The sequence below is a fragment of the Eucyclogobius newberryi genome, unplaced genomic scaffold (genome assembly GCF_026437365.1).
Source record: "Eucyclogobius newberryi isolate DKJ021-1_F unplaced genomic scaffold, fEucNew1.0.hap1 SCAF_22, whole genome shotgun sequence".
NCBI lineage: Eukaryota > Metazoa > Chordata > Actinopteri > Gobiiformes > Gobiidae > Eucyclogobius > Eucyclogobius newberryi.
The window spans coordinates 16254507-16326595 of record NW_027315857.1 but is presented as its reverse complement, the minus strand read 5'-3'; the positions used below and the strand labels follow the sequence as shown (position 1 = coordinate 16326595).

At 45.3% G+C, this 72089-nt stretch overlaps 3 protein-coding genes and 1 pseudogene across 3 annotated transcripts; 1 reads left to right on the top strand and 3 right to left on the bottom strand.

Annotated features, from left to right (window-relative positions):
* The first annotated feature begins 5845 nt into the window (after positions 1 to 5845).
* On the top strand, positions 5846 to 14057 carry LOC140372007 (ADP-ribosylation factor 4-like). The gene is made up of 6 exons (XM_072459251.1): positions 5846 to 5952; positions 6556 to 6636; positions 8229 to 8338; positions 8538 to 8609; positions 9264 to 9386; positions 13974 to 14057. Exons 1-6 carry the CDS (start codon positions 5886 to 5888, stop codon positions 14055 to 14057), a joined length of 537 nt encoding a protein of 178 aa, XP_072315352.1. The 5' UTR covers positions 5846 to 5885.
* A 31424-nt stretch (positions 14058 to 45481) lies between these two features.
* Positions 45482 to 46423, bottom strand: LOC140371793 (dnaJ homolog subfamily B member 13 pseudogene; annotated as a pseudogene).
* Positions 46424 to 47770: 1347 nt separating this feature from the next.
* Positions 47771 to 48410, bottom strand: LOC140372107 (nucleoside diphosphate kinase homolog 5-like). The gene has a single exon (XM_072459390.1). The coding sequence runs from the start codon at positions 48389 to 48391 to the stop codon at positions 47771 to 47773; it is 621 nt and encodes a 206-aa protein (XP_072315491.1). The 5' UTR covers positions 48392 to 48410.
* Positions 48411 to 66619: 18209 nt separating this feature from the next.
* Positions 66620 to 67888, bottom strand: LOC140372106 (dynein axonemal assembly factor 4-like). The gene has a single exon (XM_072459389.1). The coding sequence runs from the start codon at positions 67835 to 67837 to the stop codon at positions 66620 to 66622; it is 1218 nt and encodes a 405-aa protein (XP_072315490.1). The 5' UTR covers positions 67838 to 67888.
* Positions 67889 to 72089: the final 4201 nt, after the last annotated feature.

Here is a 72089-nt window from a genome sequence, read left to right as displayed (position 1 = left end):
CTCCCTCTCACCCATAGAGCGCCATCGTCAGCATAAAGGCTCCTCCCAACAGACCCATCCACGTCGTCAAAGATGTCCTTAATCATAACATTGAACAAGATAGGGCTACACACACTCCCCTGCGGGATCCCATTCTCCACCCCATAGACCCCAGAGTAAGCAGCGCCCACTCTGGTTTGGATACGCCGGCCAGACAGAAATCTCCGGACCCAGTTAAACAGTTTACCCTTCACACCACACTTCCGCAGCTTAATGAGGAGCCCATCCTTCCAAACCATATCGTACGCCTTCTCCACATCAAAGAGCACCGCAATAACCTTTTCTTTCTGAGCCCTGGCCAGCTGGATATCAGATTCCAAACTGCCCCTACGGAAACCACTCTGGTGCGCAGGAAGCAAACCCTGACTCTCCAAGAAGTAATCCAACCGCTCGGTAACCATGCGCTCCATCGTTTTCCCGAGCTGCGACGTCAAGGCAATCGGCCTATACCTTGAAGGGTCAGACGCTGGCCTACCCGGCTTCAGAACCGGCACCACCGTAGACTGTTTCCACGCAGATGGAACACAACCTGAATCCCAAACACGGTTGAAAAGACCCAGGACTAGCCCAAGCGTGTCATCAGTCAAATGAGAGAGCATGTCATAGCACACCTCATCTCTACCCGGGGCTGTCTGTTTCGCCTTAGAAAGTGCTCTCCTTAGCTCAAACAAACTAAACGGAAGGTCAAGGTCATCTTGAGTCGAAGGCTGGTGCCCAATCAGCTCAGAATTCTGGGCCAAAGTACTCTCCCTGTAGTGCCTTTCCGCAGGTGAGAGATTGTCAGAGCTGTGCACCGACACAAAGGTGCTGGCCAACAGTTCAGCTTTGTCAACGTCGCTGACTGCTTCAACACCATTCAGTACTAGGACCGGGGTCCCATGACGGCGCTCAACCCCATGCATCCGCTTAATCATCCCCCAAACATCCCCGAGACGCGTTTCTCTCCCAATTTTGGAACAATACCGCCTCCAATAGGCACTCTTGGCCGTTCTCACAGTTTTCCGCACAACAGCGCGGGCCCTCTTGTAGTCAATGAGGGCACCCTCAGTGTGGGCAACCCTTAGCCGGCGAAACGCCGCATTTCTCGCCCTAACAGCATGACCACATGCTTCAGTCCACCACGGCACCCGATTCCTATGTCCACTACCACCACTCTTAGGAATCGTGCCTACCGCTGACTGCGTGATGAGCGAGACAATTGCACTATTGAGATCATCCACCTGAGTCAATCCTCCTTCCTGCAGAACCCTAGAACCATCATCAGCTTTCCTCAGGAAAGCCCCCCAGTTCGCCCTTGCCAACTGCCACCTCTGGATCCTCGTCCCCCTGACCACACAGCTCCCAAAGCCAATCACGGTGCGGACTAGATAGTGATCGCTACCAAAAGAAAGATTACCAAGAACCTCCCAACTACAAACACCAGCTAACTCCTTGGACACAAGTGTAAGATCTATTGCACTTTCCGCACCGGTCCCCATATCATAGCGGGTCCCACCCCCATCATTCAGACAAACCAACTCCCTTTGATTGATAAAACCCTCTACCACCTGCCCATGCCTATCGGTACCACTACCGCCCCACAAAGCGCTATGCGCATTAAAATCCCCACACCACACGGCCTTTCCCCGAACATCCTTACCGATACTATGCAAGGACTCTAACGTTAACTCACCACACGGATTATAAAGGTTAACCACAGTAACAGCTTCACCACCCAGCCAGACCCTCACCGCCAGGGCCTCCGGCGCTTTACTCACACTGACAACAACGTAATTTAGGTCATCTCGGACAAACACAGCCACACCTCCGCCTCTACCCTGCTCCCTATCATTCCTAACACACACATACCCTTGTATCCCAAAACCCCACCTAGGTCGTAACCAAGTCTCCTGCACGCACATAACGTGAGGCTTGTTCAACAAGGTAGAGACAAAATGCTTAAATTCCTGGCCATTAGCACGAAGACTACGCGCATTCCATTGCAAGACAACCACCGCCATTATGAGCCCCCGGAACCTGACGGCGCATCGGGAGCCCCCCCACTCCCACTGCCAGAATGGGGCAGGGCGCCCTCCCGCAGCGCATCCTCTATCTCCGTCCACTCGGGGCCCCCAGCTCCAAAGTACTTCCCTGCAGCCTTAGCGACGATCTTAGTCTTTTCGGATCTCTTCTTGGTTTGCCCAGTACAGTTAATCACTTCCACTATAAAGAGGAAGAAATCTTTCCTCTTCACAACCAGTACATCCTCCGCACCCACAGGGCCTCTGCCCGTGGAAGGCACACTCACAGGCATCCCAGTGAGGACCTCCCCCTGGCCGCGGGCAACGCTGCCCCCTCCCCTGTCGCCTAGGACACCAGCAGCACTGGCAGCCCCCACTGCATCCACCGTCACCTGACTACCAGACACCTTCTTGACCGCATCCGCGTAGGATATGCCTTGAGAGGCCCTAACTTTTTGCACCTCAGCAGCCCTCTTGCTGAACACGCATCCCCCGTAGGCAGAGCTATGCTCTCCCCCACAGTTACAGCACTTGAGTTTTGCTCCGTCGTCACACTTCCCATACTCGTGGTCTCCTGCACATTTACCACACTTCTGCTTCCCTCTACAGACCGCTGCAATATGCCCAAAGCGCTGGCACTTGAAGCAACGCAGGGGCGGCAGAACATATGGGCGTACGCCATAGCGCATGTACCCAACGCACACCACACGAGGCAGGATCCCACCTTCAAATCTAATCATTATCGACAGGCTGTCACACCTTACCCCATCCCGGGTCATCTTCAACCGCCTAGCATCCACCACCTTAGCTCCAGTCAAATTCTCCTTTATGTCATCCACAGATGTCGTCGTAGGGACGCCTACTATAACTCCCCTAACCGTGCCTCTTACAGCATCAGACACAAGAATGTCCTTCCCCCCCAGAGACTTAGCTTCAATCGCCTTCCTTTGCTGAGCCACGTCCTTGCACACGACCAGCAGCGAGCCATCCCTAAGGACACTCGCATGCTTGACCACTCCCACAGCTACAGTCAGGCTCCTTGTCAACGCCATCGGATCCCACCCCTTAAAGGACGCATTATCCTGCGCGAGCTTTATGAACACCTTACACTCTGAACTCACATCCCCTACATCTGCAACCCCCTCGCCCTGCTCCTCACTGAGAGAGCCCTCCATAGACGAGCAAGAAGACGCCCTACGCTGCACAGGATCAGTGGCTCCAGGGGGGTCCTCCCCGCTGTTCATATCGTCACCGACCAGGTCACGCTTCCTCTTCTTCTTCCCCGTCATACGGACCGAGGCGTTCCTCTATGTTGCCGTAATATCCAAACTGTTGTCGTTGTTGTTTTTTTATGGCAGTTGGCATCCAAGTGCACGAGGTATGTTGCATTACCGCCAGACTTTATTCCTGAGACTTTGTCGTAGTCCTCAGACTCTGTCGTAGTCCGTAAAAGTACTCCTTCCATTGCTTTGGTGTTACAAAGCCCATGAGGTCATGATATGTTTTTGTGACTAGAATAGTTGTTGTTGTTTCAGAGACCAACCGGCTTTATTCCAGGGAGACTCTTTTTCATCTTCCTCTCCTTCTTTGACGTTCGGTGCTTCCACCGTACAGCTTTATTCTTTAGGCTTCCCTGGATAAAGCCGGTCTCTGAAACAACAACAACATATTCTACGACAAGTCACAAAGACATATCATGACCTCATGGGCTTTGTAACACCAAAGCAATGGAAGGAGTACTTTTACGGACTACGAAAAAGTCTGAGGAATAAAGTCTGGCGGTAATGCAATAAAGTCTGGCGGTAACACCCGGTCTGGAGAGACGGGAGATGGCGGAGGAGAGTGGATCGGGGATGGAAGACGTTCTGGACGGCGTGGAGGAGCAGCCTTTTCTGCCTGCACGTGCCCGGAAACGTAAAAAGTCCCTTAGCTCGTCCGAGGGTTCTGGGAATGAGCAGCAGGATGAGGCTGAAGCTATTGATGTCCGGGGTGAGAGCAGAGACTGTAAGGTGATCATAAAGCTTGCACAGGATAGTGCATCCTTTAAGGAGTGGAATTCAGTGGCATTGTCAAAGAGCCTAACTGTAGCTGTGGGAGTGATCAAGAGTGCGAGTGTCCTTAGAGATGGCTCGCTGCTGGTCGTGTGCAAGGACGCGGCTCAGCAACGGAAGGCGATTGGAACTAAACGTCTGGGTGGAAAGGACATTCTTGTGTCTAATGCTGAAAGAAACACGGTCAGAGGAGTTATCGTAGGTGTCCCTACGGCGACGTCTGTGGATGAAGTTAAGGAGAATTTGACGGGAGTTACGGTGGTGGACGCTAGGCGTTTGAAGGTGACCCGGTTTGGGGTACGATGTGACAGCTTGTCGGTAATGGTAACACTTGAAGGGAGGTGCCTGCCTAGTAAGGTGTTCATTGGGTACATGTGCTATAGCGTCAGGCCATATGTTCCGCCGCCCCTGCGTTGCTTTAAGTGCCAGCGCTTTGGGCATATTGCAGCGGTCTGTAGAGGGAGGCAAAGGTGTGGTAAATGTGCAGGAGATCATGAGTATGGGAAGTGTGACGTGGGTGCAAAACTGAAGTGCTGTAACTGTGGGGAAGAACATAGCTCTGCCTACGGGGGATGCAGGTTTAGCAAAAGAGCTGCTGAGGTGCAGAAAATAAAGGTCTCTCAAGGTATATCCTATGCAGTTGCAGTCAAGAAAGTTTCAAGTAACGAGTTTAGAGTAAATACAGAGAGAGGAGCCAGCGCTGCTCCCAGCCAGGGCGAAATGAGAGAGGCCAGCGTGGCTCCCAAGAAGTGTGAAGGTTTCAAGAGTGGAGGTCCCAAGTGTGCAGGTTCCAGAATTAATGAGAATACCCTGGTTGTGGATAGGGAGGATTTTGTACTCTTTATGGTGGATGTTGTAAACTGTGCTGCTCAGACTCAAAGCAGAACTGAAGGGATCAGGATCATTGCTAAAGCTGCAGGGAGATTCCTTGGAACAAAGGAGCTTGATTGGGCAGATATAGAAAACAGGCTAAAGGCGCTAAATGGGAGTCGGAGTGATGGGGGTCTGCTTGTGGGGAGTCAGAGTGATCAGAGTGACGAGATGGGGGTGGGGGTGGTCTCCTGTCCTCGCCCAGTCTCGTAGACGCACGGCTACCAAGCGGCGACATCAGTGGACATATTAAAGCCTATAGAATGAAGCCTAAAGAATAAAGCTGTATGGTGGAAGCACCGAACGTCAAAGAAGGAGAGGAAGATGAAGAAGAGTCTCCCTGGAATAAAGCCGGTTGGTCTCTGAAACAACAACAACTATTTTAGTCACAAAGACATATCATGACCTCATGGGCTTTGTAACACCAAAGCAATGGAAGGAGTACTTTTACGGACTACGACAGAGTCTGAGGACTACGACAAAGTCTGAGGAATAAAGTCTGGCGGTAATGCAACACTTGGATGCCAACCGCCATAAAACAACAACAACAACAACAACAAGTCTGGCGGTAATGCAACACTCGGATGCCAACCGCCATAAAACAACAACAACAACAACAACAACAACAACAACAACACTTGGATGCCAACAACCATAAAACAACAACAACAACAACAACAACAACAACAACACTTGGATGCCAACAACCATAAAACAACAACAACAACAACAACAACAACAACAACAAGAATAAAGTCCTGCGGTAATGTAACACTTGGATACCAGCTAAACATAAAACACCAAAGAAGAAGAAGAAGACGACTTCACGCACAAGAGGAACCGACACGAGCGCCGTGTACGACACGGACGAAGGAGCGTTTTGGAGGATTTTGGTGGATAGTTTGGAAGACCTGAAGTGAACGCTATGGGCGCAATCCTCTCTCAGATTTTTAACAAGTTCATCTCCAAAACTCCAGTCGGTATCCTTATGGGTCAGTATTATCTGATATTATTGAGTAATTTTGTTTTTTAGTTGTATTGGGCTCATTTAGTTACTTTAGTTAGGTATGTTATATTATGAAATCAACATTTATTTGGATCATTGATCATTTTCTGCATTTTATTTCACAGTAGGGCTGAACTACTCATTATTTTTGTGAAGATTATTCTTTAGATGAATCGATTAGTTGTATAGAACATGAGATGCTTGTAAATATCAGATGTTTACTCAATTTGACCGTGCAAAAGGTGACGTCACACGAGGACCGAAGTATTTACAGACAAAATAGGGTTTTGATCAAAAACGTCATTGTTTATGTCTTTTTGAAGTATCTCTTTGTCCTGAGCACATGGCGTGTTCTAGAATAAGTGTTTAGTTCACGCTTATACAGTTACTAATGTTCTGCCCAGTTTCAAAAGGTAAAAACTACTATGACACTTCAACTTTTGATCAAGTTCAAATGTCTTTTGAATGTTTATATCTTCTTGAGTTACTTCATTTTCAACTATTACTATGTTTGCTCAGTCTCTTTCACTTATAGAAGAATATATATTTATGAACTGTGTATAAATGTATATAAATGTTTGTGTTTCAGTGGGTTTGGACGGTGCAGGGAAAACCACCATTTTGTACAAAATGAAGCTGAATGAAGTGGTCCATACCACCCCCACCATAGGTCAGTAGAATCCTGTACACCTGTAAATAGTTAATAAATATGCTTATCCTTGCTTAGTCAAATGTTTAAGGACTGTTTTATCTAGTGGTTTACTGTCACACATTAGATTAGTCTGTGTAATGTAGAAAAGGACTCGTTTGTTGTTTAGTCTCACTTTGTACCGCTCTTGGACAGAATCCAGATTGTTTTTGTGTAAACATCTTGTCCATACATGCGTTCGCACATCCGGGAACTTGTGCAGTGGCAACCGAGTCCGCCATTTTGAAAGGGGCACAACAGCGCGTCTACAACATACGAAATCCAGGAAATATGAGGCCAAAATGCCCAAAACCTGCTTAATCTGTTAGGACGTTGACTGACCAAGAAATGATAGCTTTGTCGTGTACCTTAGTTTGCCGTTATCGTCTGAAGAATCAAAGTATTCGTGGCTCATTATGCCGTAGAAAAGGATGCAGTCGTGTTGGTTTTTATATATCGCGTGCCCCTTATGCATGTATTGGGTTAACCAGTTTTTTGTCTTAAAGTGTATTAGATTAGCCTTTATTGCCCCTTTGGGAAATGTGTCCTCTGCATTTGACCCATCCCAAGATTTGACCTAGTGCTTTTTTTGGGTTGACGAGGAAAACCGGAGAAGAGACACAGACACAGACACGGAGAGAACACATGGAAACCCCACATGTCATTAGATTTCATTTAAAGCCTACTTAATGACTTATGTTACAATAATTGTTACCAATATAAAGAGTTGTCAGCCGAGGTGGGTAGAGAAAAATAAGTACTCAAGTAAGAGAAGCAGTAAACCAGGAGAGTAAGAGTAACTGTCTGGACCTAACATCTGATTTATAACTTGTGTTGAGCCTAAATTCAGAGATAAAACATGAAACAAGCACGAAATCTGATATTTTGAAAGGATAAAAACTGCAATAAACACAAACCTTTCAAGTATTTCAAACTGTAAACACAAAGACTCACAGTGGGAGGAGTAACTGAACCTGCTTTAGACCCGCTTTAGGCCCGCTTTAGTCCCGGTTTTGTCCCGGTATTGTCCCGGTTTTGTCCCGGTTTAGTCCTGGTTTAGTCCTGGTTTAGTCCTGGTTTAGTCCTGCTTTAATCCTGCTTTAGACCTGCTTTTTGTCCTGCTTTAGACCTGCTTTAGTCCTGCTTTTGTCCTGTTTTAGTCCTGCTTTAGTTCTGTTTTAGTCCTGCATTAGTCTTGCTTTGGACCTGCTTTTGTCCTGCTTTTGTCCTGCTTTAGTCCTGTTTTAGTCCTGTATTAGTCCTTCTGATATAGATTTGCTTTGGTCTCATTTTAGTCCTGCTAGTCCTAACATCTGACTTGTAACTTGTGTTGAGCCTAAATTCAGAGGTAAAACATGAAACAAGCACAAAATCTGACATTTTCAAAGGATAAAAACTCCAATAAACATAAACCTTTCAAGTATTTCAAACCGTAAACACAAAGACTTACTCACAGTGAGAGGAGTAACTGAACCTTTTACTTCGAGTATTAATAAGTTCCTGGCCTTATCAATACTACGGATGAAGTGTTGAAGATAATGCACGTTTTGATGGATACATTTTTTGCTGTGCAGGTTTTAATGTGGAGACGGTGGAGTACAGGAACATCAACTTCACGGTTTGGGACGTGGGCGGACAGACCGTCATCAGACCCTTGTGGAGGCACTACTTCACCAGTACACAGGTAAATACTACTACTACTTCTACTACTACTGCTAGACCTGCGTGTGCGAGAGGGAGCGTAGAGATAGATCTGACGAGACGGCTCCTTCTTGTTTAGCAAGGAAAACAAACTACTACTACTACTACTACCGTTGCTATTACTACTACCTCTTATTAAGGCTGTACAAAATGTATATCGTGTAATTTAATGTTGTTTTCAGGCGCTGATTTTTGTGGTGGACAGTAACGACCCAGAGAGAATCAGAGAAGCAGCAATGGAACTACAAAGTTTGGTATGTATGATAAAAAAGTATTTATTCAGTTATTCATCCTTTAGCCATGGTATAGTTGTGTTTGGCCATTGTCTTAGTCTGAGTTGTGTGTTTGTTTTCACCTGGCTCCGCCCACAGCGCTATCATTTTACGCTAGCTGTTTTTTACGCTAGCTAGCTGTTTTTTACGCTAGCTGTTTCTATTTTATATTATCTTTATTTTTCCCCTCCATTCCTTATTAGGAAATGAGAGGTTTTGTCTATAGGATTTTTTGTTTATAAGAGTTTTGTTTATAAGAGTTCTTCTATTATTATTTTTATCCTCTGTATCTACCTGCGTTGCAACAATGAAATTTCCCCACATGTGGACAATAAAGGAATATCTTATCTTAATTTCTCAGTCCCTTCTGTAAAAATCAGATCTCAGCAAATGCACAAAGGCCACAACAAACAACAATGTCACGTTATTTGTTTCAGTTTTTTGTTACGAAACACTCTTTAACTAAATATTTTTGCTTGCTACAGTGAAACGCTGCTATAAAAGCACAATGTGTATTAATGAGCTAAAAGCTGAAAAGGTAACACATAACTTGTGTTGGGTACAAACTGAACTGGTCTTATATGCAAGTATATTGCAAGTTGTTTTTACACCAACTTATTTTTGATTCTCCATCAGTTACAGGAGGATAAGCTGAGGGGCGTGGCCTTACTGATCTTTGCCAATAAACAGGATCTGCCCCGCGCCATGACGACAGCTGACATCACAGACGCCTTCGACCTATCCGCTGTCTCCAACCCCGTGAGTCCTGCATTAGTCCTGCTTTAGTCCTGCTTTAGTCCCGCTTTAGTCCCACCGTAGTCCCAATTTTGGCCCGCTTTAGACCTGCTTTACCTCTCCTTGAACCGACACCTTAACGTGGTGGGGGGTTTGAGTGCCCGAATGATCCCGGGAGCTATGTTGTCGGGGGCTTCATGCCCCTGGTAGGGTCTCCCAAGGCAAACAGGTCCTAGGTGACGGGTCAGACAAAGATCGGTTCAGAAGCCCCCTATGATGACAACACGAACAAGGCAGTTTACGTCGCCCGGATCGGCGTCACCGGGGCCCCATCCTGGAGCCAGGCCTGGGATGGGTGCTCCATGGCGAGCGCCTGGTGGCCGGGTCTTACCCCACGGGGCCCGGCCGGGCACAGCCCGAAAGAGCGACGTGGGGCCGCCCTCCCGTGGGCCCACCACCCGCAGGAGGATCCATAAGGGGCCGGGGCAGAGAGATCTGGGCGGCAGTCGACGGCAGGGGCCTCGGCGACCAGATCTCCAGACACAGAGACTAACTCTGGGGACATGGAATGTCACCTCGCTGGGGGGGAAAGAGCCTGAGCTTGTGCGGGAGGTTGAGCGATACCGACTAGATATAGTCGGCCTCACCTCCACGCACAGTTTGGGCTCTGGAACCCATCTCCTCGAGAGGGGTTGGACGCTCCACTTCTCTGGTGTTGCCCTCGGGGAGAGGCGGCGGGCTGGTGTGGGCTTGCTTATAGCCCCTCAGCTCAGTCGCCACGTGTTGGAGTTTACCCCGGTGAACGAGAGGGTCGCGTCCCTCCGCCTTCGGGTGGGGGACAGGTCTCTCACTGTTGTGGCGGCCTACGGGCCGAACAGCAGTGCAGAGTACCCGGCCTTCTTGGAGTCCTTGGAAGGGGTACTGGACAGTGCACCGACCGGGGACTCCGTTGTTCTACTGGGGGACTTCAACGCCCACGTGGGCAATGACAGTGACACCTGGAGAGGGGTGATCGGGAAGAACGGCTTCCCCGATCTGAACCCGAGCGGTGTTCAGTTATTGGACTTCTGTGCTAGCCACGGATTGTCCATAACGAACACCATGTTCAAGCACAAGGGTGTCCATCAGTGCACATGGCACCAGGACACCCTAGGCCGGAGGTCAATGATCGACTTTGTTGTCGTGTCATCAGACCTCCGGCCGCGTGTCTTGGACACTCGGGTGAAGAGAGGGGCAGAGTTGTCAACCGATCACCACCTGGTGGTGAGTTGGATCCACTGGCGGAGGAGGAAGCCGGACAGACTTGGCAGACCCAAGCGCATTGTGAGGGTCTGTTGGGAACGTCTAGTGGAGCTGTCAGTAGGGTATTCAACTCGCACCTCCGGGAGAGCTTCTCCCATGTCCCGGGGGAGGCTGGGGACATTGAGTCCGAGTGGACCATGTTCTCCACCTCCATTGTTGATGCGGCTGCTCGGAGCTGTGGTCGCAAGGTCTCCGGTGCCTGTCGTGGCGGCAACCCTCGAACCCGGTGGTGGACACCGGAAGTAAGGGATGCCGTCAGACTGAAGAAGGAGGCCTATCAGGCCACTCTGGCTTGTAGGTCTCCGGAGGTCATCGACGGGTATCGGCAGGCCAAGCGAGCCGCGGCTCGTGCTGTCGCAGAGGCAAAAACCCGGGCCTGGGAGGAGTTCGGGGAGGCCATGGAGGAGGACTATCGGTCGGCACCAAAGAAATTCTGGAAAACCGTCCGGCGCCTCAGGAGGGGGAAGCAGTGTCTCACCAACACCGTTTACGGTGCGGGTGGAGGTCTGCTGACCTCGACTGGGGATGTCGTCGGACGGTGGAAGGAATACTTTGAGGATCTCCTTAATCCCTCAGTCACGTCTTCCGAAGAGGAAGTAGAGACCGGGGACTCGGAGGCTGGCTCATCCATCACCCAAGCTGAAGTCACTGAGGTTGTTCGCAAACTCCTCGGTGGCAGGGCTCCGGGGGTGGATGAGATCCGCCCTGAGTACCTAAAGTATCTGGATGTTGTAGGACTGCCTTGGTTGACACGTCTCTGCAACATCGCGTGGCGTTCGGGGACCGTGCCTCTGGACTGGCAGACCGGGGTGGTGGTCCCTCTGTTCAAGAAGGGGGACCGGAGGGTGTGTTCCAACTACAGAGGGATCACACTCCTCAGCCTCCCAATTAAGGTCTATTCCAAGGTACTGGAGAGGAGAATCCGACCGATAGTCGAACCTCGGATTCAGGAGGAGCAGAGTGGTTTTCGTCCTGGTCGTGGAACACTGGACCAGCTCTATACTCTCCATCGGGTGCTCGAGGGTTCATGGGAGTTTGCCCAACCGGTCCACATGTGCTTTGTGGATCTGGAGAAGGCTTTCGACCGTGTCCCTCGGGGTGTCCTTTGGGGGGTGCTCCGGGAGTACGGGGTCCGGGGCACTTTGCTCAGGGCTGTCCGGTCCCTGTATGACCGGAGCAGGAGCTGTGTTCGCATTGCCGGCAGTAAGTCAGACCTGTTCCCAGTGCATGTTGGACTCCGCCAGGGCTGCCCTTTGTCACCGGTTCTGTTCATAATTTTTATGGACAGAATTTCTAGGCGCAGTCGGGGGTCGGAGGGTGTCCGGTTTGGGGACCACAGGATCTCATCTCTGTTTGCAGACGATGTTGTCCTGATGGCTCCATCAAACCCGGACCTGCAACATGCACTGGGACGGTTTGCAGCCGAGTGTGAAGCAGCTGGGATGAGAATCAGCACCTCCAAATCCGAGGCCATGGTTCTCGACCGGAAAAAGGTGGCTTGCCCTCTCCAGGTGGGTGGGGTGTCCTTGCCCCAAGTGGAGGAGTTCAAGTATCTCGGGGTCTTGTTCACGAGTGAGGGAAGGATGGAGCGTGAGATCGACAGGCGGATCGGTGCAGCGGCTGCAGTGATGCAGTCGCTGCATCGGACCGTTGTGGTGAAGAGGGAGCTGAGCTGAAAGGCAAAGCTCTCTATTTACCGGTCGGTCTACGTTCCTACCCTCACCTATGGTCATGAGCTTTGGGTAGTGACCGAAAGAACAAGATCGCGGATACAAGCGATCGAAATGAGTTTCCTCCGCCGTGTGGCTGGGCGCTCCCTTAGAGATAGGGTGAGGAGCTCGGCCACACGGGGGGAGCTCGGAGTAGAGCCGCTGCTCCTCCACATCGAGAGGAGCCAGCTGAGGTGGCTCGGGCATCTGTTCCGGATGCCTCCTGGGCGCCTCCCTCGGGAGGTGTTTCAGGCATGTCCCACCGGGAAGAGGCCCCGGGGAAGACCCAGGACACGCTGGAGAGACTATGTCTCTCGGCTGGCCTGGGAACGCCTCGGGATCCCCCCGGAGGAGTTAGAGGAAGTGTCTGGGGAGAAGGAAGTCTGTGAGTCCCTGCTCAGACTGCTGCCCCCGCGACCCGGCCCCGGATAAAGCGGCAGAAGATGGATGGATGGATAGACCTGCTTTAGACCTGCTTTAGACCTGCTTTAGTCCTGCATTAGTCCTGCTTTAGACCTGCTTTAGTCCTGCATTAGTCCTGCTTTTGTCCTGCTTTAGACCTGCTTTAGTCCTGCTTTAGTCCTGCTTTAGTTCTGCTTTAGTCCTGCATTAGTCCTTCTGATGTAGATTTGGTCTCATTTTAGTCCTGGATCAGTTCTGGTCTTTTCCAGGTTTACTTCTGTGTTTTGTCCCAGTTTATTCCCAGTTTAGATGTAAGATATTCCTTTATTGTCCCACATGGGGAAATTTCATTGTTGCAACGCAGGTAGATACAGAGGTAGATACAGAAGAACAGATCACTTATAGGAAGTCTGAAAAACACTTTCAGTAGAAGATCTCCTATAAATAACTAAAAACTCCCATAGACAAATAAATAAATAAATACCATTGCATGTGATCACGACAGTAATTGCACATGAATATGTGTCACGACAGCACATAGACTGCACATGAATTTCACAGTAATTGCACATGAATTGCACATGAATTCCAACAGCAATTGCACATATGACAGAATTGCACATCAGTATTAGGTTAGGTCAGTATTGCGAGTGTTCAGTACTAACAGTTTTTGTTATAAAGTCTGACAGCAGCAGGAAGGAAAGACCTACGGAACCTTTCCTTCACACATCGAAGGTGGATCAGTCTCTCACTGAAGCTGCTCTCCAGAGCGGAGAGAGTGTCCTGCAGGGGGCGACACTCATGGTCCAGCATAGATGTGAATCTAGCCAGGACCCTCCTGTCCCCCACCTCCTGCACCGAGTCCAGAGCACAGCCCAGGACGGAGCTGGACTTCTTGATGACTCTGTCCAGCCTCTTCCTCTCCCTCTCTGTGTCCTGCTGCTCCAGCAGGACACAGGAGTAAACGCACCCTTAAACTTTATGAAGTCCTGACTAAGTCCTGTTTTTTTAAGTCCTGTTTTTTTAGTGCTCGTTTTCAGTCCTGCTTTGGTCCAGTTCAGTCCCATGTTAGTCCTGGTCTAGTCCTGCTTTAGTCCTGTTATAAAGGGTGCGGTCACGCTCGTCCTGCTTTGGTACAGTTTAGTCACACACATTTAGTCCAGGTCTAGTCCTTCATCTCTCCTCTCTCTTGTTCCAGTGGTTGGTTCAGCCGTCCTGTGCAGTCTCTGGAGCCGGTCTCGCTGAGGGTCTGGACTGGCTCTCAAACCACGTCCACAAATAACACGCAGCGCTCAGATTGACCACCGTCAGGAGCCTTAATTAAACACTGTCACTTAATCACATTTTAAAGAAAGTTGAATATATTCCATTGCATGCTCTGAATACTAATCTGGTGGAACCCGTTTTAAATGTTTTGGGTTAAATGCACTTGTATCTACTGCTAATAATTTAAATGTATATAATTATATGAAATGTTTGCACCTTATTTATGAATAAATGCTATTTTAATGATCCATTAGCACTTTTATTTTTCATCAATCAATCAATCAATCAATCAACCTTTATTTATAGAGCCCTTTACAACACTCAAAATGACCAAAGTGCTTCACAATAAAATCAAGGCAATACAAAACATAAAACTAAAAAAAAAGAAAAAACTGTACAAAATAAAGTGTCATTACATTACAGAGTGCTAAAAGCCAGTCTGTTTTTAGCCTGGATTTTAAAAGGTTAAAAATGTTAGTTCACATTCATTTTTCACTTTATCTTTAGTAGCACTTTTTAAAGTAAAGTAAAGACACTCAGTAAGTTAGTGCTTCTATTTGATAGTCCAGGCTTAAGTCCTGGTTTAAACAAATTAGAAGTCAACTTTGTCTATTGAGGGTCTCTTTATTCATGATGTGTGGAGTGGAGTTGGTCATTTATTCACTGTCCCATGTCTATCATCATTAATAACAAAACCGTTTTAATTACAGCAGTTTAATCGCTGCCTTTTTCTCAATAAGGCTCAAAACACAAAAATAATCCATCACCAAAGCCAATGAATCGTAGTAACAGTAAATTCATTTCTGGCAATGTTCAAATCAAAGCTAAAAAACGTTTAGTTTAGCTGTGCATATGACTGAAATTATTTTCTTTGCACTCTTCTCTCTTATGTCTCAAACTGTTTTGTGATTTCTGTCTTGTATTTATGATTTTACTTAAACTATTTGACAGATAGCCTACCTTTAAATGTAAAAGAGTTGAAATAATAATCTATTTTTATTTTTAATCTATTAAATGAGGATTAAAAACGATTTTTAAAAATGTTATTAAATATGTTTTTTAAATAGCTGAATTAATTAGTATTTTGTTAAACTGCGTTTTAAATGCACAGTTTAATTATAGTTTCAAAAATATTTTAACAAATTCAAATTAAATTCAGAATCTAATAAATAGATTTGTAAACCACTAACTATTCCATTTGAAACACAATTTAAATGTTCTTTTACTTGATGACGCTGTAGTTTTATTGTCACGTGGAGTGAATTGACACGTCCAAAAACAGCCGCTCCCGCGCTCTCAGCTTGGGTATAAAACGAAAAAAGAAGAAGAAGTAAGCTGGGGAGGAAGAAGAAGAGGAGTCAGGTCTGCGTAGTGGGCAGTCTGGAGGGACAGGAGATGGCGGAGGGAAATGGATCGATGGTCGGTGGCGATCTAGACATTGTGGAAGAACAACCTTTTGTGGATGTTGGGACCCGGAAATGTAAAATGTCCTTTGGCTCATCCGAGTCGGAAGGTTCTGGCAGTGAGAAGCAGGATGAAGCTGCTAATATTGGGAATGAGAGCAAAGAGTTTAAGGTGATTATAAAACTTGTAGGAAAATGCTCAAATCCTCCAAATAAAAATTACACCAAAAGTCTGATTCCTTAATTGTATTTCTATATTTTTATCAATGCAACAAAATATGATACATTAACATTGTAATGGAAGTTACACTTAAAGCACCAAATATCATATAGCAGAGAGTCACGCGTGCGCTGCAGGGATAATTAACATTTAATAAGGAATGCTCATTATGTATTTGTAGCCTAGTCATTTTGATAGAAGGTAATACATACCTAATATACACTTACAGCCTTTGTTCCCTTCATATAAGGCTTATTTAAGGCTCTTAATTTTTTGCGGCTCCAGACAGATTGTTTTTTTGTTTTTTTGTCCAATTTGGCTCTTTGAACATTAAAGGTTGCCGACCCCTGTTCTATACATTTCAGGTGACTTGTATTTTATGTATCCAATTATTCTGGAAAATCATAAAAGAAGTTGATATATATATATATATTTTTAAAGAGAGATGCAAATTTACAATACTTTTTTTTTTTTTTTAATTTTTTCCTTCAAATTGTTTGTTTCCAGTGTTATTCTGGCTTCATCCCTGCTCTGTTTGAATCAAGTACAAATGGCTGGTGTGCGTGTGTCAGCCTGATCGGCCCCAGTTTGTGATGTCCCCTGACCTTGAGAGAAGCGGCACAGTGTCCCCCGGGGGCCCAAGCAGCAGGGGCGATCCCACACTCACACGAATTATCCACATACACACAGATCTGTCCAGAGAAATGAGCAGACGACATGGCAGCAGAGCAGCAGAGGGTTTGAAGTCTGCTCCACAAACAAGAATGTGTGTGGAGCTCTCTGCAGGATGTATCGGCCTGATTACATACATTGTAATATTGTATTTAAAGGACAAATATTCTGCATTATTTGTATTGTTCTTGTCCTTTAAATGTGATCCTGAGTACATTTGCTTTGGCCTCTCATGTTTTAGAACTTCAAATGATGTGATTTCTAAAAGCATACATAACATTATCATGGAGTCTGGCTTCATCTACTGGCAGGAGCGGGAATTACAATAAGGGAGCGAAAGGAGAGTGTTTTCTGAGACTAAACCGGATTCATCAGTCAAGTGTTAATGAAGCTAAATACAACTCCAGGTATGTTTTGAGTGCATAATGATTTTCTTTTGCATAATATGTCCTTTAAACTTAATTATGCAATTTTTTTTTTTTCTGATTGTTTAAGCATTTTTTACAGCAATATCATTCCCTCTTTAAAAACAAACATGTAGTTGGTCCAGAACACTCGCACATAGGTATTCCTAACTCTTGCGTCTTTGTATAATTGTCATGTCATTGCATGGAAATAAAATAATGCATGCAGAAGGTTTGGCCCTTGTCAGCACAAATAATACATTAAAGTTTACTTGTTTTATTCTACTTTTACCTCAATTTTATTTTGTGTTGACGTTGCTGCAGACAAAACACTCTCTAATCAAATTACAACAGCTCTCAAATGAGTCCGAATCACATCTAAAAAGATCTCTGCACTTGGTTTTCCCAGGAGGGAGCTGGAGCTACAATTGTCTCATCACCAAGTGTCTGTGCAGAGGATGGAACTTTCTTCAGTTGTAATGAACACTGCGAACACTAGCTCTAGTTTAAATATTCATAAACGAATATATTTCACCGAGCTTCCTCTTAACCCTGAATGTTACAGCTCCACTGTGTCAGATCCTTCTCTTAAGGCATACACGAGGCGTTTAGGTGCGTTGGAAGATGGGGGAGTTGAAGTTCAAACGCTTGCATCGTGGCTGTCCTTGAGCAAGACAGTTCACCTACACCTTCCTCCACTTTCTGCATTCACTTGGAAAACAGATTTGTTTTGTTCACAATATGACGTTCATAGGAAAAAAAAATGATAAAAAAAAGTATCCTCTGCACCAGTGAGGTACACCTGACACGATTCTTATAAATGTACACGATTTAATTCTAATTTAATGTACTTGATGTTTCTGTTTATAAATGCTATAATCTTTGCAAGAGAGGTCGACATTAGGATAAATTGGCATATATTCATGATATTAAAGGTGCACAGCGTTACTTTTCTGTGGCCGCTTATGCCACCTATTTGTTCCATTATCAGTAAAGTTTCAAATGTACCCCTTTAAGACCATTTTACTTATTATGTCTTGCATTGAGGTACAATTCTAAAATATGAGCCATTTTTAAATCAGCACATAATTTAAATTTTGTTAAACAAGAAAATTACGGCAACGACATGCAATGATTTGATAATTGCTATAATTTGCTAATCATTCTTGACAGATTCGTGAAAATGTATTGGGACATATTTTAGGAACGCTTAACAGACATGACTTGTTAGAAATGACTAGCTGTCACAAATGGTAAAATATACAAATTAATGGCAAATAATTATAGCTTTCTGTGCATTTGTTATAGGCCTTGCAAAGTGACTTTGCTTAAAAATACCCAGTTTGAAGGCAAGTGGACAGGCTAACAATGACTTGATGGAGTGAAGTTTTTAACAAGGGTGCATTAGAGTTTTCCAGGTGAATGCGTCGGAGAGGACAAACGCACAAGCACAAATTGGGCAGCAGGATATGTGCACTTGCAGGTGTTCAGTATTCAGAACTTAAGGCGGTTGCTTTTTTCCTAGGGCCTTTCAGGTGTCCAGGGAATCTTCAACACCAAACCAAAGAAATGTATCGTAACATGTATTTGTCACAGTTGTTTGAAAGGTCTTAAGGTAGTTTAGGGAAAATGTGTCTTTTGGATTTTACCCATCTTTCCCAACACTTGAATATGGGAAAAACACCAAAAACACCATTATTATCTCCATGAGAAACACATTTTTCAAGGGAGTCCTGGCCAAGAGTTATAACATGCATACATACGTACAAACAAACAAACAAACAAACAACATTAACATTTGTGGTTGTTATCATTCTAAAAGCTAAAACACTTGCCATTTATTAACAGAAATCACAATTGTTAGTTCATTTAACTATTGATCTTCCATCCATCCATCTTCTTCCGCTTTATCCGGGGCCGGGTCCCTGCTCAGACTGGCAGCAGTCTGAGCAGGGACTCCCAGACTTCCCTCTCCCCAGACACTTCCTCCAACTCCTCCAGGGGGATCCCGAGGCGTTCCCAGGCCAGCCGAGAGACATAGTCTCTCCAGCGTGTCCTGGGCCTCTTCCCGGTGGGACATGCCTGAAACAACTCCCGAGGGAGGCGCCCAGGAGGCATCCGGAAAAGATGCCCGAGCCACCTCGGCTGGCTCCTCTCGACGTGGAGGAGCAGCGGCTCTACTCCGAGCTCCCCCGTGTGGCCGAGCTCCTCACCTTATCTCTAAGGGAGCGCCCAGCCATCCAGCGGAGGAATTTCATTTTGATCGCTTGTATCCGCGATCTTGTTCTTTCGGTCACTACCCAAAGCTCATGACCATAGGTGAGGGCAGGAACGTAGACCGACCGGTAAATAGAGAGCTTTGACTTTCAGCTCAGCTCCCTCTTTACCACAACGGTCCAATGCAGCGACTGCATCACTGCAGCCGCTGCACCGATCCGCCTGTCGATCTCACGCTCCATCCTTCCCTCACTCGTGAACAAGACCCCGAGAAACTTGAACTCCTCCACTTGGGGCAAGGACTCCCCACCCACCTGAAAAGGGCAAGCCACGTTTTTCCAGTTGAGAACCATGGCCTCGGATTTGGAGGTGCTGATTCTCATCCCAGCCGCTTCACACTCGGCTGCAAACCGTCCCAGTGCATGCTGCAGGTCCGGGTTTGATGGAGCCATCAGGACAACATCGTCTGCAAACAGCAGAGATGAGATCCTGTGGTCCCAAAACCGGACACCCTCCGACCCCTGACTGCGCCTAGAAATTCTGTCCATAAAAATTATGAACAGAACCGGTGACAAAGGGCAGCCCTGGCGGAGTCCAACATGCACTGGGAACAGGTCTGATTTACTGCCGGCAATGCGAACACAGCTCCTGCTCCGGTCATACAGGGACCGGAGCAGGAGCTGGCACCCCGTACTCCCGGAGCACCCCCCAAAGGACACCCCGAGGGACACGGTCGAAAGCCTTCTCCAGATCCACAAAGCACATGTGGACCGGTTGGGCAAACTCCCATGAACCCTCGAGCACCCGATGGAGAGTATAGAGCTGGTCCAGCGTTCCACGACCAGGGCAAAAACCACTCTGCTCCTCCTGAATTCGAGGTTCGACCATCGCTCGGATTCTCCTCTCCAGTACCTTGGAATAAACCTTACCTGGGAGGCTGAGGAGTGTGATCCCTCTGTAGTTGTAACACACCCTCCGGTCCCCCTTCTTGAACAGAGGGACCACCACCCCGGTCTGCCAGTCCAGAGGCACGGTCCCCGACCACCACGTGATGTTGCAGAGACGTGTGAACCAAGACAGTCCTACAACATCCAGATACTTTAGGTACTCACGGATCTCATCCACCCCCGGAGCCCTGCCACCGAGGAGTTTGCAAACAACCTCAGTGACTTCAGATTGGGTGATGGATGAGCCAGCCTCCGAGTCCCCGGTCTCTACTTCCTCTTCGGAAGACGTGCCTGGGGGATTAAGGAGGTCCTCAAAGTATTCCTTCCACCGTCCAACGACATCCCCAGTCGAGGCCAGCAGGCCTCCACCCGCACCGTAAACGGTGTTGGTGAAGCACTGCCCCCCTTCCTGAGGCGCCAGACGGTTTGCCAGAATTTCTTTGGGGCCGACCGATAGTCCTCCTCCATGGCCTCGCCGAACTCCTCCCAGGCCCGAGTTTTTGCCTCTGCGACAGCACGAGCCGCGGCTCGCTCGGCCTGCCAATACCTGTCGATGACCTCAGGAGACCTACAAGCCAGAGTGGCCTGATAGGCCTCCTTCTTCAGTCTGACGGCATCCCTCACTTCCGGTGTCCACCACCGGGTTCGGGGGTTGCCGCCACGACAGGCACCGGAGACCTTGCGACCACAGCTCCTAGCAGCCACATCAACAATGGAGGCTGAGAACATGTTCCACGCGGACTCAATGAGTCGTTCTTCCCGATCACCCCTCTCCAGGTGTCACTGTCATTGCCCACGTGGGCGTTGAAGTCCCCCAGTAGAACAACGGAGTCCCCGGTCGGTGCACTGTCCACTACCCATCCCAAGGACTCCAAGAAGGCCGGGTACTCTGCACTGCTGTTCGGCCCGTAGGCCGCCACAACAGTGAGAGACCTGTCCCCCACCCGAAGGCGGAGGGACGCGACTCTCTCGTTCACTGGGGTAAACTCCAACACGTGGCGGCTGAGCTGAGGGGTTTTAAGCAAGCCCACACCAGCCCGCCGCCTCTCTCCGCGGGCAACACCAGAGAAGTGGAGTGTCCAGCCCCTCTCGAGGAGATGGGTTCCAGAGCCCAAACTGTGCGTGGAGGTGAGGCCGACTATATCTAGTCGTATCGCTCAACCTCCCGCACAAGCTCAGGCTCTTTCCCCCCCAGCGAGGTGACATTCCATTTCCCCAGAGTTAGTCTCTGTGTCTGGAGATCTGGTCGCCGAGGTCCCTGCCGTCGACTGCCGGCCCACGGGAGGAGGCTCTTTCGGGCTTTCCCGGCCCCGTGGGGCCACCAGGCGCTCGCCATCGAGCACCCATCCCAGGCCTGGCTCCAGGATGGGGCCCCGGTGACGACGATCCGGGCGACGTAAACGGCCTTGTTCGTGAACTCATCATAAAGGGCTTCTGAACCAATCTTTGTCTGACCCGTCACCTAGGACCTATTTGCCTTGGGAGACCCTATCAGGGACTTGAAGCCCCCGACAACATAGCTCCCGGGATCATTTGGGCACTCAAACCCCTCCACCACGTTAAGGTGTCGGTTCAAGGAGAGGACTACTGATCTTGATAAAAGTTAAGTTGATGCCATTTAATGCAACTGAATCAAACGTTGAGTGAACGCAAAAAGGCTTCACTGCCAGTTGCCTTAATTTTTAAGTTTAGTAATATTTTTTACAGTGAACAAAACAACATTAAAATAACCACAAACCACAAGTTATTTTGGCATTATAATGGTTAATAAACAACATTATTTCTTGTGCAAATCTGTTGCTGTTATGAATTATGGACAACTGGCGGTTATTCCCTTGTTGTAGTTGAGCTCTGATATCTTTTGACACATTTGGGAAGAGGTCACACAGTCACTATCAACTAAAGTGGGCTGCCACATCCCACTATCTCTCTACCTGCTAGGGGACCACACAAACATTTCTGATAAAACAATAATCTTACAAACTCTCCTCACAGCTCTAACCATCACCTAGAAAACTATCTGGAAAACCTGCATTTAACAAGATAATAATTTGGCGTAGCTGAAGGCTGCCTCAGCGTTTTGGTGCTCTTTGTTTTGTCTGTTTTTGTTCATAAATTGTGTGTCAGCGTGCTCTTACACCTGTGAAGAGCTCTTATCCATCAGAACCACAACTCCTACGGATCTAGCTCCAGTTGTTTTAGCATCTGCTGCAAAATTAGCCCTTCTTTTAACTAATAGTGTGAGACAACATTGCAGAAGAAGAAAGCGGGTGGGGATCATTGTGCGCCTTCGGAAACGCGGCATTCGAAGGCGCACACTCCCGGACTCCTTGTGTATTATCCTGGACGATTTTAACAAGGGGAACCTCAGCCACAAACTAACAAAGTAAAGATAGTTTATTAAAGTCCCGACCAGAGAGTGGAACACGCTGGATTACTGTTACACAACAGTCAGCAACGCCTTTCACACCTTTCTCAGTGGCCTGAGCCTGGGCTCATCAGGTCACGTCATGGTTCACCTGATCCCCACATACAGGCAGAGGCTGAAGCTCTCCAAATCTGTATTGAGGACTTCTAAGAAGTGGGCCGATGAGGCAGTGGAAGCGCTACGTGCGTTTTTGGACATTACAGACTGGGAGGTTTTCAGAGCTGCCACAGATAGTTTGGATGAGTACACGGACACTGTGACGTCATACATTTGATTCTGTGAAGACAGCATTCGTCACGTTATCCCGTCGCAATACTGACCTAACCTAATACTGATGTGCAATTCTGTCATATGTGCAATTGCTGTTGGAATTCATGTGCAATTCATGTGCAATTACTGTGAAATTCATGTGCAATCTATGTGCTGTCGTGACACATCTTCATGTGCAATTGCTGTCGTGATCACATGCAATGGTATTTATGTATTTATTTGTCTATGGGAGTTTGTGTTTATTTATAGATCTTCTACTGAAAGTGTTTTTCAGACTTCCTATAAGTGATCTGTTCTTCTGTATCTACCTCTGTATCTACCTGCGTTGCACCAATGAAATTTCCCCATGTGGGACAATAAAGGAATATCTTATCTTATCTTATACCAACACACACCAAAGTCATCTTCAACAATGACAAACCCAGGTTCACATGAAAACTGAGGCAGTCAAGGCAGCAGAAAGAGGCTGCGCACAGGGCCGGTGACAGAGAGTGCTATGAAGGTGCGAAATATGGATTTACCAGGGAGGTGTCGGGAGCTAGATACAGTACAATGCGCTTCTGAAGCAGCAGTTGTCCAACAACAACCCCGCCTCTGTATGGAGTGGGCTCCGGCTTCTCACCAATTACAAGCCCAGAGCCCCCAATGCTGCAGATGACTGGAAATTGGCTCAGCAACTTAGCTCCTTCTATTGTAGTCCCCCCCATCACCACCATGGACTCCTTCAGCACCACATCACCCAGGACCTCCATCAGCTCCTTCATCAAGGAGGCCCAGCAGTATGATGTAGGATGTACTTCCTGTGGCAGCTTAGGAAAGCCAAGCTGCCAGCGCAGATGATGGTGCAGTTCTACACGGCCATCATTGAGTCCATCCTCACCTCCTCAATCACTGTGTAGTACGCTGGAGCCACAGCCAGGGACAAACAGAGACTACAACGCATTGTGCGCTCTGCTGAGAAGGTGATTGGCTGCAGACTTCCATTTCTGCAGGACCTGTACGTCTCCAGGGCTCTGGGACGAACAGGTCGGATCACAGCCAACCCTTCTCACCCTGGACATGGACTATTTGAGCCACTCCCCTCTGGCAGGAGGCCACTCCCCTCAGGCAGGAGGCTATGGTCCATCTGGACCAGAACCTCCCGTCACAAGAACAGTATCTTTCCCTCTGCCGTTGGACTCATGAACATTTCTTAAACACTGTAATATTAACCATAATTTGATCACTCACTGCACCGTTCACTTTCTGCACTAAATCTGTGATAGAAGCAGAAAGTTTAAAATTGTGTTAAATCTAGTGGAGAGAAAAGCATCAATGTCATCTTTCTCATCCACAAATTTGTATTTCTGTAAATCTGTATTTCTCGAAATACGTTTGCCATGTTGGTGAGGGTTTGGTTGTTGGTTGTTGGTTGTTGGTTTTTGGTTGTTTTTTGTTTTTGTTTTTGTTTTTTTTCCCCAAAACACTGTGCTGCTCTGTGATTGGTCCAAACCCTATCACAGATCAGCAGGAGCCCAACAAGATGGATTCTCAAAAGTTTGTGAACTCACAAAAATTGCAAGAATTCATGCTAATTCCTGTACCAAGAAGTAACATATGCATACACTGCAACATAGCTTAAGTTTCTTCCTGAATGGAACTTTTCCTTCGATTGTGGTTAAATATTAAAGCATTGTAATTAAACGTGGACAGAGAGAGATGCCAAGAGGCTCAGGGTTTTATTGAGCGAAACCTTGATGAAGCGTCAGCCGGTGTACGGACTGAAAATGTCAGAGAGCAGACATATTTTCTGTGTGCATCTGTTTACAATGCACCTAAACCTCCAAGGACCTCCAGGAGCAGAGACAAGATGGAGGAGGGATCACCATGGCAGCTGTGAGCTGTTTGGGGCTACAGACGCCTTTATTTTTTTCTCTGCATCCAAACCAATTACAGCTTCCAACATTATGTTTGGGCAAGGATCTACCCCATATAGATGTGTTCTTACAGAATTTCTTATTAAATTTCACATCTACTGATCAAAGATTAACCTTTCTGGGGAAGGTACTAGCCTCCATGAAGAGGTTATTGCTTTGTCTGAAATGTTCCACAAATTTAATCCAAACACTAAAGTGTTTCAGTTCTTTGCTCACAAGTTCATTTAAAATCTAATCTGTTCAATTGTTAACCTCAAGATAAACTTTACATACCTTACTAAATGCCAGACATTTTTCTCCCGTCAAAGATGCAACATTACAATTTATATAATAGTGAATTTGAAAACCTTTCCAATGTAACTTACCAAGCAACTCCATTAATCAAAGCTGCCTGTGAGTAAATTCACAACAACAGATGTAATAAAGCTGGGCCCGCAGTCTCCTAAACAGTAGCCACGTGTGAAAGAACATTATGGAAATACTCAGAGGGAAGCCCACTCTAATAAAGGCTCTCAATAACTCATGTATGAGAAACTGACAGATGTTTGCCCTCCAGACTCCAGGTAGATCCACACCATCAACAGGTCAGGTCTTTCATAGGGAGATTAGGAACCAGGAATATTACATGTGCTTTTAATGTCATGAATCACAGTAATAAATGTACTGTACCGGGACTGAACTAGAACTAAACCCAAAGAGACCCAGGGCTAAAGAAGTACTAAATCAGGATTACACCAGAATTATACAATTCCATTCTATTTATTTTGTAAAGCCCGAAATCACAACAGCGGTTGCCTCGAAGCGTGACAGTGAGAACAGATTAAACAATGTTCCTAGGGACTTGGCAATGTCCCAGCATCCCTTATCCTTAGACAAATTTGCCAAGGTCCCCTGCCTTTCAACTTTCCTTCTCGGCAAGGAAAACTACCAAAAGACGTGCTTAAATTTGCAAATTCTCAGGAAGAGAAACAGTTCTCCGAGGTAGATGAAGAACCGTTCATCTGGAGTAGAGACTGTTTTGTCAGGCAGTTGAGGAGCATCTGGATCCACAGGTAATCAATGTGTTTGTTCCACTCCCCATGGGGAAGTGGAAGAAGAAGAAAAAGCAAAGAAAAGATTGCAAGTGAAATCCAAACTATTAAATATTGTTGATAGAAAAAGTAGTCGGAATCAGAGGATAGTGCTCAAGCAGCCATACTTCTCCCAGCATAGTTGCTCCTTGGGCAGCATGGATGGGAAATTTTATGTTTTTATTTCTGTTCCTAACTGGCCTGACCATGAGCTATTTCAAAGAGAAACATTTTAAACCTGGTCTTAGATGTAGAGACTGTGTCGGCCTCTTTAACATGGACAGGAGCTGATTCCATAACGCTCTACCTCCTACTGTGCTTTTAGAGACTCTTGGGACCACCAGAAGTCCAGCATTTTGAGAGCAAAGGTTCCTGTTTTTTATTATATGGTACTATAGCATATTTTAGGTAGGATGGGGCCATGTCATTTATGGATTTGCAAGTCAGGAGGAGGATTTTAAATTTTATTCTAAACTCAGAGAGCCAGTGAAGAGACTCGAGCACCGGTGTAATGTGCTCTCTTCTTTTAGTTCCTGTTAGTAATCTTGGAGCTGTATTTTTAACCAATTGAAAGCTTTTTATGGAGCTTTTAGGCAATATTTTTCTGATCTTAGCTATATTGCACAGATTGAAATAGGCTGTTTAACAGGCTTGATTTATATACGCTTTGACCTCCTGGTCAATAAGACTCCAAGGTTTCTTACAGTAGAACTGAAGGCTACACTGACATTGTCCAGTGTGACTATCTTCTCAGATAAAGCGTCTCGTAGACGTTTAAGGCCTAATACAATTACCTTGTTTTTTTCAGGGTTAAGAAGCAGATAATTAAGTGTCATCCAGGTTTTTATATTCTTCACACAAGCACTAAGTCTGTCTACTTGATCGCGCTGATTGGGTTTCATTGATAATTAGCGGTGTGTCATCTGCATAGCAGTTGAAGTTAATGTCATGCTTTCTGATAATTTTACGGCAGCACATAAAGAGTGAACAGAATTGGACCAAGTACTGAACCCTGTGGCACACCGTAAGTTACTTTAGGACAAGATGAGCAACTCTGATCTACATGAACAAACTGGTACCTATCCGAATAAATAGTATTTAAACCAGCTGAGGGCTGTCCCTCGGATACCAACATCGCATTTTAACCTCTGCAGTAGAATATTTTGGTCGATGGTGTCAAACGCTGCGCAGAGGTCCAACAGAACCAGGATTGAGATCAGTCCATTGTCAGCAGCAAATAACGAGATGGTTGGTAGATAAAGATGAACAAAACTCCTTTTTGGTTTCTCTAGTTTAGCCCAGGGTCTTCATTCCCGGCAAAGGCAGTGGAGCCAAGAGTGTTAGAATCTTGCTTACATTTAAGCCATTTTTGAATATCCATTGTTTAAACATGCCATTATTTGAAAAAGCTAAGCACTGGTCAGCATTCTCAGCACTCAAGCGCGGTGGTCTGACCATGACATACTGCATAAACTTAATTCACGTTATTTTCATCTGTACAACAGATTACACACAGTAAATATGTATATTGAGAAAATAACTTACTAACTTGATTTTAATTTTATATGCACCAAAACTGAGGGTGTAAACATTTCAAATGAGGGTGCAATGCACCCTTTTGCACCCTCGTCGACTGGACTGAATCATAGCAACCATGCTTCAATACGGGACATTTCTTTCTCAATAATTGTTTTTACTTTCTTAATTCTAACTTCTAGTTCTTTCAATGTAGCCATGTGTTTTGTGTGGCCTCCACTATTTTCATGGGCTTTTATCAAAGCCGTAATGTTCATCCAATCTGATAATCTGGATTTTTCCTTTGAGTAAACCGGCCAAATCCTTTTAATTTTCCCCATTTACCAGAGAGCCGAATGTGTAATTATAATTCAAATGCCTTGCATTCGGCTTCTGAGGAAATTTAAAGCAGGGTTTCTATCTGTACTATTTCTGCCCCGTCTGACAAAACGGATGGTCAGTCAAGTGGATCTAGTGATCATGCCACAGATTTATTCAGATGATATGGTAGAAGGTTGTGCACTCCCTAGCACTGTCAATTTGTCTTCAGCCCTCTGCATGGACTTTCTGTTTCATCATCGCAGTCCTTCGTGCTCTTTCACACACAAAAACTCACTCCACGTGAGTTTAAAACAGGCCGCTTTCTCCTCTGTTGTGTTTTAGTTACTGCAGGCTCCGCACGGAAACAATTGATGTGTGAAACAAGTGCCACAAGTAGTTCTGTGCACTCCATGCCAGATTTATGCGGTTTAAATTGAATATGGCAATTAAACAAAGTTTGAGGCAATAAAATAGTAATCTAAGCTTTTTAGTTATCGACTAATCTTTTCAGGTCTAACTGGGATCTAGTTGTGTCTTTCCACTAGGCACGACTGAAAATCAGAGGATGGTCGGGATAAAATGTGTCCTCAGCTCTAGATGAGAGAAAAAGCTGTTCACTTGATAGCGTTTTGCCACCTAGTCAGTCTGCATACAAAAATAAAATGACTCTGAATGAACTGTTTACAGATTAATCATGCCATTTGAATTTCTTAACAAGCTCTCGGTTTTGCTTTTAGAGATTATGTAAATGTATCTTCCACATGTTTACCCTTGTTTAAGTAAATAGACATTATGTCATTTAATTATGTAGAATTAAGATAATCACTGATTAATTGAAATGTATTTAACCAACACTATTTTCAGTAATTCCTCCCTATTAGCATTTGATTTCCAATATTTTCACACACTCTGCATCACTGCTTCCAAATGACAGATTTCATGCTCCGTTCACAAATACATATATTCAAACTGTTTCTATTTGTGTACGAAGGACCACAGAGTAATTTTCAAACATAATATTTAAAATGAGAAGATACCGAGCATTAGAAAATGTTGGACGTACGTGAAATCCCTCTGCTACTTGATGAAACTCGACCTTTATTTACCCGCACTAACCACCACCTGTGGAGACCAAACATCAGACGGATTTGAAAATGTCGTTGTATATCTTTTATTGTGCAGTGTGTAAGCAAACCTCTCCAGCTCTGAAGGCCTGGCTGGTTCTCTGCACGCTGAATTAGATCCTCAATCATGGGTAAAACACAAAGGGGATGTGGAGCCAACAGGAACACTGCACATTTTCCTGTCCGCCAATCATCTCGGCTTGGTTTGAAAAGAACGAGGAAATCAAGTCTTTGGAAACAGGGAGCTGAGAGAACAATTCAAGGATACATAGAACTCCGTGTCACTCAGAAGCTGTCTCAATTTAATGGCTGCATCCTTCGAAGGACCCAGCCGACAGAGCCCTCTGTAGTAGGGATGTCCCGATCCGATCACGTGATCAGAAACCGGGCCCGATCACGCGGTTTCAGACTCGGTCGAAATCAGATGTCGCCTCCCAATCACTGATCGGATATAAATGTTACTCTTATTAGTTTGATCAGCACTATACATTTCAAGCTTATTATTAGTCTCTCACCTCCGTATAACGCATGAATGTATTGCGACATTTTACTGCCGTAAAGCCCACACTTTACGCCAATAAACTTTATTTTTGTTTTACGCCGTGCGATCCGGCATGCCCAGGGAATTTCGTGGATCCCATACAGCAGAGCGCATCAAACAGATTAAGGAAAAATGCTCAATAACTTGGACATCGACAAGCAACGGGTTGATGTACTTTTGCGCGACAACGCAGCTAATATGAAGAAAGCCATGGGTGAGACGACGTGCGGTTTGGGCACCCCATCCTCCAGGAAGCACTCTGTACCTGTGACACGCGGACGTCCTGGTCCTGGTTCCTCTCCTGGTTCTCTACAGAGGACACACCCTCTGCCTGACACCTGCTTCATGATGACAGCCCCATGTTTTTACAGTAAACCTTTACCAGAATTGTGTCTTGAATCTATGCAGTCTAAAGCAGATGATTGGTTTATGTAATGCACAATTCTTCATGTGTTTGATACTTGCAATATTTCTACAGTAAACCATGACCCTTATGAAAACTAGTTTATTAGAATACTAAAGTAGAACAATGCTGGTGTTGAAGTTGGTTCCATGTCGTCCTCTGGAGATAATCCAGACGAGTGAAAACTGTGGAGTGAAAACCTTATTGGTAAAGTGTTCTTGTTTTAAATATACTTTTGTTATAGAAGCAAACGAAAAGAAGTAGAAAGTGAAAGCCTAAATATAGCTATATAATAAATCTAACATAAACAGTGAGATTTAAAATCTATGATGATTGCCTTCATTTGGCTGGAGCTGAATGTGACATTCAAGCGGTCTATGGTGATTATGGTCATTTTACTTCTTTATTATACACTTTTTCGGCACAGATCACTGGTTGCATCTCTTGCCCGATGATTTTTTTTGTCTTTTTGAAGATAATGTTGTTGCTTTTAATGGCGGCTGGCCGCCAACTGCAAAGGTGCACTTATCGCCATCTACTAGATTGAGATCAACGGAGACCATAATACCAAAGGGATTGTAGTGTAACACTACATAAATGCTCTTATCTCTATAATCTTCCAATTAATCCTGTGTTATATAAATAAGTAGCCTTACATGATTTTCGTGACAGTTCATAAACTGTACAGTGAATCAGCATGCTCAACAGTTTCTGGTTCTTGACAGTGATTACATAAACCCATAGGATGTTTGCCCATCCTATTCAGTGACCTATTGAGTCCAGTGTGGCCTTTTCTCATGGGAGTAAAGGCTCTCTCTTCCCCTGTGTTCCGGCCCATGGATCTGCATGGACCAACACTGTATCTGATAAGATAAGATAAAAGATAAGATAAGATTTTCCTTTATTGTCCCACATGGGGAAATTTCATTGATGCAACGCAGGTAGATACAGAGGTAGATACAGAAGAAAAGAACAGATCACTTATAGGAAGTTTGAAAAAACACTTTCAGTAGAAGATCTCCTATAAACAAAAACTCCCATAGATATAGATGATGATACATATAGATGATATAGATGATGATACAGATGCCGTCCAGTGTCACAAAGATTCCAATAATCCTGTCAAAGTCTATACACATGACTCTTAATAATGGGCTTGATTTTGTCTTCTTGGCATCCTCTTCCTCTTCCTCTTCTTCTTTGGTGCTCTATGGCGGTCGGCATCCACGGTGTCACACTTCCATTTTTGTTGTTGCTTTCAATGGCGGCCGGCAGCCGTGCATTTAGCGTGGACAGACCAGCGACGCCCCTACCTCCATTTCTTTACTCTGATTACTCTGATTTCTGATTCCTTTACTCTGACTCCCATCTAGCACCTTTAGCCTGTTTTCTATTTCTGCCTATTCAAGCTTTTTGGTTCCAAGGAATCTTCCTGCAGCTTCCACCATAAAGAGTACAAAATCCTTCCTATCCACAACCAAGGTATTCTCAGTAATTCTGGAACCTCTACAGTTGGAACCTTCATACTTGGAACCATCACACTTGGAACCTTCACACTGGCTTCTCTCACTTCGCCCTGGCTGTGAGCAGCGCTGGCTTCTCTCACTGTTTCTACTTTCACCTCTTTACTTGAAACTTTCTTGACTGCATCCGCATAGGATATATCTTGAGAGACTTAGATTTTTTGCACTTCAGCAGCTCTTTTGCTAACTTGACATCTCCTGTAGGCAGAGCTATGCTCTCCCCCACAGTTACATCATTTCAGTTTTGCTCCTTTGTCACACTTCCCATACTCGCGATCTCCTGCACATTTACCACCCACATCTTTGCTTCCCCTTGCAAACCGCTGCTACATGACCTAAGCGCTGGCACTTGAAGCAGCGTCGGGGTGGTGGAACAAATGGCCTTACTTCATAGTTCATGAATCCAATGAACACTTTACTAGGCAGGCATTTACCTTCAACTTTAACATTGACAGACTGTCACATCTTTCTCCAAATCGGGTTGTTTTCAATCGACTGACATCCTCAACCTTAGCTCCAGTTAATATCTCCTCTATTTCATCCACAGACACCAACGTAGGAATACCTGTGATAACTCCTCTGAGAATGTATCTTTCAGCTTCTGAAACAATAACCTTCATTCCACACAGACTTTTAACCTTGATCGCTTTCCTTTGCTGAGCCGTGTCTTTGCACACAACCAGCAGCGAGCCATTTCTAAGAGCTCACGCATCTTTGATCCCTCCCACTGCCTCATTTAGGCTCGTCGTCAATGCCACTGGACTCCAATCCTTAAAGGACGCATTTTCCTGCAAGGTAGGGTGATTATAAAACGTATAATCACTTTACACTCTCTACTCTCATTCCCAACATTAAAAGTTTCCTCCTGCCTTTCACTGCCAGAACCTTCCGATGGGGTTAAGATCTTTCTACGCTTCCGGCTTTTTCTTGAAGCCTCAACAGCAACAAACCTAGCTACCGACCATCGATTCACTCTCCCGTTCTTCCAGACTCCTCTGTCAAGTTTGCGATTTTTTTCTATCTCTTAGAGTGGTGGAATGTTAGTTATTGCTGACATCATCAACAGGAACATCATCAACAGTGACGCCAATTGTGCTTTGAGTTCTAAGGCCTAAAAGGCTTTTTCTTTCTCTCTCTCCTTCTTTTTTTTACGGAAGAGCGTGAAACTCTTGAGTACAAGTACGGTGGGTGGCGGCAAATGCACCTTTTCAGTTGACTCCCAATGCCATTAAATGTAAAACTGCAACATCCACTTGGGACAGAGCTAGAACGAGACAAAACCCAATATATATCAAGACTCAAACAACCAAACAACACGTAAGCCAGACTTTGGACACACACATCTGCTGAGACCATGGCGAGGTCAGACGAGATTCAAGAAGTGAATCTTAATTCTATGGCGGATCACACCACCGCCACTACTTGTGATTCTGATTCTTCTCCCTGCTCATGTGACGGAATTAGTGGAGAAGTTAGTGAAACTACAGAGCTGGCAATAATCACTGCTGCGCTGAAAGAATGGGTAGCACACCAGCAGAGGACGATAGATAGGCAGTGGCAGCTGTTGGAGGAGTACACTACGACTCAAAAAGGCATGGAGGAGAGGGCACGAGATGTGGAGTGGGAGACAGATGAAATGCACAGAGACGTGGCCATCATCTTTAAGCAAATAAGGCAGATAGCAGGCCAGATGGAGCAGCACCAGCAGGTGAAGAGAAGGAATAAGTGGTGGAGATATTTGTGGTGTTGGAAGCATAACACCCCCTAAAGGTCTAAAGTGACTTCACCTGGACTTTTATTGTGAAGTTTTCGAAGAGGCAGTTTTGGTTTACTTAGAATTGAAAAGGCCTCTATAGAAACTAAATCCTGCTGCCCAAAACCACCTCAGCACCCCCCCCCCCTGTTGTGGATTCTAACTGCAAGTTTGACTATCCATAAAAAATGTCCGTTTGACCGTGTTATTGAAAAGGGAGCAGCATCATCATTCCTTTTTTACAACATGTGTTGTAGTAACTGGCTAACAACTTGAGAAGAACAAACATGAGAACAAAACACACGGTTCTGTAGAACGCAGCTCATCAGCGCCATCTGTTGGTATAACAATCTGGTGCTACCACTGAAGGGAACTAACTTGTGTTTCATTGTTTAAACAATATAGCAATAAACAGTTATAAAACAATACCAAAATGTAAATCTGAATAGTATTATTATTAATCTGAAAATAAATATAGTCACAATACATTTTTTACAGAATATACATTATTTTAAACTAAAGATTCAACACCTCCCTCTTGGATGACAGGTAAAATATATTTGTTTTATATGTAACCTTTCTGTTGTGATGCATTGGTAATGTAAGAAATTATGATAAAAATACACTTATTTTCAGCAGTACTCATTAAAGACTGGTGATCACCGTTGATTAGCCAAGGTAACGCCCATAATGTCTGGGAGTGCAAGTACAATATTTATTCTCTCGAATGTGTTTGGTTTGGTTCCTTCATGGCTGAGGAGTTTGATTTCAGCAGTTGAGATTTTGCTGAAAAACATAAAATATACATGTGGGTCTGACTGTGTCTCTTCATTAGTAAAAAGGTAAGTCCATCCTTTACATTATTTGTTTTATGTGCAAAACCTATGTTTTCTTTTTGGTCAAATGTATCTACCATGTCGGAGACGGGCTAGCAACAATATTAGTAGGAAGTTGGTAAATCTTTATAGCAAATAACACTTGGCAGCAATTCAATCCAACACATGTATTTTCTCTCACAGAAAACACCTGTATTCACTGGTTGCTTGTTAAGTTGTCATAAAAAGGTTAAAAGGTGATTGATTGTGTTCATTTCCCAATATCTGCTGCTCATCTTTCCTCATCTTTCCTCTTCAACTTCACACTGTGACTTACTCTAAGAAACACAAGACTGTATTACAGGATTTTAAGGGATATTTTTTGTAATAATCTGGTTCAAACACAAGACAATCTAATGTAGATAAAATGTGCAATTGTATCTTTTGTAAAGTGATTTCAGCTCATTATTATATTTCACATCAGCGGTCATAATTTCATACAGATAAGAGAGACAAACAATATAGAGGAACAACAAGAATCGTATAACTTGTGTTTGCAGAAAGCTTCTGTGATAAAATGTGAATATATGATTATATTTCTGTGATGTATTTTATCTGCATAATAGTGATATTTTATCTGCATCATTAGTCTAAGAGAAGAACGGGTGTGTGACAGCATTTGTTTGTGAAGGGGTCGTAAAGATGGGCCAAAGGATGTTTACCCTGGGGGGGGGGGGGGTGATAACCCAGAGGAGTCTGGGTAATGTTTACCCAAGGCTTGATCTCTACGGAAAAATACCAAGTGCCTTGATGTGAGGCTGACCAATGAGAAATGTGACCCGCCTATTCCAGAATATCTAATAAAACCAACCAGCATGGGAAAAAACGGTGTGAGACGCGGGGGTGAGACGCAGGAGGGTCAGCCAGGCTCCTTACAACGGCTTGGCTGACACAGTCCCCGCGTTTTCTCCCATGCATGCCACACAAATGTCTGATGTTTCTGTGTCGTTTCATATTCTAGGTTGAATTGTGTTCTCGATGTGTTACGGAATAGCATCGGTGTATGTCTAATTCCATGACATTTTCTGGTCCTTCGAGCCGGATGACAAGCTGCCCTTCGCGGAGATTGACGGGTGAATCGGTGAAGTCTGTGCACAGCTGAAAGAAGTCCACTTTTCCCGTGGCCGCCCATCGCACCTCAGTCTCCGCGAGGAGAGCGCGTCGTTTCGAAGCAGCAGGAGAACACAGGCGACAAAGAAGGTCAGACAAAACTTTGTGTGTGAAAGACTTAGCCATGAAACGTTTTATGCATAGGCTTTGTGCTGGAGTTTAGTTACTCGCATAAAGAGGAGTTTAATATTTCTCAGTCAAAAATACAGGAGTTTAATATTTCTCAGTCAAAAATACAGGAGTTTAATATTTCTCATCGACAAAAAATACAGGAGTTTAATATTTCTCAGTCAAAAATACAGGAGTTTAATATTTCTCAGTCAAAAAATACAGGAGTTTAATATTTCTCAGTCAAAAATACAGGAGTTTAATATTTCTCATTGACAAAAAATACAGGAGTTTAATATTTCTCAGTCAAAAATACAGGAGTTTAATATTTCTCAGTCAAAAAATACAGGAGTTTAATATTTCTCAGTAAAAAATACAGGAGTTTAATATTTCTCAGTCAAAAATACAGGAGTTTAATATTTCTCAGTCAAAAAATACAGGAGTTTAATATTTCTCAGTCAAAAATACAGGAGTTTAATATTTCTCATTGACAAAAAATACAGGAGTTTAATATTTCTCAGTCAAAAATACAGGAGTTTAATATTTATCATTTACAAAAAATACAGGAGTTTAATATTTCTCAGTCAAAAATACAGGAGTTTAATATTTCTCAGTCAAAAAATAAAGGAGTTTAATATTTCTCAGTCAAAAATACAGGAGTTTAATATTTCTCATTGACAAAAAATACAGGAGTTTAATATTTCTCAGTCAAAAATACAGGAGTTTAATATTTCTCAGTCAAAAAATTCAGGAGTTTAATATTTCTCAGTCAAAAATACAGGAGTTTAATATTTCTCATCGACAAAAAATACAGGAGTTTAATATTTCTCAGTCAAAAATACAGGAGTTTAATATTTCTCAGTCAAAAATACAGGAGTGTAATATTTACTCATTAAAAAAAATACAGGAGTTTAATATTTACTCATTAAAAAGAAAAATATTGGTTAGTTTTGTGAAGATAAGTTTCTCACATAAAGGAGTTAAATTGCTCACCACGAGTTAAGTTTCTCACAGGAAAGAAAGTTATGAAGCCTTATGCCGAGTTGTTACAGACATAAAGATGAGTGAATGTAAGCGCTGTGCACGAGCGAAGTAAGTAAGAGAGAAGTGTGAATGTGTGAATGAGGATTAATAAGTGATTAACTAACAAGTGTGAATCACAATTAATCATACAAGGGTCACAAGGCGTTATTCTGAGAGATCTAAAATTTGCAGTCACGGGTGAATCTTTAAACAACTAGCATTATCTCCGGTGGAAAATCAATAAGAAATTCTACTAGAAGCTTGAGATATGACGTGACTGTAAAGCAAGTAGCATTTCTCTCAGACGACCGAGACCACATAATGCCAGAATTATCACCCCAAACTGTAAAAAGACAAAGGAAAAGTCATAAGAGGATTTTGGAGGGAGACTTCCAGCATGCTCAGATGACGTGGCAGAGAGGGGGAGATAAGGGGGGTCAACAAGGCAGGAGAAGGGAAAGCAGTTCAGAGGACGCTCTGAACTGATGAAATAAGTAAAACTAAACTCAGCTGGTTTTAAATTTTAGTATTTCAACAAATTTAGGGTTTTGTTTGATTGACAACAGTCAATTATAAAGATATTATTAAGCTTGATAAGAGATGAAGATGAATTCAGATTTTTATAGATGGCCAATTTTTTGGGGAATGTGATCACAGACAGGACACTTCCTGTCCCCGACATAGAAGACAAAAGTTGTGTTTTTACGGTATTGTGTTTTTTGTGTGCACAGAACAAACCTACGTTTTGTTTTGTTTTGTTTTATTTTTGGACTTGACAAAATTATCTTTTGGACTTATTATGTAACCATAATGCATGACTAGATGAAAGTACAGGACGAAAAGACAGAAGTGTTTTTAAATTTAGAATCAAATGCAGGCACAGGCCTGGGAGTGATAATGTGGGTAAATAAGTGACTACTGATGTTTTTGGACATAGGAGTAGAATGAGTAGTAAGTAAAGTGATAGTAAAAGTTATATCAGTAACTTATTTATTTGTATTATCATGAGGGAACCTCTTATTGCGATGTAGACGTAAGTGAGGGAATAAGTTAAAGAGTGATGTGCCAATGTCCTCCTAGGAAAGACATGAATGGGTCATTAACTAAAGACAACAGGACACCAAGTCATAAAGATAGTCAGAGATAACAGGGGCTATTGACTGGCAAAGAATCTGGAGAGGACTCAGGATGGAGCAGATGTTGTTATCTTTACGGATCACAGGGACACTAACAGCAACACCTCAGGGGGAGGGTTGACGTGATGAGTAATAGGAAAAGTTAAAATTAACAGGGAAAGAATTTGACATTCTAAAGTAAATACCTGAAGGATTGTGGAGATTCAATCAAGAATCGAATAGATTTAAATAAGACAATATCATCTAAATTTAGACGCTATAGAAGTTATGAAAACCAGTGATAACAGGAACTTAACATTACAGGACTCAGGACGGAGTCAGGACGGACCCGGGGGGAGGAGTGTAATGCAGAAGAATAAATTTTATGAGACCCGCAGATTACCTGAAGATAGTGAAAACTAAACAGGGGGATGGGTAATCAATACATGAGTTTAGAAGCAGAATGACAGGGATATTTTAAAGATAACTAACTGGAATCCCAGGGGATGCAGCGTCTGATACTTATATCAGCAGCAAAGAGAAAGTAAAAGCAGGTTACAAGTGAGGGTAAGAGTAAGTGAAAAGAGAGAAAGAAAAAGCAGGTTTAGAAATTTGGAAATGGGTGTTTCCTCCGTTGCGAGAGGAAGACAGAGAGAGAGACAAGGGGAAAAAAGGGTTGATACAAAATGATGTGCCTTATAACCAAGGGGAAGGTTTAGGATCATTTTGATTTTTAATACACATATAGACTTGCTAGAACAAACTAATACACAATGTTTGTAAAGCACCACATGAGCAGGTGTGAGAGATTGAGTTTGAAACTCACCTGAAGCACATATAGAAGATTAGAACATATTACATTAGATGGGTGACTATATTCAGGCCACACAAACAGAGGAGATGTGAAATTATTAATTATGTGAAGAATTCTAAGTTGTGAACTGACCCTTATGGCCAGCTCAACGGGGGAATTATTGAGACAATTATTATTGTTTGATGTATTTGTATTGCACACACACACACACACACACACACACACACACACATACGCGCGCACACGTGGAGACCAAACGTTTAGAGTTTGAGACATTTAGAGTTTGAAACTTTTAGAGTTTGAAACATTTAGATTTTTAAACATTTGGAGTTTGAAACAAATGGTGGTAAAACAGATTTACAAGTTACAGATCGCAGAGGCAGTGTCGGATTACAGACACACAGGGTGGGGGCCCAGCGCCGTGGAAGGGGGGCTCAGCCAGGGATGTGACCACTGAACTGTGAAAGGTCAAGAGGTGACATTGCGGAGTGGAAGACAGACGCAATTCCATCTCTTCCTTGATTACATACTGGATTAGTGAACGTTGTAAACTATCTGGATTATTGAATTTTGGTTAAATGTAGAAGTTTGAGAAATGGGCAAAGCCATATCTCAAAAAGGAGGGATATGATACGTGTGAACAAATGTTCAGAATCAATAGTTACTAAAAAAAAAAATTGTGAACAGGAGGGCTGTTTGAAGTGCACTGAACTGTCGAAAAGACTTTGTTTATCACCGCAGCAGAACGTGTTGGAGATGTGGTGTTTACAGAGACGGAGCCAGGTGGACGAGCAAAGTGGACGGAGCCACACCGTGTCGTCCTCACACCTGACCATTGGAGGGACGAGAACATGGGTGCTCTCATGGGAAAGTGAGAGAAATGTCTGGACAACACAGCGGCAGATCCATAACATCGCAGACGCAGGACTTCGTTTGTATGAGTTTTGTCCAGAGTCTACGGTAGAGTGCGATACTCTGCTACGATGAACGAGAGACAGAGGCTACGGTGCGCAGAGTGCCATACTCTGTGGAAAAAGAATCAACAGTTATCATCATCACAAGCGATGACGATAATATGGGTGCTGAACACCTGTATTATACAATCGGGACAATCGGGACAATCGGGACAATCGATCAACATACACAACTGTGTATACCGGTTAATGGAATATAGAGGGAAGAAAATAAGTGATCAACTTGAAAGGTTATGAAATGCATAATGTATAATGTACAATGTATAATTGACATGACAGTAGCTGAAGAAACACAATGGCATATTATACAGCCACTGTTGTTTGCACTACCTAAGAGAGCTTTTTTATCTGCTACAACATAACTACATCCAATGTTAATGAGATTATGAATTGAGATGGGAAATGTACCAGTTCATATGTGTAATAGGTGTGACCAAAGCGAGCAGCGGGAGGAGGTCTCTTAAGGAACCAAGAGAGGACGTATGGTGGTGTGGGGACACTTGTGGGACGTTGTGCCTATGTATCCCTTTTGTGGCCAGCCATGGTCATAACAAAGATCAGCATCATCCAGAACCATACTGCAGGGTCAAGGTCGAGAGGTTAGTGGACAGTCTGGTCCCAGTAGCACCTGATACTACGTATTTGATTCTATTGGGGTGTCCAGAGAGGTCCCTGACGAGTCCAAGTGACTGACCAGAGAGCAGCAGGTTTAAGGGCTTTCCGCTTGTACTTCTATATTTCCCATCACACCGCACAAAATTATGGACGGAATAAATTGTCTGTTTGTCAAATTACAGAAATTGACCAATCCGACTCAAAATTTAGGACAGTAATGCTGTAGAAATGTTGTGGGCCGAGAGAAAAGAAGTGTGTTCAATGTTTGAGAAATGTGCATAATTTTTTAAGTGTAAAAGTGTCATTTTAACACCAATATGAAAGACATGTTGAAAACTGAAAAGAGTAATGTGTTTGGCATATGAAACAGAAGACTAATGCTTTGATAAACAGGAGGGAAATGTGATAAAATGTGAATATATGATTATATTTCTGTGATGTATTTTATCTGCATAATAGTGATATTTTATCTGCATCATTAGTCTAAGAGAAGAACGGGTGTGTGACAGCATTTGTTTGTGAAGGGGTCGTAAAGATGGGCCAAAGGATGTTTACCCTGGGGGGGGTGACAGCCCAGAGGAGTCTGAGTAATGTTTACCCAAGGCTTGATCTCTACGGAAAAATACCAAGTGCCTTGATGTGAGGCTGACCAATGAGAAATGTGACCCGCCTATTCCAGAATATCTAATAAAACCAACCAGCATGGGAAAAAACGGTGTGAGACGCGGGGGTGAGACGCAGGAGGGTCAGCCAGGCTCCTTACAACGGCTTGGCTGACACAGTCCCCGCGTTTTCTCCCATGCATGCCACACAAATGTCTGATGTTTCTGTGTCGTTTCATATTCTAGGTTGAATTGTGTTCTCGATGTGTTACGGAATAGCATCGGTGTATGTCTAATTCCATGACAGCTTCACGTTTAACCATATGGAAGGTAAATCTTTGAAGTGAACCATAGTTGACAATTTTGTAGGCAGTATTTATGAAAAATGTATTTGTAAAATGTAAGGTGATACTGAACAATATTTGAGGTAAAACCTCAATATGTGTTAATGATATTGTGACTTGTTTGATTTAGTTACTTTTGATATCCTATTCATCCAATTGCCATAAAATGTAATATTGATTATAATTTACTTTAAATGGCAAGATGGCGGTCCATTCCAGTCAAGGGTGGCTGCTCATTAGCGCATGTCGCCAGTTGGCCTTTAGCAGCTAGGTACAAAGTGGACCCAAAGTTACGTGGGCTTGCGTACCATGTGATTGCTCTGACCAATCAGAATATTTTCTATTTCTGATTTAATTTTGTTTGATCTAAATACCATCAGATTCACCCCTGCTCTGCACTTATCAGCACCTCAGAAACTACTTGGGTGTTAAGGTGAGTCCATCTCATGGTTAAGACACTGTATGATGACAAAGATTGTGCTTCTTTGTCCAGTTCAAAATTAAACTCTGCTTTTATGCTAATTTTTGTTATTCAGTATCATGAGATGATGAATCTTACAACTGAGCGGCAGTAATGTTACCCAAGTGGGTTGCTTATCATTGATTGTGCAACAAAAGAGGAAAAAGTGAAGGCATTAAAGATAAAAACCTACAGGGATCAATTCAATTTGTTTGTGTAACAACCAAAATCACGACAGCGGTTGTCTAGTAGGGCGACAGAGAAAAACAGATTAAAACAATGTTCATAGGGATTTGGCAACGTCCCAGCGTCCCATGTCCTTAGACCCTCCATCATCCAGGAAAAACTACAAAACCTCCTTGGGAAAAAGTAGAAACCTGGAGGTGATCCACAGTGAAGGAGAGATCTGACTCTCACAGACGGACAGATGGACACAAGATAGACAGAGCTGGACCCGCTCAGGAGTAGAACCAGATCTTCCAGGCAGATGAAGGACCGTCCATATCGGGCAGAGACCGCTTCACCAGGGACTCGAGGAGCATCTGGGTCCACAGGTCCTCGGGGATGGAAGGGAGTGAGAAAAAGAAAAGGCAATGAATAGATTGCAAGTTGAATTAAATATTAAATATTGTTTGATAGAATAAGTAGTCTTTAGCAGAGGATAGTGCTCAAGCTGCCATACTTCCCCCAGCATAGTTACTCCTAGGGCAGCGTAGCTGAAACTGTAGATTTATATTTCTGTTCCTAACTGGCCTGACCATAAGTGATTTCAAAGAGGAACGTTTTAAGCCTGGTCTTAAATGAAGAGACTGTGTCGGCCTCTTTAACATGGACCGGAGCTGATCCTATAACACAGGAGCTTGGGAGCTAAACAATCTATCTCCTACTGTGCTTTTAGGGACTCGTGAGTGCAGCAGAGCAGACAATAAGGAAGAGGGAAAGAAAGCACAAAAATTATTGTTTTCAAAATGATATTGAATATAAAAAGAAAATGGCAGTTGTAAATAGAACAGTTAAAGGGGCTTAGAGAGATTATTGGATAAATTGTTGTGACACGCTATGCAGACAATCATTGCTAAGTCAGGTTTGGAGAACAATTATAGCTTGTATTAGTACACATTTTCGCTATCCAGAGATGAAAAATTGAGAGGGAGAAGTTTTGGATAATGCAAGTAAAGCTGAATCGTTTGGTAGGCAAACCTGAGTATAGAGGAAAGAAGAGAGACTGGGTAATAACATCAATATTTTAGATGATATTGGTGACAATGACAGGACAGTCAACATTAGGACGCCCAGAGTTTTGAAACTACTAGAACTCCCAACGCAGTTATTTTGACTGCTCCGATTAAAACCAATGGAATTCTGAGGGGAGTAACCACCATAGAATGTTTGTTGCTGTGCTACTCGGTGGCCAAGTGGATAAGGTGGCAGCATATGTGGTTATGGTGGCAGCACATATGCCAGAGTCCACGTGCAGCTGGCTCGGACAATTTACTGCATGTCCTTAGAGGTAGAACTTCTCAAATCTCACTTAAATTTGAAAATGTTCTCAAACTCATTACACAGAAATGTAATTTATGCAGCTACAGTAAAAGTCAAAAAGTGAGGAACACCAAAAATCTACCTAAGCAGAGTAACCAAACTGCTTTTAGATTTTGGAGTTCTAGTGTTGATTATCCATCCATCCATCTTCTTCCGCTTATCTGGGGCATGACAGTCATGACAGTGGGCGTGACCTTAAGACTCTGGCTTAATCTCAATCAAACTTTTTTTTTTGCTATTAATTTGAGCAATTTGAACTTAAACCAGCACAACAGCATATATAACCATGGTAAAATATTACAACCTTGTCAATTAATACACACATTATTAGCAGGTAATGAGGTCAGTCTTAATGAAAAACAGCAATTTAAGGACTTTATTTTTGAATACATTCTCCATAGCTCCATAGTTATGAGAATGTGACAATTTGCTCTCCTTCCTTTGAAGATAAGTCAGAGTTAATTGTCCTTTGTGTTGTTACAGAGGTGTCTGAAGGTCGTAAAAGTGTGCTTGCCTTTATGGTGATGAGCAACATTCCATCTAAACATCTGGCTTTGTTCGCATCACCATTGTTTTGAATTATCTCCAGATAAGGCCTTTTTAAAGATGCTTTGGGACATACATTTCCAACAGTTTTGTCAACCTGGAGGAAACGTTGCTGTGGTGGTGAAGTTGTGCTTATATTATTAAGTTAATTTCTTGAACTTGGTTTCCGAAGTTCATCAAAGGAGGATAGTAGAAAAAGCTTCAGTTGTAGTCATCTGGACTCAGTTTGAAAAAGTAGACGTTTCGACTCTCATCCAAGAGTCATTGTCAATAAAAGAATTTAGGTCGAGAACTCCGATATTAATACTGTTCTGTGGTAAGACCCGCCCATTGGAAGGAGCCTTCCTGAAGTAGAAAGAGTTGTTTGTTTCAACAGAAACTCCCCCCTTGTATCTACCGAGCTAGCCTATTCAGAATTTTAATGGGCTATTAGAATCCTCTTTGTCTTTGTGAGACCCTGGCTCAACCACCCTCAGGGTGGTTGAGCCAGGGTCTCACAAAGACAATCGGAGTTCTCAATCGGAGTTCTCGACCTAAATTCTGTTATTGACAATGACTCTTGGATGTGAGTCGAAACGTCTACTTTTTCAAACTGAGTCCAGATGACTACAACTGAAGCTTTTTCTACTATGGAACACGCCTGGACGAATGAGGGATTACACCGACATCAAAGGAGGATATCTTAATTCCTGCAACGTTGAAGGGTTCAGACAGGTGTAGGTTGGTCAGGTGCACTGTCTGATGTATATTAAAAAAAAGGAATCACCAGGACTTGGTTTCTAAAGAGGCCTTTTCAATTCTCAATAAATCAAAACTGCCTCTTCGAACATTTAAGAATCAAATTGATGGTGAAGTCACTTTAGCCCTTTCACCTGGAGGAGTTAGCGCCTGTGTTGAGGTCACGCAATCTTGAAATATTTTGTTTGACTTTCACTCAACCAAATATTGAGTGAAAGATTTCCTCTACGTCCTCAGGTGTGGTTCTCACAGGTCGATCATTCACAGCATTCTTCTCCAGAGCATTGTCAGTCTAAATACTTTCCTTTTTAGCAACACACCGTTCCAAATATTTCTTTTGTGTAAGTAGCATGTGCTCTTTTTTGTTCTGTTCACGCTCTTCCTCAAGCTTTTCCAGAGCAGTTCTCAGTAGAATATGCTCAGTGAGTAGTTGCCTGTACTTTCTGTCCGTCTCCCTCATGCGAGCTTTGCGTTCCAATTCCTGTTTTAAGGCCTGGCTGCGGCCGCTTTCGTACTGCTCACGGACCTCAGAAAGCAACTGTTCAGTGTCACGCAGCTCCTCCTTCAGCCTCTGATTTTCGTTCTTGGTACGAGTCAGTTTTCTTTCCTTTTCCATCCTTTTGCGGATTAGAAACTCCTTGTTTGTATGCAGGCGCTCCTCAACGACAGCGGCTAAATGGGCTTTCTTGTGTAAGCGCTTCCACGTTTTGTCTCGCTCACTGTTCATATTTGCAATGAATTTCTGATTCACCCCATCGAAAGCCTCCTGTGCGTGGTCATCATCTCTCTTCATGAAGATGTTGTTTAATAAATCACTGATCTCATTAAACTCTTCTCCTTCGCTATCCATGTTGGATGAGTTGTTTGTCGGAGAGAGAGTGAAAAAAGAAAGAGAAAGCGCGAAAGAGACGACGGTGGGCCTGATGTTGTTAAATTACCTGTATGACATCATTCCTTTGACTTCACCATCAATGACATCACAACATTCTAAAGACAGTGATGAGGAGGCAGGACTGTGACACTTGGATACCAACCGCCATAAAACACCAAAGAAGATGGTTTGTAAAAAAGAATAAAGTCTAAAAAATAAAGTAGATGGCGGTAAATGCACTTTTGCAGTTGGCTGCCAGCTGCCATTAAAAGCAAGATCATTCATCTACATTTGGCTTGTATTATAGTTTAAAAGAGCTTCAAGTGAGGCTATTATAAGCTCAACATTCTATTATTTAGTGTAGTTATTTTGTATTGAAAATAGTCATCCGTATTAATAAGTCTAGGAAAGTTAATTAACAAGGTTTCTTTGCTGCTTTTAAATACAGGTCTAAATGTAATCAAATTATATTATTAGGCCTATATAGCTGTAATATAATCTATGGGTAGCTCTTCGGGCTTTGCTGAATCTAAAAGTAGCTTGCGTGCTGAAAAAGTGTGGGCACCCATGCTTTAGTCCTAGTTAACTTATCTAGTCCTGACCCAAAGACACGTTTGACGCTCAAATGTTCAATCGTAAATTGTAGGATAAATAAAACATTTACATTTTGAGATCGTTTTATTGACTTTTACTCAATTATAACCAAATATAGAATGAAAGAAAGTCCAGACAGTTTCCTTTCTGGCAACACATCCTTCCAAATATTTATTGCGTTTACGTAGCATTTACTGTTGTGCTCGAACGTTTTCTCAAGCTTTTTCATGGCAGTTCTCAGCAGAATATGCACAATGAGTAGCTGCATGTACTCTTTTTAATCTATTTTATGTTTTACAAAATCAGCAATTTAACTCAAGCACAGATACAAATACTTAAAACACAAAACATATCAAATGAAACTGTTTTAATGTCATGTACATCATAAACGCAGCGCCTGTTTGATCAGACTTTTACTTTTAGCAGAAAGATGGTCAGGGAAGAGGATGTTAAATGTGAAGATGAGGTCTCCTTTTTGTGAAGGGTCACAAGGCAGCGGCATTCCCTCTCCGGGCACCACTTTTTTGTACGATGGGTGCACAATGTCATTGAAAGCGATCATGATGTGTCTGCCATCCAGAGTGTCCACTGGCACATGGAAACCAGTCAGTGCCATCTCCAGAGACGCTCTTGTATGGTAAATCAAATCATTGTCCAGTCTTTCGAACAATTTGTGAGGCTTCTGACGCACAATGTACACAATGTCTGCAGCTATGTTGTTCGGGCCTTGATCTCCCTCTTGAGGAAATGTTATTCTTGTGCCCTCTTTCCATCCAGGCTTTACAGTTATTGTCAAAATCTTGTCCCTGATGCTAGATGTGCAGCTGTTGTCATTCATGACTTTGCGCGATATAGTTCTTTTTTTGGTGCATCCATGGAAAAGTTCCTCCAAGGTCAAATGGAGGTCTTCTTCAATGGGTTCATCCCTAATCTTTTTTTCCCCAGGAATTAGGCCTCCAAACTGAAGAGGAAGGTCATTTATATAAAAGTTTGAAAATGGATTGTCACTCCCAAAAAACTGTTTAAATGTTTTTTCCGGATTGTCGTGGTAAACATATTTTGAGGACCAAGCACCACCTGTGGCAAATTCAGTCGGAATGCCACAATTTAAACCTTCTTCTCCGAATTTATCATAGGTGGCCTTTTTACGAAGGTCACTTAAAACATCAAAGGCTTCACCCAATTGTCGAAACTTCTCATAGTTTCCTGGCTCTCTGTTGCTGGATGGATGAAACTTCAGAGCAAGACGTCGATACGCTTTTTTAATTTCTGCATTGGTCGCATTTCTGTTTATTTCTAAAATCTCGTAATAGTCTCGTCCCATTGTTTCCCTTGGTAGGGTTGTTGTTGGCGGAGTTACTTTTAATGGCAGTTCTTCTTTGGTGTTTTATGGCGGCTGGTATCCAAGAGCCAACTGCAGACAACTGATGACCTGATTTTAAGCAAAATTTTACTAGATGACATCATTCCTTTGACTTAACGTTCAATGACATCACAACATTCATGCATCACCATGGTAACAACATTCCAAAGGCTTATTGACGTCACAACATTCTAAAGGCCACCAACAACAACATAATTTTGAGTTAGGTTATGGTACAGGTTTTCACACACTGTAGCAGGGATTTTGGACAGCTCCTCCACACAGATTTTCTCTAGATTGGTCAAGTTTTAGAGGCTGTCAGTGTGAAACATGGAGTTTTAGCTCCCTCCAAAGATTTTCTATTGGATTTAGATCTGGAACCTTGATATCCTGGCTGGGGGTTTAGGTATTTGCCATTCCAGAACCTTGACATCCTGGCTGGGGGTTTAGGTCGTTGCCATGTTGAAAGACCCAACCATGACCCATTTTCAATGCTCTGACCAGCTCCTCTTGTGTAGTTCTGGGCTGATTTCTCACCTTTCTTGTCATCACCTATACCCCACAAATGAGAACTTGCGTGGAGCCCCAGTCCAAGAAAGATTGACAGTCATCTTTAGTCTCTTCTATTTTCTAACAATTGCTCCAAAAGTGGATTTTTTTTCCCCTGTAGCCCTTTCCAGCCTTGTGGAGGTCAACACATTTGTCTCTGGTCTGGTGTCTTTTGACAGTTCTTTGGGCTTGCCCATGGCAGGAGAACATGAGTCTGACTGAGTGTGGGGTGGACACGTGTCTTTATACAGCTAATGAGCTTAAGCAGGTGGTACTAATTTAGATTAATAAGTGGAAAAGAGGGGGACCTTTTAACGGCAGAGTAACAAGTGTTTGCTGATTGGCAGGTAAAAAAGCATTTGGCAATCATAAAAAAAGGAATTCTGTTTTTTTTAATTTTCCACTCCGCCTGAAGGAACTGTCGCTATGGTGGTTTAGTTTTGCTGATATTAGAAAGGCAATCTCCTGAACTTGGTTTCCAAAGCTATCCATGAGGATCTCTTAACCCCTGCAACATGGAAGGGTTCAGAGAGGTGTAGGTTGATCAGCTGCACTGTTTGAAGTAAAAAAGCAGTCACCAGGACTTAGTTTCTAAAGAGGCCTCAATTCTCAGTAATTCAAAACTGCCTCTTCGAACAATTCAGAATCAAGTAATTTTATTTATTTCTCCCTTAATATCCATTTTAATCCCACCCTCGTCCATGTCATACTATAGTAATACAGTACAATTTACGAAGGTGTTTACTAATTCCTTTCCACTTATTCCACTTCAACACTGATTTGAGGCTGATTTGGGTTGTTTGCAAGGAGCCAGTCAGCAAGCCAGATACAGGGGTTGGATGGCTTTTGCTTGCACAGTTCAGTTAGTCCCATTAACAAGGTGGGGTTCATGTGCTTGCTCAAGTATTCTTCTGTTTTCTCTTTGGGTGGAAATGGCTCTATTAGAGTATTTGGGAAAATAAACTTGATCTCCCTCTCAGCGTCAACGAAAGATTCACTACCATGCACAGCATTTTTAATGTCAGATGTGCCATAAATAGCTCTGAGACTCTCTGGTTGTGTCTCTCTGGCCTTGGAAATGCTGGTAGGTCCCATTATTAACTTCCAGTGGGAAATGGCATTTTCTCTTGCTAGTGTGTAAGCAAGTATGGGTCCAGACATCATGAAAGTGATCAAACTGGAAAAAGTTCGCTTTCCACGCTGGTGAGCATAAAAATCAGTGCACTGCTCTTCGCTCAGATGTACCATCCGCCTCTGAACAATAGTGAAACCTGAATGAAGGATCACATCCTCAATCTCTTTGGCTGTATGCAGAGCATCTGGTTTAATCAAGGCTAAAGTCCTTTCCACGTAAAGACGGTCCAATGTACTTGTCCCCATTTTGCTGTAAAATCTGGCAACACTTTAAAACAGATTATCCATGTGACCTTTAGCTGGGAGCTGTGGTTTTAATTTTAATATTTTCAACTGAAAAGGTGCATTTGCCGCCACCTACTGTAGTTGAACGTCTTCAAAGTATGTTTTACGCTATACAGTAAAAAAGAAAAAAAAAAACGAGGAGAGAGAGAAGACAAAGAGACAGAGAATGAGAGAACGTTTTAAATACCTAGGATATCTATGATATCAAGTGTATGACATAATTCCTTTGACTTAACGTTCAATGTCATCACAACGTTCTTTGCATCGCCACGGTAACAACTTTCAATGACATCACGGCATTCTTTTTTGACGACGACGGAAAAAAAATAGTTATATATTAGGCGGCTTAAGGCCCCTGGAAAGTCGGGCCGTCCTGGCGAATAAGAAGAAGGGGATGTTGTAATAATAATAATAATAATAACTTTTATTTATATAGCGCTTTTCAGTGACCCAAAGACGCTGAACATAATAAAAAAGGGGGGGGGGTATTTACAGACAGGGGGGACAACACGTACAGAACACATTAATATACAGATAAAATGAACAAGACAGAAGAAGTAGAGAGAAAAATATGGGGATGTAACAGGGGGTAGAAGTGTAGGCAATGGGGTGGAGGAGGCTAGGGGTAGGGGAGGTCATAGGCTTGGGTGAAGAGGTATGTTTTTAGGCGGGATTTGAATGTTGTGAGTGAGGGAGAGTGGCGGACAGGTTGGGGGAGGGAGTTCCAGAGTCGGGGTGCTGTTCGGGAGAATGCTCTGTCGCCAAAAGTTTTGAGTCGGGATGTTGGTGCAGTCAGGGTGAGAGAGGAGGAGGATCGGAGAGCTCGGGTGGGGCGGTGGGGGATGAGGAGGTCAGACAGGTAGGGGGGGGCAAGGTGGTGAAGAGCTTTGAAGGTGAGGAGGAGTATTTTAAAGTTTATGCGCTGCTTGATGGGGAGCCAGTGGAGAGAGCGGAGAACGGGAGTGATGTGATCACGGGACCGGGTGTGGGTGAGGAGGCGGGCAGCGGAGTTTTGGACCATTTGGAGTCTATGGAGGGAATGGGAGGAGATGCCAGTGAGGAGGGAGTTGCAGTAGTCAAGGCGGGTTGTAAATGTGCAGGACATCACGAGTATGGGAAGTGTGAAGGAGGAGCTAAACTGAAGTGCTGTAGCTGTGGGGAAGAGGATAGCGCTGCATACGGGGTATGTAGGTTTAGCAAAAGAGCTTCTGAGGTGCAGAAAATTAAGGACTCTCAAAGTAAATCTATTGCGGATGCAGTCAAGAAAGTGTCACGTAAAAGGTGAAAGTAGATATAGTGAGAAGCCAGCGCTGCTCCCAAGTGTGAAGGTTCCAAGTGTGGAGGTTCCAGAATTAATGAGAATACCCTGGTTGTGGATATAGAGGATTTTGTACTCTTTATGGTGGATGTTGTAAACTGTGCTGATCAAACTCAAAAGAGAACTGAAAGGATCAGGATCATTACTAAAGCTGCAGGAAGATTCCTTGGAACAAAAGAGCTTGATTGGGCAGAAATAGAAAACAGGCTAAAGGCGCTAAATGGGAGTCAGAGTGATGGGAGTCTACTTTTGGGGAATCAGAGTGATCAGAGTAAAGAAATGGAGGTAGGGGCATCGCTGGTCTCCTGTCCTCACCCAATCCAGTAGATGCACGGCTGCCAAGCAACAACAACAATGGAAGTATCACAACATAAAGAATGAAGCCTAAAGAATAAGGCAGTGTCTACAGAGCCGCGAAACTGCCATGTTATTTTGTGCCGCGGCTCCTGAAACTGCTGGGCTATTTGACCGCGCCGGGTTAGACCGCGCCGAGTTAGGGTTAGGTCTTGGGGTTAGGGTTAGCCATGGGGCTATATGGGCGTGCTGCGGCTCCCGAAACTGCTGGGCTATTTGACCGCGCCGCGGCTCTGCAGCCACGGCCAAAGAATAAAGCTGTACGGCGGAAGCACCGAACATCAAAGAAGGAGAGGAAGATGAAGATGAGTCAGCTCTGGAATAAAGCTGGAAATAATTAAGTCTAAAGAATAAAGTCTGGCGGTAATGTAACACTTGGATACAAACTGCCATAAAACAACAACAACAACGTGCTAAATAAAATCTAAAGAATAACGCCTAAAGAATAAAGTCAGACGGGGAGACGAATTACCAAGAGTAAAGTCTGGAGAATAAAGTCTAAAGTCTAACTTCAGTGGGTGGTGGTAATGTAACGCTTGGATACCAACCGCCATAAAACACCAAAGTAGAAAAAGAACAGAATAAAGTCTAAAGAATAAAGTAGATGGCGGTAAAATGCACCTTTGAAGTTGGCTGCCAACCACCATTCAAAGCAACATATCTCCCGGTCCTTGCGGGTCTATGGGCAGGAACGCGTAGGAGGAAAGGGCCTTCGCCCGCATGAGGATTGGCCATACTGGACTCAATTGGTCACTGAGTAGGATAGGCAAACATCCGACCGGTCTGTGTGGTCACTGTCGGGTGCCAGAGACTGTCGAGCATGTGCTGATTTGCTGTGAGGCTTATGATAGAGAAAGGGCCGATTGGCCTTGTGGTTTCGGAACAATGGGCGGGAGTTCAATCTGCGGAACGTTCTGGCGATCCAGTCACAGGGTTTGTGTCAGGCTGTGGTTGCTTACTTATGTAGTACAGGGCTGGGTAAACGTTTATAGAGGTGGGGGGTCTTGGAGACTGAGCCGAGGATGAGGAGCAAGAGGATGTTCTAACGCGCTTTGACTTCATGGGCCTAGAAACGACAGAGTGATGGAAGAAGGACTTCTAAAGGATAAGAGGGTCTGGAGAGACGGGAGATGGCGGAGGAGAGTGGATCGGTGGTCGAAGACGTTCTGGACGGCGTGGAGGAGCAGCCTTTTCTGGCTGCACGTGCCCGGAAACGTAAAAAGTCCCTTAGCTCGTCCGAGGGTTCTGGGAATGAGCAGCAGGATGAGGCTGAAGCTATTGATATCCGGGGTGAGAGCAGAGACTGTAAGGTGATCATAAAGCTTGCACAGGATAGTGCATCCTTTAAGGAGTGGAATTCAGTAGCATTGTCAAAGAGCCTAACTGTAGCTGTGGGAGTGATCAAGAGTGCGAGTGTCCTTAGAGATGGCTCGCTGCTGGTCGTGTGCAAGGACGCGGCTCAGCAACGGAAGGCGATTGGAACTAAACGTCTGGGTGGAAAGGACATTCTTGACGGTGTGCCACAGGGTTCGGTACTCGGTCCAATTCTGTTTACTCTTTATATGCTGCCATTAGGCAACATTATCAGAAAGCATGGCATTAACTTCCACTGCTATGCAGATGACACTCAGCTGTATTTATCAATGAAACCTGATCAGAGCGATCAAGTAGACAGACTTAGTACTTGTGTGAAGGAGATAAAAACCTGGATGACACTAAACTACCTGCTTCTTAACCCTGAAAAAAACGAGGTCATTGTGCTTGGCCCTAAGCATCTACGAGACGCTCTATCTGAGCAGATAGTCACACTGGACAATGTTAGTGTAGCCTCCAGTTCTACTGTAAGAAACCTTGGAGTCTTATTTGACCAGGAGCTCTCATTTAAAGCTCATATAAATCAAGCTTGTAAAACAGCCTATTTCCATTTGCGCAACATCGCCAAAATCAGAAGAATCCTGCCTAAAAGTGATGCCGAAAAACTTATCCATGCATTTGTAACGACTAGATTAGACTACTGTAACTCCCTGCTTGCAGCGTGTCCTAAAAGCTCCATAAAAAGCTTTCAACTGGTTCAAAATGCAGCAGCAAGATTACTAACAGGAACAAAAAGAAGAGAGCACATTGCGCCAGTGCTGAAGTCTCTTCACTGGCTCCCCGTCGAGTCTAGAATCAAATTCAAAATTCTACTCTTGACCCACAAAGCCATAAATGACATGGCCCCATCCTACCTCAAAGATGCTATAGAACCATATCATCCAAACAGAGCTCTTCGCTCTCAGAATGCCGGCCTTCTGGTGGTGCCAAGAGTCTCTAAAAGTACTGTAGGAGGTAGAGCGTTTAGCTACCAAGCTCCTGTGTTATGGAATCAGCTCCCGACCCATGTTAAATATGCTGACACAGTCTCTTCATTTAAGTCCAGGCTTAAAACGTTCCTCTTCGAAATCGCTTATGGTCAGAGTAGTTAGGAACAGAAAGATAAACCCACAGCTTCAGCTACGCTGCCCTAGGAGTAACTATGCTGGGGGAAGTATGACAGCTTGAGCACTATCCTCTTCTTCTTCTGACTACTTATGCTATCAAACAATATTTATTTTTTGATTCCACTTGCAAACTGTTCACCGCCTTCTTTTCTTTCTCTCACTCCTGAGGACCTGTGGACCCAGATGCCCCTCCCCTGGTGAAGTGGTCCCTGCCCTGTGTGGACGGTCCCTCATCTGCCTGAAGAGTGGGTCCAGTTCGCCTCAGTCGGTCCCTCATCTGCCTGAAGAGTGGGTCCAGCTCGCCTCCGACGGTCCCTCGTCTGCCTGAAGAGTGGGTCCAGCTCGCCTCCGACGGTCCCTCTTCTGCCTGAAGAGTGGGTCCAGCTCGACTCAGACGGTCCCTCTTCTGCCTGAAGAGTGGGTCCAGCTCGACTCAGACGGTCCCTCTTCTGCCTGAAGAGTGGCTCCAGTTCGCCTCAGTCGGTCCCTCATCTGCCTGAAGAGTGGGTCCAGCTCGCCTCCGACGGTCCCTCGTCTGCCTGAAGAGTGGGTCCAGCTCGCCTCCGACGGTCCCTCTTCTGCCTGAAGAGTGGGTCCAGCTCGACTCAGACGGTCCCTCTTCTGCCTGAAGAGTGGGTCCAGCTCGACTCAGACGGTCCCTCTTCTGCCTGAAGAGTGGGTCCAGCTCGACTCAGACGGTCCCTCTTCTGCCTGAAGAGTGGGTCCAGCTCGACTCAGACGGTCCCTCTTCTGCCTGAAGAGTGGGTCCAGCTCCAGTCTCCTTGTGTCCGTCTGTCCGTCTGTGAGAGTCGGATCTCTCCTTCACTGGAACTCCTCCAGGTTTCTACGCTTTTTTCCCAAAGAGGTTTTTTTGTAGTTTTTCCTGGCCGAGAAGGAGAGTCTAAGGACAGAGGACCCTGGGACATCGTCCCTCGCCACCACAGACATTGTCTGTCTTCATCGCCACCACAGACATTGTCTGACTTCATCGCCACCACAGACATTGTTGATTCATTTCTCCCTGTGGCCCTCAGAGGCAACTGTTGTTGTGATTTGGGGCCTTACAAAAATAAATTGATTTGATTTGATTTGTGTCTGATGCTGAAAGAAACACGGTCAGAGGAGTTATCGTAGGTATCCCTACGGCGACGTCTGTGGATGAAGTTAAGGAGAATTTGACTGGAGCTACGGTGGTGGACGCTAGGCGGTTGAAGGTGACCCGGTCTGGGGTAAGATGTGACAGCTTGTCGGTAATGGTAACACTTGAAGGGAGGTGCCTGCCTAGTAAGGTGTTCATTGGGTTCATGTGCCATGACGTTAGGCCATATGTTCCACCGCCCCTGCGTTGCTTTAAGTGCCAGCGCTTTGGGCATATTGCAGCGGTCTGTAGAGGGAGGCAAAGATGTGGTAAATGTGCAGGAGATCACGAGTATGGGAAGTGTGACGTGGGAGCAAAACTGAAGTGCTGTAACTGTGGAGAAGAACATAGCTCTGCCTACGGGGGATGCAGGTTTAGCAAAAGAGCTGCTGAGGTGCATAAAATAAAGGTCTCTCAAGGTATATCCTATGCAGATGCAGTCAAGAAAGTTTCAAGTAACGAGTTTAGAGTAAATACAAAGAGAGGGGCCAGCGCTTCTCCCAGCCAGGGCGAAATGAGAAAGGCCAGCGTGGCTCCCAAGAAGTGTGAAGGTTTCAAGAGTGGAGGTCCCAAGTGTGCAGGTTCCAGAATTAATGAGAATACCCTGGTTGTGGATAGAGAGGATTTTGTACTCTTAATGGTGGATGTTGTAAACTGTGCTGCTCAGACTCAAAGCAGAACTGAAAGGATCAGGATCATTGCTAAAGCTGCAGGGAGATTCCTTGGAACAAAGGAGCTTGATTGGGCAGATATAGAAAACAGGCTAAAGGCGCTAAATGGGAGTCGGAGTGATGGGGGTCTGCTTTTGGGGAGTTAGAGTGATCAGAGTGACGAGATGGGGGTGGTCTCCTGTCCTCGCCCAGTCTCGTAGACGCACGGCTACCAAGCAGCGACATCAGTGGAAATATTAAAGCCTATAGAATGAAGCCTAAAGAATAAAGCTGTACGATGGAAGCACCAAACGTCAAAGAAGGAGAGGAAGATGAAGAAGAGTCTCCCTGGAATAAAGCCGGTTGTTGTTGTTGTTGTTGTTGTTGTTGTTGTTGTTGTTGTTGTTTTATGGCGGTTGGCATCTGAGTGTTGCATTACCGCCAGACTTTATTCCTCAGACGTTTCGTAGTCCTCAGACTCTGTCGTAGTCCGTAAAAGTACTCCTCCCATTGCTTTCGTGTTACAAAGCCCAAGAGGTCATGATATGTCTTTGTGACTAGAATAGTTGTTGTGTTGTTGTTGTTGTTGTTGTTGTTGTTGTTGTTGTTGTTGTTGTTGTTGTTGTTGTTGTTGTTGTTTTATGGCGGTTGGCATCCGAGTGTTGCATTACCGCCAGACTTTATTCCTCAGACTTTTCGTAGTCCTCAGACTCTGTCGTAGTCCGTAAAAGTACTCCTTCCATTGCTTTGGTTGTTGTTGTTGTTGTTGTTTTATGGCGGTTGGCATCCGAGTGTTGCATTACCGCCAGACTTTATTCCTCAGACGTTTCGTAGTCCTCAGACTCTGTCGTAGTCCGTAAAAGTACTCCTCCCATTGCTTTGGTGTTACAAAGCCCATGAGGTCATGATATGTCTTTGTGACTAGAATAGTTGTTGTGTCAGAGACCAACCGGCTTTATTCCAGGGAGACTCTTCTTCATCTTCCTCTCCCTCTTTGACGTTCGGTGCTTTGGAAGTACAAAGCCCATGAGGTCATGGGACGTCTTTGTTGTTGTGTCAGAGACCAACCGGCTTTATTCCAGGGAGAATCTTCTTCATCTTCCTCTCCCTCTTTGACGTTCGGTGCTTTGGAAGTACAAAGCCCATGAGGTCATGGGACGTCTTTGTCGTTTTATCCTTTAGAAGTCCTTCATCCATCACTTTGGTGTTTCTAGGCCCATGAAGTCAAAGCGCGTTAGAACATCCTCTTGCTCCTCATCCTCGGCTCAGTCTCCAACACCCCCCACCTCTATAAACGTTTACCCAGCCCTGTGCTACATAAGTAAGCAACCACAGCCTGACACAAACCCTGTGACTGAATCGCCAGAACGTTCCGCAGATTGAACTCCCGCCCATTATTCCGAAACCACAAGGCCAACCCGGCCCTTTCTCTATCATAAGCCTCACAGCAAATCAGCACATGCTCGACAGTCTCTGGCACCCGACAGTGACCACACAGACCGGTCGGGTGTTTGCCTATCCTACTCAGTGACCAATTGAGTCCAGTATGGCCAATCCTCATGCGGGCGAAGGCCCTTTCCTCCCACGCGTTCCTGCCCATAGACCCGCAAGGACCCACACTACCCTGTACGTGATAGAGATGCCGTCCAGTAACACAGTGGCTCCAAAATTCCTGCCAAAGGCCGACCACATGACTCTTGATAACGGGCTTGATTTCAGATTTGCTTAACTCAACCGCCACATCAATTGATGGCCGCCTAAGGGAACGTTTAGCCAGTGCATCAGCCATTTCGTTACCATCCACCCCCACATGCGCAGGGACCCAAAAGAAGGAAACCCTTACATCCTTCCTGGACAGGGAGAGCATCAGACAGAAGATGCCATTCAACACATCCTGTCTGCAATCCGATTTCCCAGATTTAATGCTTTGCAATGCAGAAAGGCTGTCAGAGGCCACCACAATGCCGCAACACTGCAAAGCAGATTCCGCCCATTCCAATGCCAACCGTATCGCTATGAGTTCCGACGTGAAAACAGAAAGGCAATCCGTCAACCTCTTCTTGACCGCCAGCCCCAGGTCAGGCACAAAATAAGCGGCGCCAGTACGCCCACTCTCAGGATCCCTAGACCCGTCGGTATAAATAAACACATCACCTGAGTGCTTATCGATGAGCGCTTGAACGGCAAACTGCGGTGCCCTCCCAGCGACTCCTCTAAGCTTGCCATGCAAGCTAACATCAACAGGAGCCGGGACAAACTTCCACGGAGCTATAGCAGACAAAGCCACCGACGGGCTCACACGCAGATCACCAACCCCCGCAAGCCGCGCCTTCGCATTTCCTACCTGGCTAAAAACCATACCGCCAGCCTCACTCTGCCCCCCATCAACCCTGAGAAAGTCCCTCACCGGGTGAGAGCTCGTATGACCTTGCACATTCACCCAGTAAGCCAACAGAAGTTCTAGCCTCCGGAGCCGTAACGGCAATTCCCCCAACTCAACCTGCAGCGCCGAGACAGGGGAGGTCCTAAAAGCCCTACAGCAGATGCGCAAGGCCTGGGCTTGCTCCACATCAAGCTTCTTTAAGTTAGTCTCAGCCGCAGACATGTAGGCTATACAGCCATAATCAATAGCCGCCCTCATGACGGCCCGATAAATACCCAGGAGCGACCTTCTGCTGGCCCCCCAGTCCTGGCCGGATAGACAACGAAGCAAGTTATTCACCCTTTTGCATTTACCACTGACCTCATCAATGTGCTGACGCCAACTAAGCCTCTCGTCAAAGGTGACCCCCAAGAACCTCACCTCCCTGACCTGTTCGAGCACCTGCCCATGCAGTCGAAGGGAGACATCCCTATGCCCATTGAAGAAACAGATCACTTGAGACTTCCGTACGGACAGTTTAAACCCCCACTTCAGGGTCCACTGCTCCACCTGCTGTATTGCCCTTTGCAGTTTCGCCTCGTAAAACCGGAGATTCCTCCCTCTCACCCATAGAGCGCCATCGTCAGCATAAAGACTCCTCCCAACAGACCCATCCACGTCGTCAAAGATGTCCTTAATCATAACATTGAACAAGATAGGGCTACACACACTCCCCTGCGGGATCCCATTCTCCACCCCATAGACCCCAGAGTAAGCAGCGCCCACTCTGGTTTGGATACGCCGGCCAGACAGAAAGCTCCGGACCCAGTTAAACAGTTTACCCTTCACACCACACTTCCGCAGCTTAATGAGGAGCCCATCCTTCCAAACCATATCGTACGCCTTCTCCACATCGAAGAGCACCGCAATAACCTTTTCTTTCTGAGCCCTGGCCAGCTGGATATCAGATTCCAAACACAACACGGAATCCATGGTGTTCCTGCCCCTACGGAAATCACTCTGGTGCGCGGGAAGCAAACCCTGACTCTCCAAGAAGTAATCCAACCGCTCGGTAACCATGCGCTCCATCGTTTTCCCGAGCTGCGACGTCAAGGCAATCGGCCTATAACTTGAAGGGTCAGACGCTGGCCTACCCGGCTTCAGAACCGGCACCACCGTAGACTGTTTCCACGCAGATGGAACACAACCTGAATCCCAAACACGGTTGAAAAGACCCAGGACTAGCCCAAGCGTGTCATCAGTCAAATGAGAGAGCATGTCATAGCACACCTCATCTTTACCCGGGGCTGTCTGTTTCGCCTTAGAAAGTGCTCTCCTTAGCTCAAACAAACTAAACGGAAGGTCAAGGTCATCTTGAGTCGAAGGCTGGTGCCCAATCAGCTCAGAATTCTGGGCCAGAGTACTCTCCCTGTAGTGCCTTTCCGCAGGTGAGAGATTGTCAGAGCTGTGCACCGACACAAAGGTGCTGGCCAACAGTTCAGCTTTGTCAACGTCGCTGACTGCTTCAACACCATTCAGTATTAGGACCGGGGTCCCATGACGGCGCTCAACCCCATGCATCCGCTTAATCATCCCCCAAACATCCCCGAGACGCGTTTCTCTCCCAATTTTGGAACAATACCGCCTCCAATAGGCACTCTTGGCCGTTCTTACAGTTTTCCGCACAACAGCGCGGGCCCTCTTGTAGTCAATGAGGGCACCCTCAGTGTGGGTAACCCTTAGCCGGCGAAACGCCGCACTTCTCGCCCTAACAGCATGACCACATGCTTCATTCCACCACGGCACCCGCTTCCTATGTCCACTACCACCACTCTTAGGAATCGTGCCACCGCTGACTGCGTGATGAGCGAGACAATTGCACTATTGAGATCATCCACCTGAGTCAATCCTCCTTCCTGCAGAACCCTAGAACCATCATCAGCTTTCCTCAGGAAAGCCCCCCAGTTCGCCCTTGCCAACTGCCACCTCTGGATCCTCGTCCCCCTGACCACACAGCTCCCAAAGCCAATCTCGGTGCGGACTAGATAGTGATCGCTACCAAAAGAAAGATTACCAAGAACCTCCCAACTACAAACACCAGCTAACTCCTTGGACACAAGCGTAAGATCTATTGCACTTTCCGTACCGGTCCCCATATCATAGCGGGTCCCACTCCCATCATTCAGACAAACCAACTCCCTTTGATTGATAAAACCCTCTACCACCTGCCCATACCTATCGGTACCACTACCGCCCCACAAAGCGCTATGCGCATTAAAATCCCCACACCACACGGCCTTTCCCCGAACATCCTTACCGATACTATGTAAGGACTCTAACGTTAACTCACCACACGGATTATAAAGGTTAACCACAGTAACAGCTTCACCACCCAGCCAGACCCTCACCGCCAGAGCCTCCGGCGCTTTACTCACACTGACAACAACGTAATTTAGGTCATCTCGGACAAACACAGCCACACCTCCGCCTCTACCCTGCTCCCTATCATTCCTAACACACACATACCCTTGTATCCCAAAACCCCACCTAGGTCGTAACCAAGTCTCCTGCACGCACATAACATGAGGCTTGTTCAACAAGGTAGAGACAAAATGCTTAAATTCCTGGCCATTAGCACGAAGACTACGCGCATTCCATTGCAAGACAACCACCGCCATTATGAGCCCCCGGAACCTGACGGCGCATCGGGAGCCCCCCCACTCCCACTGCCAGAATGGGGCAGGGCGCCTTCCCGAAGCGCATCCTCTATCTCCGTCCACTCGGGACCCCCAGCTCCAAAGTACTTCCCTGCAGCCTTAGCGATGATCTTAGTCTTTTCGGATCTCTTCTTGGTTTGACCAGTACAGTTAATCACTTCCACCATAAAGAGGAATAAATCTTTCCTCTTCACAACCAGTACATCCTCCGCACCCACAGGGCCTCTGCCCGTGGAAGCCACACTCACAGGCATCCCAGTGGGGACCTCCCCCTGGCCGCGGGCAACGCTGCCCCCTCCCCTGTCGCCTAGGACACCAGCAGCACTGGCAGCCCCCACTGCATCCACCTTCACCTGACTACCAGACACCTTCTTGACCGCATCCGCGTAGGATATGCCTTGAGAGGCTCTAACTTTTTGCACCTCAGCAGCCCTCTTGCTGAACACGCATCCCCCGTAGGCAGAGCTATGCTCTCCCCCACAGTTACAGCACTTGAGTTTTGCTCCGTCGTCACACTTCCCATACTCGTGGTCTCCTGCACATTTACCACACTTCTGCTTCCCTCTACAGACCGCTGCAATATGCCCAAAGCGCTGGCACTTGAAGCAATGCAGGGCCGGCAGAACATATGGGCGTACGCCATAGCGCATGTACCCAACGCACACCACACGAGGCAGGATCCCACCTTCAAATCTAATCATTATCGACAGGCTGTCACACCTTACCCCACCCCGGGTAATCTTCAACCGCCTAGCATCCACCACCTTAGCTCCAGTCAAATTCTCCTTTATGTCATCCACAGATGTCGTCGTAGGGACGCCTACGATAACTCCCCTGACCGTGGCTCTTACAGCATCAGACACAAGAATGTCCTTCCCCCCCAGACACTTAGCTTCAATCGCCTTCCTTTGCTGAGCCACGTCCTTGCACACGACCAGCAGCGAGCCATCCCTAAGGACACTCGCATGCTTGACCACTCCCACAGCTACAGTCAGGCTCCTTGTCAACGCCATCGGATCCCACCCCTTAAAGGACGCATTATCCTGCGCGAGCTTTATGAAAACCTTACACTCTGAACTCACATCCCCGATATCTGCAACCCCCCCGCCCTGCTCCTCACTGAGAGAGCCCTCCATAGACGAGCAAGAAGACGCCCTACGCTGCACAGGATCAGTGGCTCCAGGGGAGTCCTCCCCGCTGTTCATATCGTCACCGACCAGGTCACGCTTCCTCTTCCTCTTCCCCGTCATACGGACCGAGGCGTTCCTCTATGTTGCCGTAATATCCAAACAACGCTCAATAATCCACCGTCAGCGATGTTGTTATTGGCAGAGGCCCAGGGAGTCAAAAATACCCGAGTTGTGGCAGAAAGAATAATGTCTCTTGTCTTCCGGTTGGTCTCTGAAACAACAACAACTATTCTAGTCACAAAGACATATCATGACCTCATGGGCTTTGTAACGCCAAAGCATTGGAAGGAGTACTTTTACGGACTACGACAGAGTCTGAGGACTACGAAAAGTCTGAGGAATAAAGTCTGGCGGTAATGCAACAATTGGATGCCAACCGCCATAAAACAACAACAACAACAACAACAAAGTCTGAGGGGAGGAAGAACTTCTATAGGATACAATGACAAAGGCATCTCATGACCTCTTGGGCTTTGTCAAAGCACTGGAGGTCAAAGCACTGGAAGAACAACTTTTAGGACTACGACAAAGTCTGGGGAATAAAGTCTGGCGGTAATGCGACACTCGGCTGTCGACCGCCATAAAACAATAACAACAGCAATAACAGTCTAAGGAATAAAGTCTGGCGGTAATGCAACACTCGGATGCCAACCGCCATAAAACAACAACAACAACATCTCCCTCTCTCTTTCTTACTCTCTCTATCCATCTCTCCTTTTTTAAACAGTATGGCCTAAAACACATACTTTGAAAACATACAACTACAGTATGTGGCGGTAAATGCACCTTTTCAGTTGAATGCCAACCGCTATTTAAAGCTACACAACAACAGCATCTACATTCAGCTAATATTAAAAAGAGCTTCAAGTGAGGTGATTATAAACTCAACCTTCTATTATTTAGTCTAGTTATTATTCTATTTTCAAAACATCAGTATTGTCATAGTCATCTGTATAGTCCATTCATTCATTTTCTACCGCGTGTTCCCGTTCGGAGTCGCGAGTGACTGGAGCCTATCCCAGTGACTTTGGGCCTTAGGCGGTGTACACTCTTGACAGGGGTCAATTTGATTTATAATTGTATTTTTTAATGCATAATTCAGATGTAATTTTTCGGAGTTGTTGATAACATTTTTGAGGTGTGAATTTGGACTAATCATTTGCTTATTAATGTTAAAAATGTGCTAACATGGGAGGAGAACTCTGAATGAAATTGTTGGTATCCGCTCTGCAGAGACACTATTTCCCATGTGCCCCTTGTGTTTGTCATGTGCTCCCATGTTTGTTTCTGTGTCTCCGCCCCTCACCTGCCGTCTGCTACTTCCTGGATTTCCCAGTCACCTCCCACCACACCTGCTGTCAGTCTTCTCATTTCCTTAATTAGTTTCTCCTGCCACTTGTTTGTTTCCCACCAATCACCTGCTTCTCTGTGTGTATTCAAGTTCAGTCTCCCCTTTGTTCTGTGTCTGTTCGTCACTTGATGTCTGTACTGCTTGTAACTCCTGCCCCTGCCCCTGCTCGTGCTCCTGCTCTGCTCCTGCCCTAATCCTGCCCTGCCCTGCTCCTGCCCTGTTTACCAGCCATTTTGGATGTTTTCTGTTTTTGGACTTTTGGACATTTTGAGCCTCTGTGCTTGCCTTTGGATTTTTAACTTTTGTTAATGAATTCTAATTTGCCTTGATTTGGACTGCTTTTGGGTTTTTGCCATCGGGATCATAACAGAAATAGTCTATCCCTTTTTAGTTTCTCTCTTTTTTGCTTGTAGTTGAAGAGTCCAATGAGACGAGGTGGTTTCAAGAGAAGACTTTTCATGATCTCACTTTGCAGTGCAGTCTTTAGTTGAGAAATGGCCACTTTGGTCATTGCCTGAATGTAGATGGGAGAGCAGGCTGTCGCAGACAGGAACCCTCACCCTAGGTGAGGGAGGGATGTGTGGTGGTCACAGACTAGAAATTGTGTCGAGGTCCAGCCAGCAAGAGTGAGAGAAAGCATGGTCCTGCAGCAAGAGCAAGGGAGCCTGCATTGTCTGTTTATCAGGTCACATAGGTGTGGCTTTAGAGTGGGTGCTACCTTAAGACGCTGGCTAAATCGCAAACAAACTTATTGTTACTACACTTTTAACTTAAACCAGCTTACAACATATATAACTTATATTGCATATTATTTATCACAACATTGTCAATTAATACACACATGGTTGACAGGCAATGAGGAAATGTACATTAATCTAAATATGGCATGAACACAACACAGTTCATAAGGCATGTTAGTTGTGTGTTATTTTTAAAGGCAGTTGGCAGCCAACTGAAACGTGCATTTACCGCCACCTACTTGAATGAATGTGGACGGAAGATCAATGGAAACCATAACAATTCAAGGTGATTTTAGATTAACACTACAAAGACATTCTTAACTCTATGAATCTTTCAAATAATCCTGTGTCATATAGGTAAGTATATATTGTATTTCTTGATTTTTGTGACTGGATTGTGAGATTCAGCAGATTAAATTCCTGCTTGTTATTTTGAAACCATAAAACTAATTCATTTCTCTCTTTCATAAACTGTACAGTGAATCAGCACATGCGCAACAGTTTCTGGTTCTTGACAGTCAGTACGTTTACATGCAAACGAAAAAAACAAATTGTTGCTTTAATCCAATACAACTGGAGATCTTCGTGTACACGTAAACACCTTACTCCGATAGAAATCGGTGTTAAAAATCTCCGATTGAGACACCCAAATTATGCGGTTGTGTTCGGTTTCCTCATGCCATGTATACAGCTTAAAGGTGCCATAACATGCTTTTTTTTCACGTTTCGTAGTCTATCCTAAGTGTATATTTGATAATAATAAGGGTTGTGCAACACCCATAACATAATAGTTAAGAAATATCACCCATACCTTGGACCCCCTCACCAACCCGGAAATGCAAACGGCTTGGTTTGATATTTGCCCCCACCCCTTGGGAAGAGTGATCTGGCTCCCCCGCCCAACCCGTGACGTAGTCTCAGAGCGCGTGTGTGCCCCGCCCACCCGTGACGTAGTCTCAGAGAGCGCGTGTGTGCCCCGCCCACCCGTGACGTAGTCTCAGAGAGCGCGTGTGTGCCCCGCCCACCCCGGAGACGGTGGGGGTGTAAACAAACTAACTCAATAATCACGTTTTCGATTCCAGCGGCGGTGAAAGACCACGGGGCCGGTCCCCTTGTCATACGTTGCCGTTACTTGTTGCGTTCCTTTGCACTGATAGAGCGTGGAAAGGGATCTCAAACGTACATTATGGAGGCCCCAATGCTTTCAGATTCCACAAACTCCTTGGATGAGCTACACAGAGGTCGATATTTAGAAAAGCTGCGATCAATCAACTCAGATCCATATTTTATGCCTAAATCACGACTCTTCCAGATATCTCCAAGCACACTGGTCCCATGGTTCACAAGTCCCAGTTTTGATCAAAGGCTCTACGCCTGAATAAAACTTATTATTCTACAGCGTTTATGCTCCGGAGCTCCAGCGCAGGCAGGCTGTGCGTGAGGCTGCATGCCCGGGGTTCGGTCACCTACACCGGGCTGAACAGCTGTCAGCGCCGCCGTGCACCGTTCCCGCCGCGCGAGTGTATGACCGATAGAGCTTCAGATCAACAAAGAGTCTACTTTAATTTACAGCGTGCGCAGAACAGATATATCTATAGATCTATATATATATATATATATAAAAGTCTATGTCCATCGCGCTCTTATTTCCGGGTTTCTCGGTATCGGATAGAACTTCTCTCCGTTTATTTTCCCGGTTGCTGCATCAACTGCCACATAAACCTTCACCATTGTGTTAATAGTAAAGAGTGTGATATCATGAATGAAGTTTTGGGCCTCTTTGAGCCGTGTTTAACTTAAATAGCCCCCCTTCCCCCCTCAGAGCGGAGCCGGGGGGAAGGGGGCGGGAGGGGAAAGGGGGTGGAGAGGGGGGATGGTGACAAAGTTCAAAATATTTATTATGACGCGGTCTTGCACCCACCCCCCGTCAGTTTGGAGATTCGAGGAAAGGATATAGTCTGTACTATAGCTAAAAACTGCTGGAATCAATCAAAAAAACACTCTGGGTACATATATGAAGCACAAATAGCAATGTAAGAAAGTTAAAAGCTCTGAAAAGTTGATTTTGCATGTTATGGAACCTTTAATCGCACTGAAAATAGACAAGGCTTGTGCGCATGCTCCACGCCCCACGCTGACGTATGACCCCGGAACAAAATGTGATCGGGTACCAAGGACAAGACAACTTTCCCACTTCTTATCACCACATGTGGACACTAGTGTGCTGGAATCTGAGCAGGTCATTGTAATACAGTACTTGTGCAATTTGTTTACATTTTGTATGATCTACATTGTTTTTATATTTCTATTTACTTCTATTTGTTTTTATATTTTCATGTATGAAGTACAATTGCAGTGTGCATGTTAACATTTTCTTTTTCAAGTTTTCAAGTTTGTATTTTTTAAATAGTTTTTATATATAAAACACAAAGCAATGATTGGTTTTGTTCTTTTTATTACAGTAAATTACTCATTTGTATTGTACAAAATAGGACCTGCCCTCAAAATCAGACACACAAATGTACATAGAAGGGCTAAAACAATGCCCTACGCAGAGGAACATTTGCCCTCATATTCTCTGTTAGAACACGTCTTGTTTCCTGACCACCACCAGACACGATACTCTGCACAACTGGCCAGTTTATAGAGAACAATGGTGGTTTTCATCTTGAGTGGAATTGGTGCTCGCACAGTCGCTTCCTGGGGGCTCAAAGCACCTTCCATCAGTCCACAAAATGACCTGCACGTCATTCGGAAATTCTCTTTCCATTCAGTGTCGGAAAACTCCTTCATCACAACTTTCTCCCACCAGTCTGTGCTCCGAACCCGCATCCAACAAGAAGGAGAATTCCGGGTCAGTTATCTGCACAATAACTAACGCGGACATTACCTACGAGATGAACAAAACTGTACGACTATCCATCTTGCTGTTGGTCGAAAATGCGTATGACAGTTGTTTGTATGTGACGCAAAAGGTCAACCGGAATGGGGGGGGCGCATTAGTCCGCTGAAACGACGCATATGGCCACCTAGTGTTAGGAGGACAACATGTTCTTGTCAGGAATTTGACTTTCTCGTCTGGATGTATACTTGGACAAGGACAGAGTTTTGTCAAGACGTCAAACCCGATTGTTATAAAAACATTTTTTTCGTAATCATGTAAACACACTGACTGTGTGATTACATAAACCGGTAGGATGTTTGCCTATCCCATTCAGTGACCTATTGAGTCCAGTGAGACCTATTCTCATTCTAATAAAGGCTCTCTCTTCCCCTGTGTTCCTGCCCATGGATCTGCATGGACCAACACTACTTTGTATCTGATACAGATGCCGTCCAGTGTCACAAAGATTCCAATAATCCTGCCAATAGGGTTGATAATAGGGTTGACTTCAGATTTACTTATTTCAACTATCACATCAGTAGTAGCAGTTTTAGGGATCGTTTAGCCGGCAATCAGCCATTTCACTCCCATCCACCCTGACATGGGCAGGAACCCAAATAAAGAAGACCTTCACACCTTTCTTAGACAGAGAGATTATAAATAGTAGATGCTATATAGAATATCTTGTCTACAATCAGACTTTCCAGATGTAATGCTTTGCAGTGCAGAGGCTGTCAGAAGCTATCACAATGCTGTGACAGCAAAGTAGATTCAGTCCATTCTCACAGGTCATTCACAGCATTCTCCAGAGCATTGTCAGTCCAGATAGTTTCCTTTCTAGCAACACATTGTTCAAAATATTTATTTTGTGGAAGTAGCATGTGCTCTTTTTGTGTTGTTCATATTCTTCCTCAAGCTTTTCCAGAGCAGTTCTCAGCAGAAAATGCTCATATTCAGATCTTTCAGTCCTGGTTTCGCTTTAATCTTCATACACCATTTAGGGTGTTACATTTGGCCTTCTTCTGCCGAGCCCTGAATGATATTCCTGATTTTCTGCGTGTCCACCTGCAGCTCTGTGTTCTCAGGGTCAATCCTCAGAGCAGCTTGATACTCTTGAAGGCCTTCGCTGTAGAGCTGCAACTGGCAGAAGGCAGTTCCTCTGCGCACATAGGCTCTGGCTCTGGCTGATGCATTGGCGGGCACCGCAGGTGTCAACAACTGCAAAGCCTCGGTTGAATCTTCTATGGCCTTGTGCAGGTTCTTCAGCTTCAAGTGACCAGCTGCGCGGTTTGAAAAGAGAGCCGGCAGTTTTCTGTTGAGCCTAATAGCCAAACTGTAGGCATTCACTGCACCCTGGTAATCTCCAGTGGCAAAGCATGTATTGCCCTTGTCCTTGAGCCAATCTGGATTCCTTTCTTCCTCTTTAAGGTCATTCAGATCCTCCAGCACATTACCGGAGGCACGCCTGGCCTCAGCCTGTTTATTGAGCCACTCCTCCTCTTCAGCCACTTTGGACTCTCGGAGCGCTGTTGGGAAGACTCGGGGAGTGAATTTCACCTGGATAGTCCCTGAGGCTCGGGGGGCAGGCAGCTCCTCCCGTGTCCTGCTCTTCAGTCCACTATTTTCTGTGGGATCAGCTTTGGCCTTTGCCTCACACGCAGCCTTCTGTGTTGAGTTTTTTGTTGCATTTTTTTCAGTACGTTTCTCAATTTGAAGTTGTTCTTTCTGTTCCCGTTGCAAGGATTCCAATTCTGCTGTGATTTTCTGTTGCTCAGAGTCCTTGATTTTCTGAATACTTTCTCTTTCTTCCTGTTCAAGCTCCATCATAGTCTTCAATGCATATTTCTTTTCAGCCTGTTGCTTCTCTGCTTTTGATTTGGATTCATCACTCAGTTTTTCTTGGTGTTTTTTCAGAGCTTTCTCTCGTAGGTCCTTTTTGGTTTCCTTCCCGGCTGTCGTAAGCATTAGCTGGTCCCATAACTCTTCTGTCTTCTTTGGCAGAGTGATGAGAGCAGCTCCATTGCCTACCTTTGCTGTACTTTTGTCTTCATCAACAGGCTGAGCCAGGAAGGCCTCAAACAGGTATGGAGGAAAGTGTACTTTGACATACTGGTCGGTCGCAATAATGTCCACTTGTGAAGCTCTTGCTCCTTTCAAAGGGACACTGATGTAAACAGTGGACTCTGTTTGTGTCCACGAGTAGTCTGTGATCAACAGTGGCATTATAGCAAAGTTACTAAGTAATTAGCTTAGTCTCTGAACAACTTGAAATTTGTATTTATTTGTTTCCGGCTGGCAGTCAATTGCAAGGTGCATTTACCGACATCTACTTTATTTTTTAAACTTTATAATTACTTCTTCTTCTTCTTTGGTGTTTTATGGCGGCTGGTATCCAAGTGTTGCATTACCGCCAGACTTTATTCTTCAGACTTCATTTTCCCAAGTCCGACCGGCTGTTGTTGTTGTTTTTTGGCAGCTCCAAGTGTTGTTGTTGTTGTTGTTGTTGTTTTATGGCGGTTGGCATCCGAGTGTTGCATTACCGCCAGACTTTATTCCTTAGACTGTTGTTGCTGTTGTTATTGTGTTATGGCAGTCGACAGCCGAGTGTCGCATTACCGCCAGACTTTATTCCCCAGACTCTGTCGCAGTCCTAAAAGTTGTTCTTCCAGTGCTTTGACCTCCAGTGCTTTGACAAAGCCCAAGAGGTCATGAGATGCCTTTGTCATTGTTGTTGTTTGTCATTGTATCCTATAGAAGTTCTTCCTCCCCTCAGACTTTGTCGTAGTCCTTAAAAATTCTTATTCCATTCTTTGGAAGTACAAAGCCCATGAGGTCACGGGACGTCTTTGTTGTTTTACAAAGCCCATGAGGTCATGGGACGTCTTTGTCGTTTTATCCTTTAGAAGTCCTTCTTCCATCACTCTGGCGTTTCTAGGCCCATGAAGTCAAAGCGCATTAGAACATCCTCTTGCTCCTCATCCTCGGCTCAGTCTCCAACACCCCCCACCTCTATAAACGTTTACCCAGCCCTGTGCTACATAAGTAAGCAACCACAGCCTGACACAAACCCTGTGACTGGATCGCCAGAACGTTCCGCAGATTGAACTCCCGCCCATTATTCCGAAACCACAAGGCCAACCCGGCCCTTTCTCTATCATAAGCCTCACAGCAAATCAGCACATGCTCGACAGTCTCTGGCACCCGACAGTGACCACACAGACCGGTCGGATGTTTGCCTATCCTACTCAGTGACCAATTGAGTCCAGTATGGCCAATCCTCATGCGGGCGAAGGCCCTTTCCTCCCACGCGTTCCTGCCCATAGACCCGCAAGGACCCACACTACCCTGTATGTGATAGAGATGCCGTCCAGTAACACAGTGGCTCCAAAAATCCTGCCAAAGGCCGACCACATGACTCTTGATAACGGGCTTGATTTCAGATTTGCTTAACTCAACCGCCACATCAATTGATGGCCGCCTAAGGGAACGTTTAGCCAGTGTATCAGCCATTTCGTTACCATCCACCCCCACATGCGCAGGGACCCAAATGAAGGAAACCCTCACATCCTTCCTGGACAGGGAGAGCATCAGACAGAAGATGCCATTCAACACATCCTGTCTGCAATCCGATTTCCCAGATTTAATGCTTTGCAATGCAGAAAGGCTGTCAGAGGCCACCACAATGCCGCAACACTGCAAAGCAGATTCCGCCCATTCCAATGCCAACCGTATCGCTATGAGTTCCGACGTGAAAACAGAAAGGCGATCTGTCAACCTCTTCTTGACCGCCAGCCCCAGGTCAGGCACAAAATAAGCGGCGCCAGTACGCCCACTCTCAGGATCCCTAGACCCGTCGGTATAAATAAACACATCACCTGAGTGCTTATCGATAAGCGCTTGAACGGCAAACTACGGTGCCCTCCCAGCGACTCCTCTAAGCTTGCCATGCAAGCTAACATCAACAGGAGCCGGGACAAACTTCCACGGAGTTATAGCAGACAAAGCCACCGACGGGCTCACACGCAGATCACCAACCCCCGCAAGCCTCGCCTTCGCATTTCCTACCTGGCTAAAAAACATACTGCCAGCCTCATTCTGCCCCCCATCAACCCTGAGAAAGTCCTTCACCGGGTGAGAGCTCGTATGACCTTGCACATTCACCCAGTAAGCCAACAGAAGTTCTAGCCTCCGGAGCCGTAACGGCAATTCCCCCAACTCAACCTGCAGCGCCGAGACAGGGGAGGTCCTAAAAGCCCTACAGCAGATGCGCAAGGCCTGGGCTTGCTCCACATCAAGCTTCTTTAAGTTAGTCTCAGCCGCAGACATGTAGGCTATACAGCCATAATCAATAGCCGCCCTCATGACGGCCCGATAAATACCCAGGAGCGACCTTCTGCTGGCCCCCCAGTCCTGGCCGGATAGACAACGAAGCAAGTTATTCACCCTTTTGCATTTACCACTGACCTCATCAATGTGCCACTGAGTAGGATAGGCAAACATCCGACCGGTCTGTGTGGTCACTGTCAGGTGCCAGAGACTGTCGAGCATGTGCTGATTTGCTGTGAGGCTTATGATAGGGAAAGGGCCGGGTTGGCCTTGTGGTTTCGGAATAATGGGCGGGAGTTCAATCTGCGGAACGTTCTGGCGATCCAGTCACAGGGTTTGTGTCAGGCTGTGGTTGCTTACTTATGTAGCACAGGGCTGGGTAAACGTTTATAGAGGTGGGGGGTGTTGGAGACTGAGCCGAGGATGAGGAGCAAGAGGATGTTCTAACGCGCTTGGACTTCATGGGCCTAGAAACGCCAAAGTGATGGAAGAAGGACTTCTAAAGGATAAAACGACAAAGACGTCCCATGACCTCATGGGTTTTGTAAAACAACAAAGACGTCCCATGATCTCATGGGCTTTGTACTTCCAAAGCACCGAACGTCAAAGAGGGCGAGGAAGGTGAAGAAGAGTCTCCCTGGAATAAAGCCGGTTGGTCTCTGACACAACAACTATTCTAGTCACAAAAACACATCATGACCTCATGGGCTTTGTAACGCCAAAGCGATGGGAGGAGTACTTTTACGGACTACGACAGAGTCTGAGGACTACGAAACGTCTGAGGAATAAAGTCTGGAGGTAATGCAACACTCGGATGCCAACCGCCATAAAACAACAACAACAACAACAACAACACAACAACTATTCTAGTCACAAAAACACATCATGACCTCATGGGCTTTGTAACGCCAAAGCGATGGGAGGAGTACTTTTACGGACTACGACAGAGTCTGAGGACTACGAAACGTCTGAGGAATAAAGTCTGGCGGTAATGCAACACTCGGATGCCAACCGCCATAAAACAACAACAACAACAACAACAACAACTACGAAAAGTCTGAGGAATAAAGTCTGGTGGTAATGCAACAATTGGATGCCAACCGCCATAAAACAACAACAACAACAACAACAACACCACAACAACAACAACAACAACAAGTGTGAAGGAGGCGAACACGACAGACGGGTTGGTCTCTGAATACCTCGTGCACTTGGATGCCAACTGCCATAAAAAACAACAACGACAACAGTTTGGATACTACGGCAACATAGAGGAACGCCTCGGTTCGTATGACGGGGAAGAAGAAGAGGAAGCGTGACCTGGTCGGTGACGATATGAACAGCGGGGAGGACTCCCCTGGAGCCACTGATCCTGTGCAGCGTAGGGCGTCTTCTTGCTCGTCTATGGAGGGCTCTCTCAGTGAGGAGCAGGGCGGGGGGGTTGCAAATGTCGGGGATGTGAGTTCAGAGTGTAAGGTGTTCATAAAGCTCGCGCAGGATAATGCGTCCTTTAAGGGGTGGGATCCGATGGCGTTGACAAGGAGCCTGACTGTAGCTGTGGGAGTGGTCAAGCATGCGAGTGTCCTTAGGGATGGCTCGCTGCTGGTCGTGTGGAAGGACGTGGCTCAGCAAAGGAATGCGATTGAAGCTAAGTGTCTGGGGGGGAAGGACATTCTTGTGTCTGATGCTGTAAGAGGCACGGTCAGGGGAGTTATAGTAGGCGTCCCTACGACGACATCTGTGGATGACATAAAGGAGAATTTGACTGGAGCTAAGGTGGTGGATGCTAGGCGGTTGAAGATGACCCGGGATGGGGTAAGGTGTGACAGCCTGTCGATAATGATTAGATTTGAAGGTGGGATCTTGCCTCGTGTGGTGTGCGTTGGGTACATGCGCTATGGTGTACGCCCATATGTTCTGCCGCCCCTGCGTTGCTTCAAGTGCCAGCGCTTTGGGCATATTGCAGCGGTCTGTAGAGGGAAGCAGAAGTGTGGTAAATGTGCAGGAGACCACGAGTATGGGAAGTGTGACGACGGAGCAAAACTCAAGTGCTGTAACTGTGGGGGAGAGCATAGCTCTGCCTACGGGGATGCGTGTTCAGCAAGAGGGCTGCTGAGGTGCAAAAAGTTAGAGCCTCTCAAGGCATATC

What these genes read in the sequence shown, in the direction of transcription:
- LOC140372106 (XM_072459389.1), bottom strand. Translation starts at nt 67,837, where the DNA reads ATGCCACTGTTGATCACAGACTACTCGTGGACACAAACAGAGTCCACT.
- LOC140372107 (XM_072459390.1), bottom strand. Translation starts at nt 48,391, where the DNA reads ATGGGGACAAGTACATTGGACCGTCTTTACGTGGAAAGGACTTTAGCC.
- LOC140372007 (XM_072459251.1), top strand. Translation starts at nt 5,886, where the DNA reads ATGGGCGCAATCCTCTCTCAGATTTTTAACAAGTTCATCTCCAAAACT. An exon ending in ACTACTTCACCAGTACACAG is followed by an intron (nt 8,339 to 8,537) that starts GTAAATACTACT and finishes TGTTGTTTTCAG; the next exon opens with GCGCTGATTTTTGTGGTGGA. An exon ending in TATCCGCTGTCTCCAACCCC is followed by an intron (nt 9,387 to 13,973) that starts GTGAGTCCTGCA and finishes CTCTTGTTCCAG; the next exon opens with TGGTTGGTTCAGCCGTCCTG.